Source organism: Notolepis coatsorum (assembly GCF_963971535.1).
Source record: "Notolepis coatsorum genome assembly, chromosome: 16".
NCBI classification, from domain to species: Eukaryota; Metazoa; Chordata; class Actinopteri; order Aulopiformes; family Paralepididae; genus Notolepis; species Notolepis coatsorum.
The window spans coordinates 71,789,787-71,852,413 of record NC_140180.1 but is presented as its reverse complement, the minus strand read 5'-3'; the positions used below and the strand labels follow the sequence as shown (position 1 = coordinate 71,852,413).

Genomic DNA, 62,627 nt, shown 5'->3' with positions numbered 1-62,627 from the left:
TGCCAACTGCCTCCACCACAGCCCTGTTAGAGGAAGCTCAGTGTCTCACCCCTGTTCTTCTGCACAGCCCTGTTAGAGGAAGCTCAGAGTCTTCATGTGTTTCCACCGTCACCCCCTATTCTTCTCCATTTGGAAAGCCCCATCTCGCTTGAAATATGTAGATACAGTACTTATCGACCACAGGAAAAAGGTACATAGGCTACTGTGTGTTATGTTATAGCCATAAGTAATATATTGACATATTTATGAAAATGTACACTGTGTGTATTACAAAATAAGTACATAATATGACATATTCCAAAAATCAGAATTTTAATATTTTTTTAACCTTAGACTAACCATAACCTTCCTAGCCCTAACCTTAACCACAGTGTTACCTTAAACTAACCATAACCCTAACTTTATATCTTAACCATAACTTAACCATTATAGTATTGCTGTGTTTGTATCAGGGTGGGTGGGTGCATGTCTTAGTGGTGAGAGCACTCACCCATGCCGTGACCACTATCATTGTTGGTTCAACTCCCGGTTTCTGTGATTTGTTTTGGACTTTTGCTGATATAAAACGTAAATATATGACTTATACAATACCATAAATATATGACTTATGGCTATAACATAACGTACATTATGTACCTTTCTTCCTGTGGTCGATTAGTACTTTATTTCTGATGAGACTGTGTTGGCCTCACAGTCAAATGAGGCAACGGTCACTTCCACAGACAACAAAGAACATACACTTGCTTTTATTTATTTTTTTATTATTATTTATTTAAGCATTACATCACGCGCAGGAGTGGTTTGTGAACAATAAACCATGCCTAGGGGGGTCTAACGACCACCCCTAGGCATGGTTTATTGTTCACAAATCACGACTGCAAGTGGTGTAAAGCTTTTATACAACTGCCACATTCATCCAACCTTATTTCTATACAATAAACACACATTAATCGAAGATTTATTGAAAAAACCATCCGTCAGAAAAAGTAGTTCCCACAACTACAAAAAAGACAATTTGCCTCCATGTGGAAGCAGCTCAGAAGTGCATCCAACCAACTAACACATCCAACTGTGTATTATTGGAATGATTGATTGAACATTTTATTACCAGATGCAGAATGGGTACAATACAGTACGGCTCAATACACACAATTGTTAAGGGGATGCAGACCTACTTTCTATAGAACTTCATTCTTAGATGCTTCTATAGAAAGTAGGTAAAACAAATTAAAAGGTTTTCTTTGCCCTATAGGAAAAAAAAGTTTTCTTCGCCCTATTTTTTATTTATTTTTTTAAACCTACTGTAGAGGGCCTAAACTTAACCAGTTGGAAACCAAGCGTACAGTAATAAAATTAACAATCAATCAACTCAATAGGCCATGCTCACTTAGAACAGCGCAGCACCCAGCTCTCTCTCAGTCTGACTATCCCCCGCGTTGCAGACAGGAGTGTGTGTGTGTGTGTGTGTGTGTGTGTGTGTGTGTGTGTGTGTGTGTGTGTGTGTGTGTGTGTGTGTGTGTGTGTGTGTGTGTGTGTGTGTGTGTGTGTGTGTGTGTGTGTGTGTGTGTGTGTGTGTGTGTGTGTGTGTGTGTGTGTGTGTGTGTGTGGGTGGAGACTGAGCCAGCGTCGGACAGTGTGAGAGTGAGGGCTGCAGTCAGAGAGAAGGAAAAAGAAATTTAAAAAAAATCGCAAATTAATCAATCAATCAATCCGCGATTTTTCTTTTGTTCTGTATTGACTCATGACCCATCAATTACATCATCCAACATTGTTTAAAGGACTAAGACATTCGCTGTGACAGAATCGCTTCATATTTAGTCGTTAGGACGCTATCATTGTTAAAGATTATTGCCCGCCATCTTGTGATCCGGCGGATTGATGTGATGTGATTCGGTTGTGGGCGGGTCCTGGGCCAGCAAGCGTGGACTGTTCGCAATACATACGTGTAAATGGACTGTTTCAGCCAATCAGAATCGAGAAATTTGCATGCCGTTGTATAATTTTATTTACAGCATATCAGAAAGTACAGTATACAACGTCACATCTTTGCCTTCGTCTGCCGTAGCTTTTTTTTTGGACAGTGTTTTAGGACACAAATCAGTGCATAAAAGCAGGAGACATAGAAAGAGAACGTTGAGCTGGATTGGGTTCTTTTTGCATGTTGACATGTCATCTCCCTATGAATGTTGCAAGAGGTCAGAGGTCAGAGAGAATCTGCTGCTCGTCTTCAGCTCTCTGTGGTATTGACCCTTTCACTGTTTGTAAACAATGACGTTGTTTAGGATGTTTGGATGACCGTGCAGAGAGCTTTCATCCAAAATGTCCCTGGAGTCTCTCCCCACATAGTCTTGCACAGTGTTGTAGTACTCAAGTCCATTTTCAGGACTCGTGACTCGACTTGGACTTGAGCACTGATGACTCAGACTTGGACTTGGACTCGAGCGTTTGACTGCATTCAGACTCGGAAGGTGTAGACGAGGACTCTGACTTGTTAATTGATAAATACAGTTAGATTTTATATTGATGGCTAGTGCATTTGTTTGGCTATTGTGTCACAAAGTAAATAAACTCCCTTTGAAATGGTGACCGCTGTGTCATTTATGTTTAATGTAGACCTTTTTTTATTTGTATGTCAGCTCTTTGACTGCCAGAGTGGAGTGGACTCAACCTTGATGACTTGGACTCGGACTCAGACTAGGGTAATGGGGGACTCGACTCTGACTCGACTCGGGCTCTACTTTGGTGACTCGGACTTGGACTCGAACACTGGGGACTCGAGACTTGACTTGGACTCGAGATTTAGTGACTCGACTACAACACTGGTCTTGCGTAGCCAGACCTCTCTCCACACTACGTTAGCCATGGGCCCGCGCCGGAGAGAGGTCTATGTGTAAGTAATTCTGCACAATATGCAGAAACATGAACTCTGACTAGCTTGAATGTGAAACGGACGGCACCTTGGTCATTTTCCCGTACAAAATTCAGGTGTACAGTATACATATATACAACGACCGGAACAGGAAATGATCCTGGTTGACAAGCACAGGATGGTATTTCTTTGCAATGTTTTCTGATAAACCTATCTTGGAATTCTAGGGCTGTATACTGTAGCTTTCAGTCAAGATCATCATTAGAATAAAAAAAATCATCAAAATTCTAATCTCATAGACCCCATGATCTATATAGGCAATGATACACACCCTTTCATTTAGATCTACGCTGTCGCAGTACTGATCAAAGACCTGTTGCAGTAACTTACTGATCAAAGACCTGTTTGTTCTCGAGCACCGTCTCCAGAGAGCAGCATCACATTAAGGTCAAGCGGCTCTAGGGCTCAGTTTATATTCACATAGCTGTCACGTCGACGGAGGTCATCCACCCCTGGGAAATCCCGCTACTGTCCAACTCTCTCTGTTGTCAATTCAGCCAGTCGTCAAGTTCAACAGACTACATCAGCAGAGACATGTCAGTTTGTCTCTTGAACAGGGGTCAAAGCGTTTATCGAGGTCACCCCCCCCCCCCCCCCCCCCCCTTGCGGCAAAACAAGAAGCGGTCCCCTTTTTACTCCCTGTATGAGGAGTTGCTCTCCATGCTCAGGAGTCGTCCCCGCCGCGGCACGGGCTGCCGGGACGAGGAGCCGCGCGGGGAGGAGATGAGGGAGGCAGTGAAGGAGGAAGTGCGTCTGGAGAGGTGGTGCCTGAACTCAGCCGTCAGGAAGTAATACAGGAGGGGGTTGAGGCAACAGCTGAGGCTGGCCACACACAGAGACACCGGGTGGAAGTGCAGGACCCCCAGCCGCGTGGCACAGTGGGACACAATATCCTGCGACACCATCAGGTAGAGCAGGAAGTTGAGGTGGTAGGGGGCGAAGCAGAACAGGAAGAGGGCGGTGCAGCTCAGCACCATCCGCAGGGCGCGCCGCTTCTCGCCCTCCGTCTGCTTGTCCGTCGACCTGTCGGACTTACAGACCGAGGTGGAGGAGAGGGCGCGGCGGCGGCGAGGAGGGCCCTGAGGGGCCATAATGTTGGCCGTCCTCTCCGGCTTCTCCCTCTGGAGGAGGGAGTGGGCGATGCGGATGGAGCTGTAGCTGATGGCGGCTAAGGGAAGCAGGAAGCCGAGCACCTCGGCGAACACCATCATAACGACCGCCACGGCGAGGGGCAGCCGTCGTGTGGGTAGGTCCTTAAAACAACCGGCTCGGTGGGGAACTGTGCTGGAGACGGGGCTAGAGCCTGTGTACAAGGTCGATGCGTAGGTCTGGGTGTGGGCGATAGGGTCTTGGGTGTAGGCCAGGTCATGGCTGGCACTGCCACCATTGCTACTTCTCATCAGAATGAAAGGAGAGCAGGCCAGGCCGACCACCACCCACACCGCGGCGCTGATCAGCAGATCATAGCGACGCCTCCACCGGCGGGCACAGAACGGTTTGAGCAGGAAGACGCACCTCTGGACGCTGATACACACCTGCAAACAAGATCAGATGGGATTAAATAGGGATTTTAACTAGGGCCGCCAAAGTTAGCGTGTTAACACGTTAGCGCAAATGCGTATTAACACCATTCATTTCTTTTGACGCATTTATTTTGACATATTTATTTTATTCATTTGTATTTTGTCCATATTTGTCATTTTGGTTATTTATTTGAACTAATAAACAGGCATTTGCCTAAAGCAACATATCTGTCCACTCATGTTGATTAACCAATTGAAAAATAACCCTTTAAGCTACATTTTGAACAGATATAAAACTATTAATATGTGATTAATCACAGTTAACTATGGACAATGATGCGATTAATCACGATTAAATATTTGAATCGACTGACACCCCTAATTTTAACGTGTAACTGTGGACACATTATTACAATCCTGTGTATTCTTGAATGTGTAGTAGTTACATAAGGCCTTCTGTTGCATATGTGTATAATTTTGTTTGTTGCACTCAATCTTCCCTCAAGGACAATAAAGGTACTGAACTGAACCATAGTGGACTGGACTGAACTGAGAGGGAGATTAACCCTTTCACTGTCACACTACCAAATGGTTAACCCTTTCACTACCACACTACGGAAGGTTAACCTTTTCACTACCACACTACAGACAGTTAACCATCTGTAGTGTGGTAGTGAAAGGTTAACCTTCTGTAGTGTGGTAGTGAAAGGTTAACCTTCTGTAGTGTGGTAGTGAAAGATTAACCTTCTGTAGTCTCGCAGAGACCCTGACGTCGATATCCTCTCCACTCCTCCAGACCATAGCACCAGACATCCTCCCATTCCTAATGGCAACCATCAACTCCTCCTTCAACTCGGGGGTGGTGCCCTCCTCCCCTCATAAAAAAATAAAAACCCATGAACCCACCGTCATAGACAACTGTCGTCCTGTCTCTCTTCTCTCCTTCCTCTCTAAATCACTCGAACGTGCTGTATCCAACCAACTTACTGAATATCTCTTACAGAATGACCTCCTAAGCCTAATCAGTCAGGCTTCAGGACTGGTCACTCCACAGACCCTCATAGCGGTCACAGAGTCGCTTTGGATAAAAGCGACTACAAAATGTAAAATGTAAGCGTGCAGTGGAAGCTAAAGGCTCTCCAGTCTCTATAGTATCAGAGAGGACGTGTGCAGTGGAAGCTAAAGGCTCTATAGTATCAGAGAGGACGTGTGCAGTGGAAGCTAAAGGCTCTCCAGTCTCTATAGTCTCAAAGAGGACGTGTGCAGTGGAAGCTAAAGGCTCTATAGTCTCAGAGAGGACATGTGCAGTGGAAGCTAAAGGCTCTATAGTCTCAGAGAGGACGTGTGCAGTGGAAGCTAAAGGCTCTATAGTCTCAGAGAGGACGTGTGCAGTGGAAGCTAAAGGCTCTATAGTCTCAAAGAGGATGTGTGCAGTGGAAGCTAAAGGCTCTATAGTCTCAGAGAGGACGTGTGCAGTGGAAGCTAAAGGCTCTATAGTCTCAGAGAGGACGTGTGCAGTGGAAGCTAAAGGCTCTATAGTCTCAAAGAGGACGTGTACAGTGGAAGCTAAAGGCTCTATAGTCTCAGAGAGGACGTGTGCAGTGGAAGCTAAAGGCTCTATAGTCTCAGAGAGGACGTGTGCAGTGGAAGCTAAAGGCTCTATAGTCTCAGAGAGGATGTGTGCAGTGGAAGCTAAAGGCTCTATAGTCTCAGAGAGGACGTGTGCAGTGGAAGCTAAAGGCTCTATAGTCTCAGAGAGGACGTGTGCAGTGGAAGCTAAAGGCTCTATAGTCTCAGAGAGGACGTGTGCAGTGGAAGCTAAAGGCTCTATAGTCTCAGAGAGGACGTGTGCAGTGGAAGCTAAAGGCTCTATAGTATCAGAGTGGACGTGTGCAGTGGAAGCTAAAGGCTCTATAGTCTCTATAATCTCAGAGAGGACGTGTGCAGCGGAAGCTAAAGGCTCTATAGTCTCTATAATCTCAGAGAGGACGTGTGCAGTGGAAGCTAAAGGCTCTATAGTCTCTATAATATCAGAGAGGACGTGTGCAGTGGAAGCTAAAGGCTCTCAGTCTCACTCAACGACTTCCTCTTCCCACAACGGCTCCTGCCAAAAACAATGCATTGATTTCGAGGGGGAAAGGGAGGCAGTGACATTTGACTCCTGTAAACGGAGCTGAATTGGCTGACTGTCACATGAACTTCTTGGTTTTGTAGCGAGACAATTCAACGAGCAAGGTATTGTGAATGGATACTATAACTTTGGTGTATAAACCCATGAGGGTTGGGCACTTTGTGTGCATGACATGAAAATAAAAGAATCAATCAATCAATCATAAGTATGATTTTAACTATTTACTATATAATTAAGAGAATTGTTTAGAACACCACTTGCTACATCGATATGTGTGTATTAATTATCAGTGTTAAAATCCCACAGTCCAACATCCAGTGAATCTGTTTACATCCTGTATTATGACGCAGCTTGACCTCTCCTCGCTCTCTGCTCTAACATATCTTTCCGTATCTTTTTTCTTAATGGTCCCTTTGGTTTCTTATCTAAAGTTATTTGAGAAGATTCACAGCACTCATGACTGTGCTTATGGTGTCAGAAGGCTGAAGAACAGTATTAACGGTTCTGCATACTTTGGTGACAGTCCATGCAAGTTTCTTTACCTGTTCCACCAATTTTTCTGAACTACACTTGCTGTCAGATACTGTGGGGGTTCAAAGTTCAGCGTTCTAAATTAATCATATCAATAACTGTTATGATTTGCAATAATAAGCCACAAAAGGTAACGTTTTTGACAAATATAGAAACGCAGTTAGTTTCTCCTCCCTATTGTTAGCATGTAGGAACAATTAGATCTGAAATTAGTTTCAAAACGGTTGCACTGTGGGGAAAATTCAAAAGTACAGTAGATTACAGTAGATTTCATTATCTGTTCTTATGCACGCCTGGTGATACTAAATCCAAATTGAACTCTGGCATTTGAAAGATAATATATGTATATATATATATATATATATATATATATATATATATATATATATATATATATATATATATATATATTATATATATATAAATGTGCGAATTGGCTATAATAAGGTAATGTATAAGCATCATATTCTATATTCTATAATAATATTTCAAATTGCATTGGTCCGGATGGGAGAATTCAGTACTGTATCTACAGAACCTTCGGTTTAATCATCTTCCCTTTATTAATTTCCTTAGATTTTTTGTACACATGATCTCAAGAGGGTACTGAACGAGATCAGTGGCAGTTTTTAAAGTTTGGTCATTATTATCATGGTGTTATTCACTGTCAAAGATGCAAAGAAAAATCATAATTCATATTCTCCTTTGTTTCATCACAATTTAAGCAAGCCTAGTAATAGACACAATATTTCGGACACTGTGAATACATTCCCTGAGGTCCATAGATGTACCTAGATACCAAGAATATGCAAATAGCCCTTGTAGAAGTGGAGCAATATTCCATTTACCTAGGTATATATTTTAGGCGGATTTTCACATCGTGTGGAACAGGTTAAAGGAACACACCGACATTATCCTGGTATAAAGGTCTATGTTAACATTATTCATGGAGCTCTCTGGGGATACGAGGCCTGTTTGGGTTAATAAATCTTTTTTTTTTATACACTTTTTCTCCCCATTTTCTATTTTTCTCCCATCCCAATTTCATATTATCCAATTCATCCCTCCCCTGTCTTGAACGTTGCTAGACTATGCCTCCCACAGGTCGGTTGTAGTGAGGACAGAAGCCTTGCATCACGTGTCCCCTCCGGTACATGAGGAGGCAGCCTGTCGCATCTTTTCACCGCAGCAGCTCGAGCTCTCAGTGTCGAGGAGTAGCGCGTAGGAGGCTAACGCTGCCCCCGCTACTTCCTGCTTCCGTCGCACCGGCGTCACCAAACCGACCTGTAGGAGTCGCTGTCCACAACGTCAAAACTGAGTACATTCTTAGCTCTGGCTCAATATTCCTCCACACATCCAAGCCTTGTTATTTCTTCCTAGTTAAAAAAAAATACAATATTTTCATTTGCTCCCTCTGATTGGGCACTTACCAAGAAGGCGATGGAGGCGTACAGGTTGAGGTACTTGAGGTAGAAGCACAGCAGGCACACGGTGTGGCCGAAGGGCCAGGTGTGAGTGAAGTAGTAGTAGATTCTGAGGGGCAGAGAGAGGACGTGGGCCAGGTCTGCCAACGCCAGGTTAATCATGAAGATCACCGCCTTGGTCTTTTTACTGCCGGGGATAGAGGTAGGGAGAGGTTAAGTGTTTGTGAGTGTGTCTGTGTACCCAGAGCACCCTGTGTGTGTGTGTCTGTGTGTGTGTGTGTGTGTGTGTGTGTGTGTGTGTGTGTGTGTGTGTGTGTGTGTGTGTGTGTGTTGTGTGTGTGTGTGTGTGTGTGTGTGTGTGTGTGTGTGTGTGTGTGTGTGTGTGTGTGTGTGTGTGTGTGTGTGTGTGTGTGTGTGTCCGCCCGCGTATGTACACAAGTGTCATGTGTCAAGTCATGCCCTTGGGGAAATCCAGGTGTCATAACAGCATGGGGGGGGGGGGGGGGGGGCGGTGTTACAGGCAGAAAGGATAATAATATAAATATTAATAGTAATGGAGTAGAACATAGTAATAATAGTGGAATGGCAGATTTCAATCAGTAATAATAATGATAATAGTGTACATGGTACATTATTCTAGTAGCACCCTGTGCCAGAGACAGTGCAGTGTTTAGCATTGAGAGTCAGACGGTCCTAACAGTTCTCAAGTTCTACTGCTGTTAGTTCTCCAACTATTGGCAGCAGTCTGTGCCCGCGGTCGTGGAGCCTGATGGCTACAGGCACGAACGGTGTGTCTGTACCTGTGTGTCGGGGGGTAGGTGTGTGTGTACCTGATGTGTGTGTCGGGGGTAGGTGTGTGTGTGTGTACCTGATGTGTGTGTCGGGGGTAGGTGTGTGTGTACCTGATGTGTGTGTCGGGGGGTAGGTGTGTGTGTACCTGATGTGTGTGTCGGGGGGTGGTGTGTGTGTGTGTGTGTGTACCTGATGTGTGTGTCGGGGGGTAGGTGTATGTGTGTGTGTACCTGATGTGTGTGTCGGGGGTAGGTGTGTGTGTGTGTACCTGATGTGTGTGTCGGGGGGTAGGTGTGTGTGTACCTGATGTGTGTGTCGGGGGGTAGGTGTGTGTGTGTGTGTGTACCTGATGTGTGTGTCGGGGGGTAGGTGTGTATGTGTGTGTGTACCTGATGTGTGTGTCGGGGGGTAGGTGTGTGTGTGTGTACCTGATGTGTGTGTCGGGGGTAGGTGTGTGTGTACCTGATGTGTGTGTCGGGGGGTAGGTGTGTGTGTACCTGATGTGTGTGTCGGGGGTAGGTGTGTGTGTGTGTGTGTGTACCTGATGTGTGTGTCGGGGGGTAGGTGTGTGTGTGTGTGTCCGCCCGCGTATGTACACAAGTGTCATGTGTCAAGTCATGCCCTTGGGGAAATCCAGGTGTCATAACAGCATGGGGGGGGGGGGGGGGGGGGGGGGGGGGCGGTGTTACAGGCAGAAAGGATAATAATATAAATATTAATAGTAATGGAGTAGAACATAGTAATAATAGTGGAATGGCAGATTTCAATCAGTAATAATAATGATAATAGTGTACATGGTACATTATTCTAGTAGCACCCTGTGCCAGAGACAGTGCAGTGTTTAGCATTGAGAGTCAGACGGTCCTAACAGTTCTCAAGTTCTACTGCTGTTAGTTCTCCAACTATTGGCAGCAGTCTGTGCCCGCGGTCGTGGAGCCTGATGGCTACAGGCACGAACGGTGTGTCTGTACCTGTGTGTCGGGGGGTAGGTGTGTGTGTACCTGATGTGTGTGTCGGGGGTAGGTGTGTGTGTGTGTACCTGATGTGTGTGTCGGGGGTAGGTGTGTGTGTACCTGATGTGTGTGTCGGGGGGTAGGTGTGTGTGTACCTGATGTGTGTGTCGGGGGGTAGGTGTGTGTGTGTGTGTGTGTACCTGATGTGTGTGTCGGGGGGTAGGTGTGTATGTGTGTGTGTACCTGATGTGTGTGTCGGGGGTAGGTGTGTGTGTGTGTACCTGATGTGTGTGTCGGGGGGTAGGTGTGTGTGTACCTGATGTGTGTGTCGGGGGGTAGGTGTGTGTGTGTGTGTGTACCTGATGTGTGTGTCGGGGGGTAGGTGTGTATGTGTGTGTGTACCTGATGTGTGTGTCGGGGGGTAGGTGTGTGTGTGTGTACCTGATGTGTGTGTCGGGGGTAGGTGTGTGTGTACCTGATGTGTGTGTCGGGGGGTAGGTGTGTGTACCTGATGTGTGTGTCGGGGGGTAGGTGTGTGTGTGTGTGTGTGTGTACCTGATGTGTGTGTCGGGGGGTAGGTGTGTGTGTGTGTACCTGATGTGTGTGTCGGGGGGAGGTGTGTGTGTGTACCTGATGTGTGTGTCGGGGGTAGGTGTGTGTGTACCTGATGTGTGTGTCGGGGGGAGGTGTGTGTGTGTACCTGATGTGTGTGTCGGGGGAGGTGTGTGTGTACCTGATGTGTGTGTCGGGGGGTAGGTGTGTGTGTACCTGATGTGTGTGTCGGGGGGAGGTGTGTGTGTGTGTACCTGATGTGTGTGTCGGGGGTAGGTGTGTGTGTACCTGATGTGTGTGTCGGGGGGTAGGTGTGTGTGTACCTGATGTGTGTGTCGGGGGGAGGTGTGTGTGTGTGTACCTGATGTGTGTGTCGGGGGTAGGTGTGTGTGTACCTGATGTGTGCGGGGGTAGGTGTGTGTGTACCTGATGTGTGTGTCGGGGGGTAGGTGTGTGTGTACCTGATGTGTGTGTCGGGGGGAGGTGTGTGTGTGTACCTGATGTGTGTGTCGGGGGGAGGTGTGTGTGTACCTGATGTGTGTGTCGGGGGTAGGTGTGTGTGTACCTGATGTGTGTGTCGGGGGGGTGTGTGTGTACCTGATGTGTGTGTCGGGGGGTAGGTGTGTGTGTACCTGATGTGTGTGTCGGGGGGTAGGTGTGTGTGTACCTGATGTGTGTGTCGGGGGGTGTGTGTGTGTACCTGATGTGTGTGTCGGGGGGTAGGTGTGTGTGTACCTGATGTGTGTGTTGGGGGGTAGGTGTGTGTGTACCTGATGTGTGTGTCGGGGGGTAGGTGTGTGTGTACCTGATGTGTGTGTCGGGGGGTGTGTGTGTGTGTGTGTGTACCTGATGTGTGTGTCGGGGGGTAGGTGTGTGTGTGTACCTGATGTGTGTGTCGGGGGGTGTGTGTGTGTACCTGATGTGTGTGTCGGGGGGGGGTGTGTGTGTACCTGATGTGTGTGCAGAGGACCCAGAGTGCGGTGGTGTGTGATGTGTTGGGATGTGTTGGGGGGTAGGTGTGTGTGTGTACCTGATGTGTGTGTCGGGGGGTAGATGTGTGTGTACCTGATGTGTGTGTCGGGGGGGTGTGTGTGTACCTGATGTGTGTGTCGGGGGGTGTGTGTGTACCTGATGTGTGTGTTGGGGGGGAGGTGTGTGTGTACCTGATGTGTGTGCAGAGCACCCAGAGTGCCGTGGTGTTGAGCAGCAGCCCCGGCACAAAGAGCAGCAGGTAGAAGTAGGTGTACAGCTGGTCCATATGTTGCTCCCAGCCAGTCAGGTTATGGCCACAGCGTAAGGAGGAGGAGTTAGCCAGAGGCTCCTCCCCCAGTGCGGACATATTCACACTCATTTGCCCACTCATTCAAACACAGCGGGCGCAACACGGTTCATGTGCCCCTTTCATGTGATCAAAGATACAATTATAGATTTGTTTTAGGAACGGCAAAATGACGACATACTGTGATGGTGTGTTTCTAAATCAATGCCAAATTCAATCTTTTCCCGCTTCATAACAATCATTCACCCTTCCTTTTACACATAATGGCCCAACACCTGCAACAGAACAAGAGATAGAGAGGTGATAGATCAGTGGTACATTTGCAGAAAACATTGATTTATTCTAGAATTACTTATAAGCAATACATGGTTAAAGGTGCAGTATGTATTTTTGGGGGGTGGGGGACCGGGGGTTAAATTAGCAGAACCAGAAATGTGTTCACAAAACATATTTAATGTGTGTCTGTCATGTTATCGTAAAGATTATTGCTGAGAACTGACAGTGTTTGTGCATGAAATCTATCTTCAACAGAAGGGAACTGCCCTGGCCCCTGGGGTCAATATTGGCCCCCAAATGACGCTAACTTATTGGTTTATTTGAGAAAGAGCATATTTATACTTCCAATAATCTCTAAAAGAAAACATATTTTGTGTCTCTGATGTTTCTTTCCTTGAGGTTGTCTATTGATGGCCAGTCTTTATGACTCTATCTGATGCTGATTGTTTATAAACAATTGATTGACTTATTGTTGTATATAATCTATTCAATTGTCCATAAACACTATGGAGATTAGGGAGGCTAGCTCACAAAATATTTTAAAAAGTAAGCTAAAAACTCTTCACCATATAGCCTTTTAATACATTCTGCCACTTAGACTCATTACATCCACACTGTGATTATTGTACTGTAAATGAGAGCTAATTTATTGCACTGCTTTTATTCTGCACCTTTTATGTAATTTTAGGTATATTTTTACTGCATTTTGCGGCTATTTTTATGTCTGCATTTTCTATTTTTTTCATACTGCAGTGGAGCACTTTGGGCTGCCATTCTTGTATGAAAGGAGCTATAGCCTACAAATAAAGTTTATTATTATTATTATTATTATTATTATTATTATTATTATTATTATTATTATTATTATTATTATTATTATTATTATTATTATTATTATTATTATTATTATTATTATTATTATTATTATTATTATTATTATTATTATTATTATTATTATTATTATTATTATTATTATTATTATTATTATTATTATTATTATTATTATTATTATTATTATTATTATTATTATTATTATTATTATTATTATTATTATTATTATTATTATTATTATTATTATTATTATTATTATTATTATTATTATTATTATTATTATTATTATTTTATACATATTCCTATTCTGATGTCTATGTTATATATGGGACCATTTAAGACCTTTACTACTGAGTACTTAAGTAAGTAAGTAAGTAAGTAAGTAAGTAAGTAAGTAAGTAAGTAAGTAAGTAAGTAAGTAAGTAAGTAAGTAAGTAAGTAAGTAAGTAAGTAAGTAAGTAAGTAAGTAAGTAAGTAAGTAAGCACTGCTTCACAAGTTAATAATTTTTTATAATAGAGTGCACCTGTCTCGTTCACACCTGTGTCGTTCCGCTCTCCAACGTGTGGCATTTTCATTAGTGTTTTATGGAGTGTCTACTTTAATATTATGAATACAAATTAAATACTTTAGTGCCCCAAACATGAATTTAGAAGACGGTCTACGTGCAAACAAAATGTCATTGTAAACAACAACAACAACAACAACAACAACAACAACAACAACAACAACAACAACAACAACAACAACAACATGTCATATACATCAAATCAATACTTGGGTAAAACCTAAAGACTACAAAATTACATTTAGAAGAAATAAATACTTGAGTAAAACCTAAAGATACAACATTACATTTAGAAGAAAGAAATACTTGAGTAAAACCTAAGACTATAACATTACATTTAGAAGCCATTTGTCTTTGAGTCCAATAACTCCATTGAGACTGTGAGTCAACTTCCTTCACAAAGTGATATTACACAATACATATTCTGAACTTCTTACATGAAACAAATACTGAAACTATAGTACAAACTAAACTGAAACTATAGCAAACCCACTCTGGAAACTAACTGGAAATAAACTGAATTGAAATAAATATATTTTTAACAAAATACAAATAAAAACAAATGACATTTTTTTAAACTATTATAACCCTGCAATCATTCGTTTTTCCAAAAGTACCTGTAGTCTGACTGCTGTTTTTTTCCCCTCAGTATTTAACTGATTACAGTTAGTTACCATATCTGTGTAATGTAATTACTGTAATCCAATTTCATGTAATCCTTTACTACCCAACCCTGCCGACATGTTTCCCCACCACATCAGAGACCAGTTGAACATGTGTGTGTGTGTGTGTGTGTGTGTGCGTGTGTGTGTGTGTGTGTGTGTGTGTGTGTGTGTGTGTGTGTGTGTGTGTGTGTGTGTGCGTGCGTGCGTGCGTGCGTGCGTGCGTGCGTGCGTGCGTGCGTGCGTGCGTGTGTGTGTGTGTGTGTGTGTGTGTGTTTGTCTGTAGAAATACAAACATTTGATATGACTATACAGCCAATACTGCAAGCACAGCAAATACAAACACTGGATAGTAGTAACATTATAGTAGGATCAGCTCCACTGTATCAAATTCCTCATGTACTGTGGAATTTAATCATTAATGCTTTTTTCTTTTGGGAACGCGTCAACATTATGCGCTTACCATCTTCTCCAGAGTCAGACAAGAGGATAGATACCGATTTCCTCTCTGTGCGTTCAGTAGAAAGCTATCTAGCTGCAAGTTAGCTTAATACAAATGAATGGAAGTGGATATCCACTAGTCTAGTTTAAAACGCCAGGAAATGTGTTTTTGGCCAACAGCAATAGGCTAGCTGGTTCGTATCCGCTTCCATTAATTTGTGCTAAGCTAGGCTAGCTTGCAGCTGGATAGCCTTCTACTGAATGCACAGAGAGGAAATTGGTATCAGACTAATCGTGTCTGACTCTTAACCACCAAAACCAGCATGAACTATAATGTATGACGTATATCATGCCAGATAGGGTACAGACCCTCACTTGCACCTTGTGTATAATGTTTATTTTTCTCATATTCAGATGTAATTGTATTGCTTATATTTACGTCTTTCTTCTATTACCCTGCCCATACTTGTACCCCTTCTCCCCTTCCCCCATGCTGCTATGACGCATAAGCGCATTTCCCACAACGTTGACACGTTCCTTTAAGAACACAAAAGTCATTATTCACCACTTGAAATAACATTAATCATGATTGTAGACAATGATGATAATGTTATTCAACTGACCGTCTGTATGTTGGAAGAAATGGTCAGTTTCACCCTCCAATTCTGTACATTTTAGAGGCAAAGTAATGGGTAAACAGTAATCTGTAATGGAATACCTTTTAAAAGTAAACTTTCCAACCCTACTAACAGGTCTGGTATGTGATAAATCAGAAGCCCTCTGTATCTCAGTATCTCAGTATCTCAGTGTTGACGCAGGAAGTATGGGGGGAAAGAGAGAAGTTCATCAGCTTATCAACTGAGCTGTTTTAAGCTTTTCTTCTGCCACAAAGATGTGACCAACACCCTTCCTGTACTGGCCCTAGAGGCCCGAGAGAGAGAGAGAGAGAGAGAGAGAGAGAGAGAGAGAGAGAGAGAGAGAGAGAGAGAGAGAGAGAGAGAGAGAGAGAGAGAGAGAGAGAGAGAGAAGAGAGGAAGTTTACACTTCACATGGCCATAGACTTACTTAAGATAACTGACTATACAGTACATGCCTCTAAAATGAAGTTTACAACATACTGTACTATGTGCATGTTGAATGATTATGATATTGCATTAAATGCAAATGCTACAATCAAAAGATTGAGATTTTGAAAACAAGCCAGTTGAAGTCAGTAATACATGAGCGTTTGGGTGGTGGTTGTACAGGTGTGAGCTCCCCCTGCAGACTGGCACCCTTTCACCTTCAACCACAGCGGGACACAAACACGGTCAGCTCTCAGCAATAATCTTTACACATAACACGACAGACTCACATCATTTCTTCGCCGAGGGTGGTCATCAGAGTGGTTGGGGCCGGGCAACCGACCGACTGACCGACCGACGGTTGTAAGTGTGTCCCCTGTACACTCCTCTGTAAACAATAAAAAGACAAACAGCAATACAGTCTTGTGTCTGCAACTGTTGCGAAGCACCATACCAGCCAGTGTTGGGCAGGTAGAACAGGTTAGCAGCGATCCGCTGGGTGAAGGCCGGGCAGAGTACTGTGTGTGCACGTGTGGGTGTGTGCACATGTCTGTGTGTGGTGCTGTCTTCTGCTGCAGGCTGCTCTAAGTGGTGAGCCAGTGTCTCAAGGCATCTCGATGAGGGGAAGTGACTCTGATAGCAGCAGCTCTATACCAGCCACATCCACGGTGGTGTTATTCTACCGCTGGTGACGTCATGCTATGTACCTACAGCAGCACAGAGGACACAGGACAGAGGACACACAGGACAGAGGACACACAGGACAGAGGACACACAGGACAGAGGACACACAGGACAGAGGACACACAGGACAGAGGACACACAGCACAGAGGACACACAGGACAGAGGACACGCAGGACAGAGGACACGCAGGACAGAGGACACACAGGACAGAGGACACGCAGGACAGAGGACACACAGCACAGAGGACACACAGGACAGAGGACACGCAGGACAGAGGACACACAGGACAGAGGACACACAGGACAGAGGACACACAGGACAGAGGACACACAGGACAGAGGACACACAGCACAGAGGACACATGAGGTAAACAAGGACATGGAGTGATATACATGACATGTATACAAACAGATGGACAGGTGAACGGACAGACACATAGAGAAGCAGGCAGATTGAGGGACACTTGAGTCTTACCTCTCGTGGGACAGCGGGTGCAGCTTCCAGGTCTGTCAGGTCAGAGGCCACGGCAACAAGCAGACAGACAGGCAGATTGAGGGACACTCGAGTCTTACCTCTCGTGGGACAGCGGGTGCAGCTGTGAGGTCTGTCAGGTCAGAGGCCACGGCAACAGTGACGGAAGACACTCCGTCCTCCGTAGAGATCCCAATCGTATTCTAACGTCTCATGGATTGTGACTGTACTTGACCCCCTAGGCACAAATCTCCCTGAACGACCTCAACCTAGGTTGCATCCTAGGTGCTCAGCTTGCATATTTTCACAGAGTTGTGACAGAAATACAGGCGTGTCGTCGCTTCCCCTGATCAGAAATGGCACTTCCCTATTTTTCTTCTTTTTTTCTTCTTTTTTTACAGTCGTTCATCATCTCAGCATTGAACACATGCATCTGTCAGTCCCTTTCATCAGGGCTGCAGCCTTGTGTTCTGAACAGTTAAGATAGACAAACATACATACTGTGACAGATCACCTCCCCCCTCCTTTGGATATGTGAAGGATGGGAGATACGTCCGTCACGGAAGGATTAGAGGCAATTAGGTAGCTGATTAGTACTGATAGAACACACCTGCACATCATTAGTCCAGCCACATCTCACGTGCACACACCCAGTCCCACACACTACATTAACACTCGGTTAGAGAGGAGTAAGTTGAGCGGAGTAGGAGTTGGAGTTGTGGTATTGAGAGAGAGAGATTCGATATTCAGAGTTGTGACGGTGAGAGGAAGTATTAGGAGAGGTACAGGCGAGTAGGTGTTCTTTGTGTACTGACCCTGGACTGGCTGAGATACCCCCGAATTGTGAACAATCCCTTTTTCTGTCGGTGAGCGAGCCTGTTTTGTGTTTATGACCCCCGGACTGAATCATGACCATTCTTTTGCTTTTCCCCTCTGGATTCTGCCTTGAATTCAATAAATACTTGTATTGATTGATATTGCTCCTGTGTGGACATTTTAATTTGTTTGTATTTGAACCGTGGCGAGCCTGAACAGGTTCGTCATTTATTTATGATGAATTGAAAATGGGGGACCCTGATGTAAACAAGACGAAAGTCTTTCTCTGGTCTGCATCCCCTTAACAATTGTATGTATTGAGCTGTACTGTACTGTACCCATTCTGCAATCTGTTAATAAACTTTTCAATCAATCAATCAATCAATCACAATACATACTACTGCATAAGACAGTATTTGTGCATGCATGCACACGGACACACACACCTATAAACAGTATTCACATATATTGCTATGAATCAGGGAACACACACAAATGACGTATTGTGATGTAATTATTATTATGATCATGTAAAGAATGTCACAATTTATTATGTGCTCATTTGAATGTATACTTTTCATAATGATCCACTTTTAAGTAGAAAAGCCTAACCAACAGAGGTTGTAAATTAGCCTAGGCTAGATATCACACATGCAATGCATCTGTATCTTGTTATTGTAATTTGGTAGTGTTTTCTTTTGCATTGTCCCTGACAAATAAACAAATAAATAAATAAAATTACATCTCCAATATTGAGAGATAGAAGGAGCTCCAAATGTAACTGCAATTCAACCACACAAACTGCGATGGGCGCAGAGGAGGGGAAGCTGGTCACGTAATTATTCATATAATTTCTTAATATAAAAATAAAAATAATAATAATAATAATAATATAGCAGAGTGACCCCTCCTTCATGTTCCACTGTGTCACAAGTCACACCTACAGTATGAATAACTGTTGATTTGATGACATGTACCTGGTTGCCATGGCGAGGGCCTTCTCCTCTTCCTGTGTTGCTGTGTAGTTGTGTATTACACCTCATTGGTTCTGTAGACCGGCAAATCCGGGTACTTTGCCTTTTTTTTCGTGCCTACTTTTGGGGGAAACACTGACACTGTTCCTATTGCCTGCCATTGTATTTGGCCTGTATAAAAAGTGTCGGCAGAATGCTTACATTGTTTGAAACTTTTGTTTTGTTAGTGCATCATGTTAAGTTAAGCAATTACTTTCCAACATTGGCCACCATTGAGCGTTCACACCATTGTGAAAAGTGAGGTTTGATCTGTTTTCAGGCTCCTTCGGTCTTCACTGTGGTCGGTGACATGGGGGCGACATGGGGGCAACAGTGAGGTAGGTAGAGCGGTCGCCTGGTAGTCGGTCGCCTGGTAGCCTGGACGGCAACCGTCGGTTGTGTGATAGTAAAGGGTTAACCTTCTGTCGTGTGGCAGTGAAAGGGTTAATGTGATTTATATCCCTGTGATTTGTCCTAAAGTTGTAGTTTATGAACAAATGCTGTCTAATCCCTGTTTATTCCCTGAGTTGTTTTCCTCCCAAAAAAGAGGCGTGGCGATCACAATTCAGTGCGGATGATGTATTGCTGGTCTGATGTATAGCAACATTAACACTTTGATTACCAGCAACTTTTTTTTAACTTTTTTTTACTGTATGAAGCACACTCTCAGGGGCTCATACAGAAACAAGCATTTCATCAGTTGATTGAGTTGATCAGTTTAGAAAGTCTTTGAACCTGATGTCCACTAGAGGGCAGGCCAGGCCCACGCAGACAGCCGATTTACTGTGCAGACAGACCGGCTTCATGAGAAGGACATAGCAGCATTTGTTTTGCTCATATGTGACTCAGATCTGTGTGCATTTTTCAATTCTGATTTGGGACACTTTCATATGTGGTCCTAAATCATATACAGGTCTGATTAGTTTTAATTAGCTGGCCTCCACAGCCTTCAATTTAAACTATAAATTAAACCATAAACTGTGTCCACCATGTTTATGTCCATCATCATTATTGTTCATCATAATTTATGCATGCAGGTCAGTTCAGGAGCGTGAGTCGTGACCAGTTCACACTGAGCACTAAGGCTTGCAGTGTGAACGTAGCCTAAGAGACATGGTTACTCTGGCCACATCTTTAACATGAACCAGTTAAGAGGTTAAAGATATTTGATGCCTTCCAACCCCACTATCTCTTGCTTCCCGTCCACGTCTGAGATGACCAGGGCCCTGTTCCTCGTACCTGGCTAACTGAGTTAGCTGGATAATTTTTCAGGATAGCTTGACTTAAGCCAGACCTTTCCGTTCCCCGACGTCGGATTGTCTAAAATAAATCACTATGGCAACAGATCAGAAAGTTTGAACCTGCTCCAGCGCAGGGTTAAGTTCAGTTAGCTGGATAACCTGCATGGCCACGCCCTCGCAAAGAAATGCCAGCTCGCTTCCTGAAATAATCCTCAGTCTAGATCCCATTATACCATTCTGAATTATGTTTTTGTGCTTCGTTTTTCTAGAGGAGGCTTTTGAAATGTAAAATAATATACCTAAAATGCTGATAATAAATCATATTCAGCCTATAGATTTACTTTGTCCTAAATAATACAGTCATATACAGACACGGCGCTCGCGACACACACACTATGTGGTTATTTTAATAACGCGGAGCATTGCAAATGTGAATCCCGCTGGGATATTTTTAATGAATGAAACCTATCGGGCGTTTGGCTCTGATTAATTTCATATTCTTCGCTGTTGATGTATTTGCTTAACGAAGCGCCCGGATTGTGTTTCATTCAGCATAAATTGAAGCATCTTTATGCATGGACTGTGGACATGAATTACAACTAATCTGAATCTCTGGATTGTTGAATTGTATCACTGTCACTCACACGTTAGTGTGATATTGTAACTGGGATTAAAATGTCTGATGAGATGCGCTGTTTGACGGATTTGAGAAATTGAATGAGCCGTTGGTGTTTTGATGAATGAATTTGAGAAAATGCATTTATCTGTTCAAGCGCTGTTATCTGATGATGAACATGAGGTGTCACTGGTATAAACCAAAGGTTAATCAATGCAATGCATGTATGGATGATGTCCGAAACAGATTAAAACCTGATTAATAGTGAAACTATATAGCCTCCCTCCAAGCCTCTCTGACACGTTATTTCAGGGGTTGCGCCTTGAAAACTTTGGGAACCATGTATTTATATATAAAGTACATGATACCTAAGCCGAGCGCATACAGTACAGATATCCTCATAAGTGTCTATTAATTCGTATCAATTAGATACTCTTTGGGCTTGTTTGTATCTACTTATTCTGAAATAGTTGAACTAATTATTTTTTCTAGCAAGATCTCATTCGATTATTCATTCCATTAAAGAAATATAATCTGATTGATTGGGGTAATGAGGGACTTAACATTAGCCTATAGATTATGCATTTAACTTGTCGGCGAGGCTATTGAGCCGTACTGTATTGTACCCATTCTGCAATCTGTTAATAAAGTTTTCAATCAATCAATCAATCAATCAATGCCGTTAGAAAATCAGGATTTCTGCGATCGACACCTGCTGTCTTTTCAGGTGAGGCGGCCGCGCGCAATTATCCTGAGTATCAAGTCTGGTTCGAGCCTGGATTCAAACACCCGGTTAATTGAATCTGGATAATGGGACTTTTGATCGACTTAGTTGAACCAGGTACGGGGAATAGGGCCCAGGTCTCTGTATGTCTCTCTCGTCCACCATCTTTCTGTCTTCTCTAACAGGCATTACAACACACTCAGTCCGAACAATACTTCGAACCTGCCAACATCAATGAAATAACCAACGCCAATGGACTGAACATTTTTCACATTAACATTAACAGCTTAAAAAACAAATTGGATGAAATCAAACAATTATTCATAAATGGTAAGGCAAACATACTGTGCTTCTCAGAAACTAAGCTTGACGATTCTGTAAAAGATCCAGAGATAGAGATTGAGAACTACTCAATAATCAGGAATGATAGAAACAAACATGGAGGTGGTGTCTGTGTGTACATACACAAGGACACCAAATTCATCAACAGAAATGACCTGAATCATAAATCAATTGAAACTGTATGGGTGGAAATCCTATTCGAAAGGGCGAAATCCCTACTGGTTGGCACAGTCTACAGGCCGCCAGATCATAGTGGCTTTTATGATACACTGGATGGGTGTTTAGCTGGAGTTGAGGATGTAGACAAAATTCTTATTGGAGACTGGAACACGGATATGCAACGAAAAGATGCACCCGTCTTCAAGTCATTCAGTAGGTTTTGTGATCTGCACGGCCTCAGCCAGCTAATCACCCAACCCACACGTGTATGTGAATCAACTCAGACTACCATTGACCTCATTCTGACCTCCGACAAGTCCAAGATCTCCAATAAAGGGGTTATAGCATGCGGGTTAAGTGATCATTATATGATATTCTGTACCCGCAAAAAACTAAAACAAAAGGCTGGCTGCCACAAAACAGTCACATCTAGAGACCTAAAAACCTACTCTAGCGAGGCCTTCAACCTTGAACTGGAGAGTCTGGACTGGTCAGATGAACTCAATGGTACACTGGTTGAAGAAACATGGCTTGGTTTCAAAACCAAATTCTCAACAATACTAAACGACATGGCCCCCCTAAGAACCACCAGGGTAAAAAATCGCGCTGAGCCGTGGATGCACTCCGAAATACTGGCCGCTATGAAAACCAGAGACAAAAAATGCTCTGAGTTTCGTAAAAGTCAGTCAAAGCTTACTAAAAGCACGAGCAGTGAACTCCAAGCCCACGTGACTGAACTCAAACTAGAAAGAAACAGACTAAGAAACGACATAAACTCCATGATCAAAACTGCAAAAAAGAATTTCATCAATGACAAAACTGAGGAAAACAAAAACAAACCACGTGAACTTTGGAAATTACTCAATAATCAACTAGGATGCAGTAAAAAACTTAAAACCAGATTCTCAAACATAAACATAAAAACGGACAACACGCTCATCACAGATAAGCTGGATGTAGCCAATTACTTAAACATTTTCTTCACAAACATAGCCACAACACTGGTAAACAAACTACCCTCCCACTCAGGGCTTTATGGGGTAGAACACATAGTAGCTTACTACAAAAACCTAGGGGTCCGCAAGGACGACTTCAAGCTGGAAATGGTAACAACAGATGAGGTACTCAATAAACTGAGCGCCCTCCAACCTAACAAGGCCACTGGCCACGACAACATCCCTTCCAAATTCCTCAGAGACTCAGCAGCCGCCATCACCCCAATCATCACACACATAATAAACCTCTCCATAAAACAGGGACACGTCCCCAAGGACTTCAAAATTGCGAGGGTGACCCCTCTGCACAAAAAGGGCAGCAAATTAGACCCAGGCAACTACCGCCCTGTTTCTATTCTCACCTCCATCTCGAAAGTCATGGAAAAAATAGTCTACGAACAGGTCGAAAAGTACCTAGCGGAAAAAAATCTAATCTACGAATTCCAATCTGGCTTCAGAACATCCCACTCCACTGACACATGCCTTCTCTATTTGAATGACCACATCAAACAAGAGGTGGACGCAGGCAAATACTGCGGCATGGTCATGCTGGACCTACAAAAGGCCTTTGACACGGTCAATCACTCCATTCTGATTGACAAGCTAAAAGCAATTGGTTTTGATAGTCTATCAGTGAGCTGGATGCAATCCTACCTTGAGGGGAGGGAACAGATGGTGGAGGTAAACGGTACCCTATCCCCCCCCCTCACAGTGAGCTGTGGTGTTCCACAAGGAAGCATACTAGGACCGCTACTGTTCCTAATTTATGCAAATGACATGTCGTCAGCTTGTGACTGCAACTTGTTCCTGTTTGCGGACGACTCAGCCCTGCTGGTCTCTGACAAGAACAAGTTACAGGTTGAAAAAACCCTCAGCTCGGAACTAGGCAGAATCTGCATATGGCTCGCTGATAACAAACTATCATTACACATGGGCAAAACAGAGTCCATTCTCTTCGGTTCAAATAACAAACTCAGCAAGACCGACGGCTTCTCAGTTACAGTGGGTGACAATATTGTCACAAGGAAAGATGAAATTACCTACCTGGGTTCCATCCTAGAGGCTAATCTCTCCTGTGACAAAATGGCATCCAATGTAATAAAAAAAGTCAACCAACGAACTCGATTCTTGTACCGGATCTCCTCTCTGGTAAACAAGAATACCCTGAAGACTCTGGCAGGAGCACTCATTCAGGGGTACTACGACTATGCTTGCACCTCATGGTACCAAAGCACCTCAAAGGCGCTAAAAACAAAATTACAAACATCTCAAAACAAACTGGTCAGACTACTGCTTGACCTTACTCCTAGAACCCACCTCACCCCTGCCCACTTTGACAACCTAGGATGGCTTAGAGTAGACGACAGAGTACAGCAACTTGCAATGGGCCTGGTCTACAAGATACACTACACGACCAAGGTACCCATGTACATGTCAAAATACTTCCCAAAGGTCAGTGAATACCACGATCACAACACCAGAGGGAGCTCCACAAATCATGTTAAACCCAGATTCGGCTCAAATAAGGGACTAAACACGTTTCGCAATTATGCCACATCAATGTGGAACGCCCTACCCAAAGCTGTAAAGGAATGTGGATCACTACCCACTTTCAAAACCTCTCTCAAGGGACACCTACGGGAGACTGCAATTCAACACTGGCCCCTGTAAATATCCTAACCCAACCCCCTCCAATGTACAGTCATTTACCTAGTATGGTTTTGTCAATAGTCCAATGTACAATTTTGTTTGTTTGTACAGTGTCCCCCCCCCCCCCCCCCCCCTCAATGTACAGTTTTGCTTGTATATACAGTGTGCCCCCCCCCCCCCCCCCCCAACCACCTCCAATGTAGATTACCCAGTATGGTTGTCAATATCCCAGTGTACCCAACCCCCCCCCCACCCAACCTCCTCCAATGTACAGTTTCTACGTCAAATGTATATACTCCCTTTTCCTGACTCCTTCTGTATCACAAACAGTACTGTATTTGCAAATCTGGTATGTCATAAATGTATAGATGTAGCAGTACTGACTATCTGTATGTCATGTATGTCATATATGTCCAGATTAATTGAAAATGGGGGACCCTGATGTAAACAAGACGAAAGTCTTTCTCTGGTCTGCATCCCCTTAACAATTGTGTGTATTGAGCTGTACTGTATTGTACCCATTCTGCAATCTGTTAATAAAGTTTTCAATCAATCAATCAATCAATCAGTCCCTCACAGCAGATTCCTGTAAACAGTGGCCTTATTACATTCCACAATCAGGCCATAGTATCCATGAGCAGCCCTTAAAATATGGAAATAAAGTACTAATCAACCACAGGAAAAAGGTGTGTCCATGTTATTGCCATAGGTAATATATTGATGTATTTACAAAATTGTGTACATATTACAAATAAGTATATATTACATATAAAAAAGGTTTGAACTTTTAACCTTTTTCAGAAAACTTTTGAGCTCCCCTACTGGGGAACAAAGTGCCTTTACCTGGAGACTACTGAGACACACTTTTCTGATAGCCTTGCCCAAACCTTAACCCTAACCTTAACCACACTGTTACCTTAAACTGACCATAACCATCAAACTGTAAGCCTAACCTTAACCCTAACTTTACTGTATAGCTTAACCATAACCACTAACGAACCATCATCATAGTATTGCTGTGTTTGTATCAGGGTGGGTGGCTTAGTCTAGTGGTGAGAGCACTCGCATTCCCTGTCGCATTTTAGACTTTTGCAGATGAAAATGTAAATATATTACTATACCTATACACACAAAAGTCTCTAACAACATGTTGTATAATGGCTCAGTCACTAAAACACAGCGACTTTCTTATACAAAACAACTTCACATTCGCCTGGATTTTGGCAAATGTAATCAATGTTTTGTGCCAAACAAGCAAATGCAACAGTTAGTGTTGTATGGCATGAATGTGCAGCCAACCGTGTGTGTTTGTGTGCACTTTGGAGTGTGTGTACATCCGTGTGTGTGTGTGTGTGTGTGTGTGTGTGTGTGTGTGTGTGTGTGTGTGTGTGTGTGTGTGTGTGTGTGTGTGTGTGTGTGTGTGTGTGTGTGTGTGTGTGTGTGTGTGTGTGTGTGTGTGTGTGTGTGTAAGAGACTTAGAGCAGATCTGTGGTCTAAGGCCAGATTAAGGCAGAGAGAGCTCATTCAGAGGCAAACAATGGACCATTGCTCCAGTCATAATAAGCGCTTGGCCCCTGATCCAAACAGCGGCTCACAGGCCAAGGTCTCCGGTCAGATCAGAGCTGCCCTCTGTCTCCACAAGTTCACATTAGCTAGTTTGGGGAAAATACAGACGTATAACAACCCCCCTATCGATTCAAATATGCATTCTACCAACACATGGCCGCACCTGCTTAGGTTATGGTGGACTGAACCAACAGTAGAAGCGAGGGGGGAGGACTGTACCAAAAGAATACAGCCGAGCCAGCATTTCAGAGCAGATATTTAATAGCCTCGAACTTCAATGTGAGACACACTGAACACAGCAGGTCAATGTGCTGCTGTGTTACAACGATAATGAATCATCACGCTATGTAGTGTCAAAACAAGTCACTCTAAAACCATGTAATGTAACACACCTCAAGCAATACTGTGAATGAAACAGGCTCAGCGTGTTGTACTCAACAGTACACTTCTACAATACTGACACAAATCTCTCATTTGCAATCCAGTGCATTTGTGCGTGTGTGCGTGTGTGCACGTGCGTGTGTGTGTCTGTGTGTGTGTGTGTGTGTCCCAGTGTGCGTGCGTGCATGTGTGTATGTGAGTGTGTGCATAATGTGTCTATACAGTTAAGCCTGAGATACTGTATTTATTGTGGCTTAAGTCTCATTTAGAGGCAGCAAGGCCCTGGTCCATCACAACCGTCCTGGAGTGCTTGGGTTTCTTCTGGTCCCAAGTGTTCCTGCATCATAAACACACACACATGCACACACACGCACACACACACACACACACACACACACACACACACACACACACACACACACACACACACACACACACACACACACACACACACACACACACACACACGCACACACATACAAACACATACACACACACACGCATTCCTCTGCTCTGCTGTGGTGGTTAATCCGCAAAGCCCAGGCCATACCTCCGCTCTTACCTAAAGATTTAACTAATCTGCTCAGATATGTGTTTGTCTTTGTCACTTCCAGGACCAGAACTGCTGATGGCTTTATTTTCTCCAGTCACGTTCAAATTCAAATTCAAATTCAAATTCAAATTAAAATTCAAATTCAAGACTCAAATTCAAATTCAAATTCAAGACTCAAACTCAAACTCTGCAACAAGTCGCCTCCTCTTCTCTCTCTCGCTCTTTCTCTTTCTTTCTCCCTTCTTCAGTGTTGTGTCAGAACTGAGTCTCAGAGAGCCCTGTCTCTTTGCCGTTGCTGGCCGGCATGTGAGTGTCTGTAGTAGTGAGCGTGTTTGCGTTTGCGTTTGCGTCTTGGGTCTCGGTGTCGCTGCTGGCATGCGTGTCGCTGCGTGGGTTGCTGTCTGGCCTGGACCCGGACCCCTTCCCTCCCGTGGTCAAGCTCTTCTGGAAGCTCTCCGAGGTGAAGTAGTAAACCACGGGGTCCAGGCAGCAGTTGAGGCTGGCCAGACACAGCGTGATGGGGTAGAGGGTCCGGGCGAAGCGCTCCATGGCACAGCTGGACACGGCCTGAGTGCGCACAAGGGCGTAGAGGAAGAGGATGGAGTTGTAGGGCACGAAGCAGATGATGAAGATGCCCAAGTGGACCACGATCATCCTCAGGACGCGTCTCTTGCTGTCGCAGCCGTGGCCGGCGGCCACCGGGCGGCGGAGGGTCCGCAGAACCAGGGAGGAGCAGACCAGGTTGACCAGCAGGGGGAGCAGGAAGCCCACAATCTGGGAATGGAACCACAAATAAGAACATCAAGTTTAAACCCCCATGCTTTGAATTTGGTTGGCACTTCATAGGGTATTATCATAAACAATTAGGAGGATTATACAAAAGCAAGCATTGTATATTTCTATAGATCTCAAACATGACACCACTCGATCTCTACCTCTCCACCATCCCTGCCTCTCTCCCTCCCTACCTCCCTATCCTCACCTCGATGAAGATGGTGATCTTGGACAGGTAGTTCTTCCAGGTGCTCTTGGAGAAGCCCTCGAAGCAGGCCGTGGCTCGGTTGGCCCTGTTGATGGTGGAGAAGAAGGTCACCGATATCCCTCCTCCCACGATGGTCAGCCACACGGCAGCGCACACCAGTGCCGCGTTCCTGCGCGAGCGCACCGAGCGGGACCGGAAGGGGTAGACGAGACGATGGCCAGGAAGCGGTCCACGCTGATGCAGGTGAGGAAGAGCATGCTGCCATAGATGTTGGTGATGAAGGCCGTTCCCGACACCTTGCACAGTCCGTCTCCGAACGGCCAGTGGCGGTTAACGTTGTAGAAGACCTTGAAGGGCAGCGTGAAGACAAACACGAGATCGGAGAGCGCTAAGTTTGTCATGAACATCGTGGTCTCGTTGCGGATCTTCATCCGGAAACAGAAGACGAAGAGTGCGGCACAGTTGGTGATCAGACCCAGCACGAACACCACGCTGTAGACCACCGAGTACAGGTCATACTTGAAAGAGTCGTCGATGCCGCAGTCCTCCATTCCCGTCTCGTTCAGCACCAGGCTGGCCATGCCGAGGCTTCAGGCGGGGAGGGGGTCACCCTCTGGTCCGAGATACAGCTAGAGCCGCAGGGGGCTGGGGCGAGGCAGGGAAGGTGTCAGTGGAATGGAGCCGTCAGCGGGGGGTCCACCAGGCAGACCCCCGACCTGGCCATTGTGGACACACACACACACACACACACACACACACACACACACACACACACACACACAACGCAAATGCAGACAAGACACACTCAGGATGCAGGGGAACAGGGCTGGCCGGTCCTCCTGCGGATAGTGGAAAAGACACGGTCACTTCCTCACAATAAAACCAAGGACTAAAGCAACAAACAAGTCCAGTTGTTAAAAACACAAATGAGAGAAGTGATATATAGGTATAGGATTTTGGTAGCAGCATATTTATTCGACCAATAATGCACAAGTAAAAAAAAAAAAGGGAATGTTAGTACAATCACAATATTGAGTATGTGTTAGACCTATTTTAGAATCTTACTTGAGTCTATGAGACAAACACACCTACAGTATGGATGATTTATGTTTAAGCAATAGCTCACAGCTAGGGGGCGGTGTTTGGCCAACAACCCCCTTAGCTATGTATTATAATCATAATATATCACAGCCTTAAGTGAGCTATTGCTTTTATAAAAGGGTCACTAAGTATGGCAATATGAACGACACAATCCAAGTTTTAATGCTAATTGAATAGATAATTTAAGGAAATAGGTCCTCCTGGCTGCCCGGTCACAGCAGCAATGCTATCCTTATAATAACAATATAGCAGAGCTGCTAACTCTGATATTTGGACATTACGTTGTATGACATACTTGCCAGTTGTGTAGTCGACCAAAACAATGGTGTGCTTACATATGATACGATAATTATCGTAATTTTCATATGCTGTACCATCAAACTAAGTTTGGATCAAATTGTCAAACTAGGCGTTCAAATATGAATCATGATCTTGCAAATGTATGCCCTATTTCTAAAGTAGTCAAATGTTGTCAGAAATATATTTTAGGTTCAACTTTAGGTTGAAAAAGAGTTGACGAGTGAGCAAGCTGCCATTTTCTTTTTGAAAACTGGAGCAAAGAAAAAAGGACCTCTCCTGTTTAACCAATCACGTACATTCCACGTCGTGGGAGAAATGGGAAGTAGGGAGGTGATACATGCACGCAACATGCACATAACAACATTCAGTTCAGACCTGCCAACGTTTTTGAAATGATTAGTCACAGATTCCGGTGTAACACCGGCAGCCACATCTTGTTTTGGTGTTGATTTGATTTGATTTTTATTTGGAAATTACAAACACATCATAAAAAATTATTATCATGACCGATTTGTTTTCCTGAAGATATCACCTAAAAGCATTATTTAAAACACTTAGTTCCAAGGTGGTCCTCGATGAAAGACATAAAAACATAAAAACATTAAAAAAGAAATTAAACATAAAAACAGCAGCATGGTCGGTTGCTAGCATGGCTTTTTGTTTGGGTTTAGCAGGTGATTATTTTTCCAGAGGTCTAGCAGTGTTAACTTTACTTTAATAATGTACTTTTTTTTTAAGCTGCAGAGTGACACAAATCGCGATTTTGGGATTCACCAACCGTCCCAATAAAACATATATAATTAATATTATATTATAATATATTGTTTATATTCATGTCTTGCCCGAAAAGGTCTCAAATGGCCCTAAGAGAAAGCCCTTTTTGTCGTAAGTCCGTTGGAGAATGACCGATCGGATATCAATAGGGACCCCAGAATTATTTTGGTTGGTCCCTGATATATATGGGTAAACATATGCGATGATTATCACGTTATTTCTCTGCCACATAAACTATAATAATTGCAATCAACTGACATAAATGAAAGTGAAGGTTCCTTTTTTGTTTTTTATCCATCTTATGTCTGATTGAGAGTGTTCTTCTGATTATGTTTTTCCCTTCCACATTCCCTTCCCAACCCAGAGCAACCAGCTGCTTCCAAATAAACACAGACACCTGGCGGCTTAACTGTCAACACACCGTCAACAGTTTATTTGGTATGTGTGTGTGTGTGTGTGTGTTTGTGTGTGTGTGTGTGTGTGTGTGTGTGTGTGTGTGTGTGTGTGTGTGTGTGTGTGTGTGTGTGTGTGTGTGTGTGTGTGTGTGTGTGTGTGTGTGTGTGTGTGTGTGTGTGTGTGTGTGTGTGTGTGTGTGTGTGTGTGTGTGTGTGTGTGTGTGTGTGTGTGTGTGTGTGTGTGTGTGTGTGTGTGTGTGTGTGTGTGTGTGTGTGTGTGTGTGTGTGTGTGTGTGCATGATAGTGCACATGGGGTGTCTGGAAATGAGTGTGTGCATGTTTAGTGTGTTATCTGTCAGCATAGCATGGCAGTCCCTTCCATTTTGCTCAGAGGAGGGCAGTTCTCATGCCACAGGGGCGGGCAGGAGGGCATCAGAGAGGAGTGGCTGAGTCATGCCAAGGCTCTGTCTGCCAGGCTAGGGGGAAATACACATTCCCCATGTAGATTAGGAAGCCATTCTCTTTCATCTTACCACCAAATATTAACCTCTTCCTGCAGTACACTTTTTTATATAAGGCTGGTCTAAGTTCAGTGGTTTTATATTTTCAACGATTGGACCCTTGCACTGAAGAACCATATAAAGTTTGTTAAGCCATTTTTGGACATATTTTCAAAATCAATCCAGATCACTTGGAGAGTGTGAATGTGATATATCACCAGAAAATACTCAACCTCTACTGTCTTTAACTATGAATGAACACAACACTGTAACTTACCATCTTTAGACAATAAAGTACTCAACCTCTACTGTCCTTAACTATGAATGAACACAACACTTTAACTTACCATCTTTAGATAATAAAGTACTCAACCTCTACTGTCCTTAACTATGAACGAACACAACACTGTAATTTAATGTTTGAAAACATTGTTCCTCTGAAAAATTCAAACAAACGTATATGATTCTTTGTCTGAGGTGCTCAATTAGCCTACTCAAAAACTGTTTACACCACAAACATGGTTGAGGTCTCTAAAAGTAGAGGAGCCTTGCACCGCACTGACACGTACAGTATACTGTTTAATGTCTTCCAGATTTACCTTTTCTCAATTGTATGTTCTCATCCATACCAAAAATCATGGAAAAAAATTGCATGAGGCCTATTTTGTATTAGAAGTCAGAATTGTGTTGATACTGTATCTGTATTGATCAGCTCTCTTTCTGTGAGCATGTTTCTCCTATTCAATAGAGAGAGACCCTCCCTCAGACACCTGCCTCTCTGTGACGGAGGTCCTTGATGTTCTACTGCCCTGGCAGGCAGGGATGCAGACAGATACTGTCAGACCTGTTTCAACAGTGCGAGGAGGTGCTTTCTACTTTGACAATGGGATGTGTCGTTTTTTGTTGTCAAATAACGTTGGCGTTATGAGCACTTTTGTAGCCCATCCGTTGTTTAGTCACCGGTAAGAACAGGGGTTACTGTGGCATGCTTTAATATTAAAGGTGTACTGACTAGTTGCTAAATGAAACTGTTCACAGCTAAGTCTGTGGATCATCTTGAGTAACCGGGTCATAACTTCTCAAAAGAGACGTTTTTCAAATGTATTTTTTGATTGCCAACCGAGTGCCATTCAGTGGAGTGACAGAAGATATCTCTAAAACTAGACATCAGATCAAAACTATCTGGATGGAGAGATAGCATTCCGGATAAGAGGGATAATATATCTTATATACAGTACCTACCTACCACTCACTCACTCACTCACTCACTCACTCACTCACTCACTCACTCACTCACTCACTCACTCACTCACTCACTCACTCACTCACTCACTCACTCACTCACTCACTCACTCACTCACTCACCCACTCACCCACCCACTCACTCACTCACTCACTCACTCACTCACTCACTCAAATGGTAAATGGTGCATTTATCCAAAGCGCTTTACAATTTTTGTTCCTAAAATGTTCACTCACACATTCACGGCGGAGGCAACCATGCACGGTGCAAACATGCTCATCGGGAGCAGTTAGGAGTTAAGTATCTTGCTCAAGAACACTTCAACACGCTGCACGGGAGGAGTGGGAATTGAACCGGGAACCTCCGTATTACCAGACGACTATACCTACCAAGGCACTGTCGCCCCCACTCACTCACTCACTCACTCACTCACTCACTCACTCACTCACTCACTCACTCACTCACTCACTCACTCACTCACTCACTCACTCACTCACTCACTCACTCACTCACTCACACTCACTCACTCACTCACTCACTCACCTACCCACTCACTCTGCATGGTTTCCTGCTTGTTCTATTACTGTATTATCTACCCGGCTGACAGGGACCAAAATGGCAGATGACAGCATTTTGGCTCGACACTTTCCTTCAACTCTCTCGACTCCCATTGTATTCCTCCAGCAACAACCGTGATGCCCGCCACTGGGATCACAGAGCAGGGCCTCTGGTTGATGTCCTCCATATGACTCTTTATTCAGCTCTCATAACATTCTAAGCCTGTCAGCGCCAAAGATTTGCTCTTTTGATTTGTGCCGTCCTTTGACGAGAGCACTTGCCCCGACTGAAGCAAGATGGCTCAACACTGGATCAATACTGGATCAATACTGGATCAACTTAAAAGATGTTGGACCCTATCAGTCGACTAGACTCCAGGTAAAAAAAATACTGTTGTTATCCTTTAACAGATTTAGCTCATCTTTATATCTATGTGTATATCTAAGAGCGGCACGGTGGTGTAGTGGTGGTGTAAATCACAGCAAGAAGGTCCAGGGTTCGATTCCCGCTTGGGGACCAGGTTTCCATGATGCCAGTTACCCAGGTGGGGTATCTCTCAGGCCTTTCTGTGTGGAGTTTGCATGTTCTCCCCGTGCTCGCAAGGGTTTCCCCTCCCGATAACATAAAACCCAATGGAAAAACATGCACAACAACAAGATCGCTAACGCTGTGGCGTCCTTGACGAAGACGGACAGGAGCACTTGGATTGGTCCCCTGACGTGGCTCACGTTGCGCCTGTCTGCTCCCGGCTGCCCTTGGGGGGGAAGGACGACGGGATGGGTTAATCGCAGAGACGAATCGCATACATGCATCGCATGCATGCCGATTAATGACCTCTCTCTCTCTCTCTGACATGTGGTCCTCACAACGATAGAAGTACAAGACACACACACACGCACACACACACACACACACACACACACACACACACACACACACACACACACACACACACACACACACACACACACACACACACACACACACACACACACACACACACACACACACACACACACACACACACAGGCGAGGCTGTATGACTAGGCAGTCCATCAGGCCGGTCCAGCTGCTCGGTGACATCTTTACTGGATTTTCACACGCCTCTCTAAAAGCTTACAATACACTCACTGTACCCTTCTGACACACACACACTGCACGCTCGCACATGCACATACACACACACACACACACACACACACACACACACACACACACACACGTGTGACCGATCGTATGTTACTCATTCTGTGTTGTGTTAAATGTCAATGCCAGTTTCGAACACGGGTCTCCCACGCCGTGGGCGACAACATAGACCGCTGCACTAAGAGGTGAATTCACTCCTGGGTACCGTCTGTGTGTCTTAACCCTGTTATGGGGAAGTGAGTTTAACTCGCAGCCCGCTTACTGCCACAGTCACTTCACAACACACACGTTTATTACTCACGGACCTCTGTTACACACACACACACACACACACACACACACACACACACACACACGCACATACACACACATACACACACACACACACACACACACACACACACACACACACACACACACACACACACACACACACACACACACACACACACACACGCACACACACATTCAGTCAACTTCAAGTGCACACACTCACTCACATACTGTATACAGTATATGAATGACTCCTCACACACACACACGCACACACACACACACACACACACACACACACACACACACACACTTATATGTACATGATTAATTCCCCTCTCTCTCTCTCTCTCTCTCTCTCTCTCTCTCTCTCTCTCTCTCTCTCTCTCTCTCTCTCTCGCTCTCTCTCTCTCTCTCACACAGAAGGCTCTGTAGGGTTCTGTGTACCATGGCTCTGACCCAGCCAGGCTAGGCGTCCTGCCTCTCAGTGAGCCCATGGTGTTCCTACAGCTGGCTTCTATACAGTCAGTCTGCCTCGGAGCTGAAGTCACAACTACTTCCAATTCAGTCCCACTGAGTAAAGAGACTGGTTTAGACTCATACTGAAGCAGGCCGATCTGTGTGTGTGTGTGTGTGTGTGTGTGTGTGTGTGTGTGTGTGTGTGTGTGTGTGTGTGTGTGTGTGTGTGTGTGTGTGTGTGTGTGTGTGTGTGTGTGTGTGTGTGTGTGTGTGTGTGTGTGTGTGTGTGTGTGTGTGTGTGTGTGTGTGTGTGTGTGTGTGTGTGTGTGTGTGTGTGTGTGTGTGTGTGTGTGTGTGTGTGTGTGTGTGTGTGTGTGTGTGTGTGTGTGTGTGTGTGTGTGTGTGTGTGTGTGTATGCTATGTCTCAGCTTCATGTAAAAAGGCTAGAGCGGCTCAGGACCTGGACAGCTGCAGTGGACGACCACAGGGCCAGACAGGCTCCGAGCCGCTCTGCTGTATCAGGTTCAGCTCTCCTGCCTCCAGCTGTTCCCTTCTCTCACACAGGGAGACTGGGGCAAAACCACAGGTCGTTTAGAGCACGTTAACATTAGGAAACAAACCCATTCATGTGCTAATCACAAAAAAGAATCCATGCGAACACAGGAAAAACAGCACTCCCAAACGCTTGCCCTTATTACATGCTCTATGATACATTATGGTTGTGCCTAATTATAATTGACTACATCTGGGTCATTCATGTGTTATTTGAAATAAGACATAGTGTGTTGTCCCTAAGTATGCCAATACTCTCTAGGCTCTGTTGCCCATACCGTACAAACTCTGAACTCTGTTGCCTATACTCACTTTATACTTTTCTACTGCCTTCGCTGCCTACAGCTGTCTTACGCTGTAATCACAACTACCTACCTCAACTTATAGTCTACACATATACACATATAGTGCTTCTTTACTACCTGTACATCCCCTCCCCCCTCCTCCATGCTGCTATGATGCCTGAATTTCCCCAAGGGGATCAATAAAGGAATATCTTATCTTAACTCTGTATGATAGCCATGTACAATAATACTATAATACTGTACATCAGATTAGCATATTTACTCAGTAGCTTTGTTATATACTGTATATCACATTTAATCACTTGCACATTGTATAGGCAATTGTTAATGCACTTTATTGTTACCCTGCACTCTGCTTAGATGTCAACTTATTTTCATAGTACTGTATACTTGTGCTGTACGATGATGACAATGCATTTGAAACTAGTCTAATCTAGTCCTACAGGTACTTTGGTTTCCTCCCACACCATAAAGACATGCATGGTAGGCAAGGACTACAGATGAATACTAGCTCAATAGCTAATTATTACATTGATGTGGAAACTGAAGATGTTGATTAATGTGCACTGTCCCATGGGTAGAAAATAAATAAATAAACTTAAACTTAAACTTGATGTAAAAATACCCAGGGAGGCTTCAGTTTCAAACTATGAACATATAGCTCTTTCTTCACCTTCAATTTTATAATCTAATCTAATCTAATCCAATCTAATCTAATCGTATCACATACATGTGTGTGTTAGTAACGACACAGTTTTAGGTCAGATGGTGTAACTTTTAACCCATTTTTAATACTGCATGTGTTTAGTTTTAGTGAGGGACAACACGCCCTGTGTTATTGCAGCGCATCTTGTTTGTTGGAGTATTGCTGAAATGTAACACGTTCATCTTGTTTGTTGGAGTATTGCTGAAATGTAACACGTTCATCTTGTTTGTTGGAGTATTGCTGAAATGTAACACGTTCATACGATCATGTATTATACCGTCAACAGGCTATGTCTTAAAGGCCCAATCTGCAGTCCAAATGTAAACAAAAAAGTGTAGCCCCACTGTTGAAAACCAAAAATAGTATAAAAGGATAATTTTTTCCCTCAACATTATTGACCAAGCTCTTGATACAAGGACTGTGTTTAGAAGGCCAAGTCTGCCTTTTTTTTTTACACGTAGTGTAAAACAGACGCGTGTATTTGGGGTAAATACAATTAAAAAAAATTTAAGTATATTTCCATCTCTACGTCAATTGGCTACCCACATTTTAGATGGTCAAACATATTCAAGATTAGGACTTCAATTTCTGGTTATAGACTAATTACAGCTAATGTAAAGCATTATGGACAATGTTATTACTATGATAAGAAATACCTGGGCTCAGTGGTTTAATGAATTATTCAGTAGTGCATCCATCACAATAAACACAGAGGTGTGGGCATATTGTTACAGTGATGTTCTATGATGCCTCTGTGCTGATGAGCAGATTTTGTGATACATTATTATTTAATTTTTTTAATGCTTCCCGGTTGGCTACTCTGCCCATTGCGCCATAGGGTAATTGTGAATTATTGCATTTACTGCAGGTCGCATTCGGTCTTATTAGTAGAGCTGTCTTTGACAAGTAGCCCAACCACAACAATCCAACCCATCAGTTTATCAACTAACGAAAGTGTTGCTGACAGCTCACCTCGTTCTCCCTGTCGGCAGCTTGGCAGCAGAGTGAAGGTGCAGCTGTCAAAATTAAAACTCCATACTTTTTTACTCTCTATATCGTTAACCAAACAGTATTGATTCCATGTGATATTCCAAATTCACCGGTGCGAAGTTGTGACAAGAAAATGGACTTGTTTCGCAAAAATCCTGCAGTCGCAATGTCTTGTATGTATCTTGACGACTTGCCTCCACACTGTGGAAATGGGAACGCATCAAATCCACCGCGCAGTCTCCCCTGTCTGTCTGTTTGGCGCGCGCGCGCGCGCGCGTGTGTGTGTGTGTGTGCGTGTGTGCGTGTGCGTGTGTGTGTGTGGCTGCAGGGCGACTTGCTCGGCCACAGGAAACGAGACAATAGCACCTCGAGGGAGAGGGAGAGGGAGGGAGGGAGAGGGGGACCGCGAATAGAGAATTGTCAGAGGGGAGGAGGAGGGAGGGAGGACCGGCATCGGTTGTTAAATTGGGCAGCAGATAGCTACCAAGGTCAGGCTCACTCCTGTTTGTTACAACTTCTGTTGTCCACGACAGTTAGTCAGCCTAGTCGTTGACAAGTATAGCCGACATTATTACCGGTATGCTGTAGATCAGAATCTGATTTCACCTCCTGGAACAACATAATGAATGTTTCTCATCACGTCAAACCCATATAGACTGTGAAACATAATAAAATAATTGTATCAAACAATAATAGCCTAAAGTTCAGTTGAACCCACACTGAATTTATGAAGCATAAAGTGAATAGCCCTACACAGTCCAGCAAAATAGATTTATGAAAGAAGGTTTGAGATGTTGCTATCTATGCAATAATGTAAAAAGAAACACTAATAAATCAATAGATAATAGATACCGTATCTATTATCTATTGATTTATTAATGTTTTTATTTTTTACATTATTGCATTAATGGTATCACATGTCTATCTACACGTGATGTGTTTTTGGCTGGTCGGTGTCCTACCACAGCCCTGATAACAACCATACAGTCTACATGTCCAACTGAAGTTCTATTTATAAGCAGGTGACAGGATGGCTCTGGACAGGTTCCCATTGTGTTAAGGCGTGCAGGGCTGTGTGTGTGTGTTAAGGCGTGCAGGGCTGTGTGTGTGTGTTAAGGCGTGCAGGGCTGTGTGTGTGTGTTAAGGCGTGCAGGGCTGTGTGTGTGTTAAGGCGTGCAGGGCTGTGTGTGTGTTAAGGCGTGCAGGGCTGTGTGTGTGTGTTAAGGCGTGCAGGGCTGTGTGTGTGTATTAAGGCGTGCAGGGCTGTGTGTGTGTTAAGGCGTGCAGGGCTGTGTGTGTGTGTTAAGGCGTGCAGGGCTGTGTGTGTGTTAAGGCGTGCAGGGCTGTGTGTGTGTTAAGGCGTGCAGGGCTGTGTGTGTGTGTTAAGGCGTGCAGGGCTGTGTGTGTGTTAAGGCGTGCAGGGCTGTGTGTGTGTTAAGGCGTGCAGGGCTGTGTGTGTGTTAAGGCGTGCAGGGCTGTGTGTGTGTTAAGGCGTGCAGGGCTGTGTGTGTGTTAAGGCGTGCACAGGGCTGTGTGTGTGTGTGTTAATGCATGCACAGGGCTGTGTGTGTGTGTGGGGGGGGGCACGTTGACAGAGGGGAAGTGGGCTTTGAGGTAACGTCTCACCATAGAACTATAGTGTCCCCCAGGCAGACCTCCAGTATAGCAGCAGGGAAGACAGGACATCCTGCTCAGTGCTCAACACACACACGCGCACATGCACACACACACACACACACACACACACACACACACACACACACACACACACACACACACACACACACACACACACACACACACACACACACACACACAACACACACACGCACACACACACAATTCTACACGCAATCTCTTTAGCCTCATTTGTCTCAGTGTGTGTGTTCCTCTCTCAACTTTAACATTATGCACATTTCAGACTACAAGCCCTAACTGCAATTGAACCACAACCATGTTCAACTACATGGAATACGCATGTGATTTAACCACCACATATAGAGTCAACCATGTTCAACTACATGGAATACGCATGTGATTTAACCACGTATAGAGTCAACCATGTTCAACTACATGGAATACGCATGTGATTTAACCACCACATATAGAGTCAACCATGTTCAACTACATGTAATACACATGTGTTAACCACCACATAGAGTCAACCATGTTCAACTACATGGAATACGCATGTGATTTAACCATAGAGTCAACCATGTTCAACTACATGGAATACGCATGTGATTTAACCATGTATAGAGTCAACCAAATTCAACTACATAGAATACGCATGTGTTAACCACCATGTATAGAGTCAACCAAGTTCAACTACATGAAATACACATGTGATTTAACCACCACGTATAGAGTCAACCATGTTCAACTACATGGAATACGCATGTGATTTAACCACGTATAGAGTCAACCATAATAATGGATTGGATTTATATAGCGCTCTTCATGACACCCCAGTGACCCCAGAGCGCTTACAGAGTCCATTATTCGTTCATACACAGTCATACCGGTGGTGGTAAGCTACAATTGCAGCCAGAGCTGTCCTGAGGCAGACTCACGGAAGCGTGGCGAATAATCAACGCCTACGGCCCCTCCGACCACCACCAACATTCATTCACATGCATACACATTCATACGAGGCAAGTAGGTTAAGTGTCTTGCCCAAGGACACAACGGCAATAGGATGGACATGGGCTTGAGCGGGATTCGAACCACCAACCCTTCGATCATTGGACGACCCGCTCTACCCCTGAGCCAAAGCCGCCCCACCATGTTCAACTACATGGAATATGCATGTGATTTAACCATAGAGTCAACCATGTTCAACTACATGGAATACGCATGTGATTTAACCATAGAGTCAACCATGTTCAACTACATGGAATACGCATGTGATTTAACCACGTATAGAGTCAACTACATGGAATACGCATGTGATTTAACCACATATAGAGTCAAACATGTTCAACTACATACAGTAGAATACACATGTGATATAACCACGTATAGAGTCAACCATGTTCAACTACATAGAATACACATGTGATTGGGCGGCTACGTGGCGTAGTGGGCAAGGCTCTCACCACAAATGACGGAGACGCTGGGCTTGCCTGTTCGAGCCCAGCGCTCCACATTGCTTTCAGTTTAGCTGGTCGTTCATACTAAAACACATTGGCCGTATTAGGGGGTGGGAAACTGATGGGTGGGGATCGGGCGTTGTGGACAGCGACTCCTACAGGTCGGTTGGTGCGCCTACGCAGTAGAATCAGGAAGTGTCGGGGGCAGCGTGAGCCTCCCACGCGTTACTCCTTGCCACTGAGAGATCGAGCTGCGCAGGTGAAAAGATGCGACTGCTGTTACCTCAAGTACCGGAGGGGACTTGTGCTATGTATGACTTAGTCCACATTGCAGCCGGCTTGTGGGAGGCAAGAAACAGCGTTCGTGACAGGGGAGGGTTGAATTGGATGATACGAAATTGGGATGGGAGAAAATATAGAAAATGGGAGAAAAAGTGGATCAAAAAGAAAATAATACACATGTGATTTAACCACGTATAGAGTCAAACATGTTCAACTACATGGAATACCCTCTGAGGTCTGGGCTATTCCCCCCCCCCCCCCCCGTAATTCTGGGCCCTTTAGGGGGATTTTACCTAATAATAATAATAATAATAATACATTTTATTTATAAAGCGCCTTTCAAAACCCAAAGACGCTGACAACGAGCAAAACAAATGAACAGAGAAACAAAGAACCACAGGGAAAAAGCAACAGGATGAATACGCAAGACATAACACCACGGGTAACAGGTAACAGATACAGAGTCCAGTAGGGGAACAGTCAGGGAAGTAAGAAGGGGGGGGGGGGGGGGGGGGTTGGGGGGCAGGAGAGGGAGAAAAGGTAGGGAAGGGGAAGCGGAGGTGGTAGGTTGGAGGAGGGTGGTTATGGGTAGGGATGGTTGTATACTTGGGAGAACAGGTAGGTTTTGAGTCGGGATTTAAAGGTGGAGAGTGAGGAAGAGTCTCGGTCAGTCTGAGGGAGGGTGTTCCAAAGTCTGGGTGCAGCTCGTGAAAAAGCCCGGTCACCAAAACTTTTAAGTTTGGATGACGGGACAGTGAGGGAAGCAGTGGAAGAGGACCGGAGGGAACGGGTGGGGCAGTAAGGGAGAAGGAGGTCAGTCAGGTAGGGGTGGGCCAGGCTATGGAGGGCTTTGAAGGTGAGGAGTAGTGTTTTGAAGTTGATGCGTTCCTTGATCGGGAGCCAGTGGAGGGAGTGGAGGACAGGAGTGATGTGTTCACGAGACCGGGTGTTAGTGAGGAGGCGGGCGGCTGAGTTCTGGACCATCTGCCGTTTATGAAGGGAGCGGGAGGTGATGCCAGTGAGGAGGGAGTTGCAGTAGTCAAGGCGGGAGGAGATGAAGGCGTGTATGAGGGATTCAGCAGCAGGGGGGGAGAGGCAGTGACGAATTTTGGCAATGTTGCGAAAGTACAGGTTTATGAAAGTACAGGTTCATACCTTCAAAATAAGTCATCACTTGTAAAAATAAGACAGATACTTTTCAATCTATGTCTTATGAATCATGCTGATAACACACTATTTATTCCTTAGACACAAGCCCACAAAGAAACCGGAACCATTTCTCTTTGTATGCCTTTACCCAGAAAGCAATGTACAATGTACTACCCAGAAAGCATCGAAATGGATTTGGTAGCTGTTGGGTCAATATCACCATAGAGTGCCTTTCAACCCTCACAATACTCAGAAATGTTTATCTTAATTTCCCATTCCCTTTATGTCTTATCATAAATAGTAGATACTCAAGTTGTAGAAATATATATAAGCTGAGCTCCCACACATATTTTCAGATAATTATGGGCATATATTCGCAGAATAAACCATGAGATATGTCCACCCTGTCATGGACATAATACATTACTGTTAAATATGTTTTCATTGCAATATTAAGATGAAAATTACTTTTTCAGAAAGGTATGATGTCCCTTTCCTGAACAGGGTTATTTGTTTGCTTTAAATTATAAATAAATAAAAGATTTTATGTAAACCATCTGTTTTTAAAAGACACACATACAATTCGCACATATATATTTTTATAATTAGGAGAAAACTGTGATATTTGGATGCAGTTTTTTATTTGCATATTATTGCCCCCCACTTAGCTATTGAACACACTAGATTATTTAAACATATCTCACAGTATGATTGAATTATTATTAAAAAATATCAAGATGACAGGGTGGACCAGTGCATGACAGGGTGGACCAGCACATGACGGGGTGGACACATAAAGCAGAACACACAAAGCATCACAAAATATGAAAATGAAACATTTATTCAACTTTGAAAATGGGTACATTCTCAATCTATTTGAAATAAATAATTTACCATAGAACATACCACACACCATAGAACATACCATAGAACATATCACATACCATAGAACATACCACACACCATAGAACATACCACATACCATAGAACATAGCACATACCATAGAACATACCACACACCATAGAACATACCATAGAACATATCACATACCATAGAACATACCACACACCATAGAACATACCACATACCATAGAACATAGCACATACCATAGAACATACCACACACCATAGAACATACCATAGAACATATCACATACCATAGAACATACCACATACCATAGAACATACCACATACCATAGAACATACCACACACCATAGAATATACCACACACCATAGAACATACCATAGAACATACCAAATCCCATAGAATATACCACACACCATAGAATATACCACATACCATAGAACAGGGGTGGCCAACCAGTCAGAGACTAAGAGCCACAAAAATTACTGTGGTACCACAAAGAGCCACACCATATACCAGCGTTTCTCAACCTTTTTTTTCAGTCACGGCACCCTTCATGTGTTTATAGGTGAGGGGCGTATCTCGACCCAGCACTTCAGTAGGGCACAGAAGGGCACCAAAAACGATGAAGAGGGAGCGCGTGGCCGGTTTTGGCCGGTTTGTGGGCGAAAATGGGTGGATTTTGTAACTATTTTTTTTAAACTTTATTTCGGTTTTAGGGTTAGGTTAGGGTTATGTTATTTAATTATTTGGGGGAGCCAGCCCCCCAAACTCCTGAAATGCATAGAAATCTATGAAATAAATAAAACAATCTGACATTTATATTAAAAAGAGCTAGCCCCCCAAACCCCTAAAATACATAGAAATCTATGCATTTTGGAACAGTTACTATATATATAGTCAAGAAAGCATTTAGTCATACTTTAAAGTGCTTTACTTGCATTGAACATTGCATTGAACATTGAACATTGAGGAGACATCATTAGAAAGCACAATGTATGTTTCCATAGTTACGCAGATTACACACAATTGTACATCTCCGCTGAACCAAATTATCACACAGCTATAAACTCCATTTCCGCCTGTCTCTTAGCAATAAACAAATGGATGACGAACAACTTCCTAAAATTAAATGAGGGCAAAACTGAAATCCTACTAGTCGGTCCTATAACAAAAAGAGAAATGTTACAGAGCAATATGGGGCAACTTACTCCTTGGATCAAACCCAAAGTTACAAGTAAATAACCTACACTGGCTTCCGGTAACATTTAGAATTGATTTCAAGGTCCTCCTCCTTACAGTATATACAAAGTATAAACATTGCGATCATCTACTATTGAAGGTTCCAAGCCACAGTCTAAAGAAAATCGGGGATGCAGCCTTTGCTAACTATGCACCAAAGTTATGGAACACACTACCTCAAGTTCAAGTTCAAGTTTCTTTAATAGTTGTCATACAGAAGTACAGAATACTTTTGTACAAAATGCTTCTTACTGTTGCGCTCCAGAGACTGTGCATGACAAGATAAGTATGAAATAAAAACATAGTAAAAATAGTAAAAATTAGAAGTAAAAAAAGAGGTCACAGTGTTCAGTTTAGACATATGTACAATGTTCGTAGACGTAGTTACCATACAATATACAATACTGTGCAGTGTACTAATATACAATACTATATAGTGCAAGGCATAAATGGACGAGGTGCAGTTTAGGTACAATTCACAGTAGGTGTACGAGTTGTAGTGCAAATCCTTTATCAATAAATATAAAGTGTAAGTGTGTTTGTGTGATCTAAAGTGTGGAGAGTGGGTGCTGCAGTGTGTTGTTTGTTTGAGTGAGTGTGTGCGTGTGGGTGTGTGTGCTGTGTGCATTTGATGGTTGTTGCATAGTGATTATTGTTCGTTTAGCGATTATTGTTCGTTTAGCAGCCTGATGGCCTGGGGATAGAAGCTCCTTCTGAGTCTTTCTGTGCTCGCCATAAGACTCCGGTATCGCTTGCCTGACGGCAGCAGTTCAAAGAGGCAGTTGTTCGGGTGGCTCGAGTCCTTAATAATTCTCTTAGCCTTCCCCTTGCACCGCTTGTTGTAAATGTTCTGGAGGGTGGGAAGCCCCCCTCTAATTGTGCGTTCGGCTGAACGTGTCACTCTTTGTAGTCTGCTACGGTCTTTTGCAGTGCTATTCCCAAACCAGGAGGTGATGTTGCCGGTCAGGATGCTCTCTATTGTACATGAGTAGAAGTTCCTAAGGATCTTCTGACTGACTTGGAACTTCCTTAGGCGCCTGAGGAAGTAGAGGCGTTGTCGTGCCTTCTTCACAACACTGTCAATGTGTGTGGTCCATGTCAAGTCCTCGGATATGTGGGCTCCGAGGTACTTGAAACTGTTCACTCTCTCAACCGGTGCCCCGTCGATGCTGAGGGGGCTGTAGTCCTTGACCCCCGACCTCCTGAAGTCCACAATCATCTCTTTTGTTTTGCTGATGTTCAGGGAGAGGCAGTTCTCCTGACACCACTGTGACAGGTTCTCTACCTCTTCCAGGTAGGCCCTTTCGTCGTTGGCAGAGATCAGGCCCACCACTACTGTGTCATCAGCAAATTTGATGATGGTGTTGTTGTTCCGCTGTGCTACGCAGTCATGTGTGTACAGGGAGTAGAGGAGGGGGCTCAGAACACAGCCCTGGGGGGCCCCTATGTTGAGCGTGATGGATGAGGAGGTGCAGTTGCCGGCTCTTACCACCTGGGGTCTGCCCGTCAGGAAGTCCAGGACCCACTGGCACAGGTCATAGTTCAAGCCCAGGTCCCTGAGCTTGGCTATGAGTTTGGAGGGGACTATGGTATTGAATGCTGAGCTGTAGTCGATGAACAGCATTCTCACATAGTTCCCCTGCCTCTTGTCCAGATGTGATGCTGCTGTGTGCAGCACATGGGCTATGGCGTCCTCCGTGGACCTGTTGGGGCGATATGCAAATTGCAGAGGGTCCAGGTTGATGGGGAGGGAGGAACAGATGTAGCCCTTCACTAGCTTCTCAAAGCACTTCATGGCTATGGAGGTGAGGGCTACAGGGCGGTAGTCGTTGAGGCAAGCGGGCGTAGATTTTTTGGGTACAGGGATGATGGTGGACTTCTTCAGACAGGTGGGGATGACGGCCTGTTCCAAGGACAGGTTGAAGATGTCAGTGAATACCGGGGCCAGTTGGTCGGCACAGACTTTTAGGACGCGGCCGGGGATGCCGTCCGGTCCTGCTGCCTTCCTGATATCCACTTTTTTAAAGATCCGTCTCACCTCATGCTCTGTTACCCTGAACACTGAGTCTCCATCAGCAGACCCCCCCCCCCCATTGCCGTGGTTTGTAGGCTGGTGTTGTTGTTCACAGCCTCAAACCTCGCATAGAAGGAGTTGAGATCGTTTGCTAAGGAGATGTCACTGTTCAGTTTGAGGGGGGTTCCTTTGTAGTCTGTCATTGTTCTGAGGCCCTATGGACAGGGAAGCTAGATCTCTTAATATTTTCAGAAATAAGCTAAAAACGTACCTCTTCACCATAGCCTTCTAATACACCCCGCTGTTGATTGTACTGTAGCACTATTTTACTCTGGCCATTCTATTGCATAATTTTACTATCTATTCTACTATTCTATTATTGCACTGTATTATTGGTGTGCAAACCAGTCAACTTACAAAAAAGAGCCTGTTGGAGGATTTCAACAAGATAAATGCGACAACATTGCAAAATATTTCACTATAATATTTCAAAGTGAAGTAAAAAATATTATAATAATTATTTGATCATGTTAAATGATCATTTGATCATGTTAAAAAAGGGGAAATAAAAAACATTTGTAAAAAAAAAAAAATATATATATATATATATTTTTTTTTAATCAGTGGGGCACAGATGATCATCAGTAGGGCACGTGCCCTACTGATAGTGGTCTAAATACGCCGATGGCCACCTCTGGCCTCTGAAGTTGCTAATGTCTTTTTTATTTGGGCCTCACAGGGTTAAAAGTACCCTGTGAGACCCACGGTTGCAAAATTACAAAATCACTTTTAGCCATTTAAAAAAATAATGTTTATTTAAAAAATGTTAAAGGGGAACTATTTGACTATTTCTTTCACTATTTGGGCACTTTTACACAATTCCTGTGAGTCTATGGAACACCTAGGTTTTTTTTCAAATGGTGAGGTAAGTACCACGTCCTTCCTTCCTCTAGATTTAACGTACGGTTTGTATTTCTAATCAAGTACTCAAAAACCGCATTTTTCTATCTCAAGATCTTAAGCCGTTTTGACTCAGGCTGGGCTCCAACCACTGTGTGGCCTGGTGCCAACTGCCACATCAACTGCCACATTATTATGCAGCTGAGAAATCTCTGACATCACAGATATGCAAATTTTCAGATGACTCAGTTCAGTGAGGGTGAATATTGTGAGAGGAGAATTGGAAGAATGCGCCAATATGAGAATTAGAGACATAGATCATATTAATATAAGTCCACATAGCTAGGAAACAATGCTAAACGCTGAAAAGGCCATTTATAAGATAGTTCCCATTTAAGCACATGTATAGTCAATTGGTCCTGTTGTTCAGCCTCACAATGCTATTTGATAGTAAATGTGTTTATTATGTCCCACCCTCTGGCCTCTGAAGTTGCTAATGTCTTTTTAATTTGGGCCTCACAGGGTTAACCTCTTAAGCCCGAGATATACAGTAAAAGTGTATATTTTCAGCATTACGTTTGTTTACCAATTATTTTAACTGTTATTAGTGAAATATAAGATTATAGAAATCTCAGGGCATTGAGTCGGAAACCGGCGCATATTGACAGGAGGAAGTGGCACATCCAAAAGTGAGTGTAGTCTTTTGAAGGAAGAGACGCAGGCCTTTAAAATTTTGAAAAACGACCCTACCCAGCTCACACCAGCCCCTGTCAATCATCTGACTTCTGGATTAACTTTTTTATTTCTCTTATCTTTTGGGATTATCTCCCACAAACCTGAACGTTATTGCCATAAAACAGAACGCAGTTAGTTTCTCTACCTTTCTGTGAACGTCTTGCAAAAAACGGTGTTGCAATATGATGAAAAATGGTGGAGAAATTCCCTAGATTCAGATACCAAGAACATGCAAATGGGCCATTTAAAAAAGAAATTAAATGTTTATTCTACGTCCTTGTGGAATGAGTGACATAAAAAAAAAAAAAAAGTAAAAAAAAAAAGTTATAATATTTTTTATTTTTTATTTTTTTTATGGATGGAAGAGCCGCACATTGACGGGCAAAGAGCCGCATGCGGCTCGCGAGCCACGGGTTGGCCACCCCTGCCATAGAACATACCACATACCATAGAATATACCACATACCATAGAACATACCACATACCATAGAACATACCACATACCATAGAATATACCACATACCATAGAACATACCACATACCATAGAATATACCACATACCATAGAACATACCACATACCATAGAATATACCACATACCATAGAACATACCACATGCCATAGAATATACCACACACATACCATAGAACATACCACATACCATAGAACATACCACATACCATAGAATATACCACATACCATAGAACATACCACATACCATAGAATATACCACATACCATAGAACATACCACATACCATAGAACATACCACATACCATAGAATATACCACATACCATAGAACATACCACATACCATAGAATATACCACATACCATAGAACATACCACATACCATAGAATATACCACATACCATAGAACATACCACATGCCATAGAATATACCACACACATACCATAGAACATAGGTGTCAAACTCACGGCCCGCGGGCCAAATCCGGCCCGCCACGTCATTTGATGTGGCCCCCCAAGAGCTCAGATTTTTTTTTTTTTTTTTTTTTTTTTTTTTACATTAATATTGGGTTAAAAAATGGCAGTGTTAAAATAATTGTGGGTTAATGCGTTAATAAAGCTTTAACTTTGACAGCCTTAGTTATTACACATTCTTACACATACATGTATGTTGAACATCTGAGGTAACAAAGGAAAAAAGCCAAAAGCACTTACTCCTCAGACATTCTTTGACAATTTTACAGCCCAAAATACAAAAAAGATCCAGGCGGAATAGGTAACAAAGGGTTGAAGAAATATTGTCTGAACTGTCAGATGCAAACTGGCTGTGTGACATAACCGAGCATCTCGCTCAATTGAATAAGAAGCTGTAGGGACGCAAACAAGTCCCACCCAAAACTTGACCAATATAGTTGTGAACTGAGACAACCCTTATTTTGTTATTTTTGAGTACAGTTACAGTTGTGTGTTCATGCAGACACATAATAGCAATTTCATTACGAATTGAAAATGGGGGACCCTGATGTAAACAAGTCGAAAGTCTTTCTCTGGTCTGCATCCCCTTAACAATTGTGTGTATTGAGCTGTACTGTACTGTACCCATTCTGCAATCTGTTAATTAAAGTTAATTAAACTATCTTCCATTAGTTGGATGTATGGCCTCTGCAAGGTTGTGTGCAGCCATTTGTTTTTGTAACATCTGCTACATCTGTCCCACGTGTTCTTCGCAGCTCACAGTTGTTAGTTCTGCCCCTCTTGACTGTGACAAAAAGGTTTTGAACAAACTTAATATCATAGCTTGTATTTGATGATATTCTTCTTTGTTATTTACTTGAATGGTTTGATCATTGATTGGTGGAGTAATATGGGGTTCTGATAAACTAAAATTATTTGTTAAAATAACATAAGCTAACATATATTTTTACATTTATGCAAATGAATATGCAATATGTATAACTTGAATAAGTAATAAATACAGAAACACCATGTTTAACAATATGTAAATGTATAGCTACATTTATTTTACATTACGGTCTTTGGCCCTTTGAGGGCAACCATAATGCTGATGTGGCCCTCTGTGAAAATGAGTTTGACACCCCTGCCATAGAACATACCACATACCATAGAACATACCATAGAATATACCATAGAATATACCACTCTCTGAAGGATCTCTCCTCTCATCGGTCTCAGCATGACAACCTGTTCCCTCTTAGGACAAGTCCATTTCGCTCTGACAGCTCTGATTTCACTGGGACATAGGATCTCGCCTCGATAGGCACCTCGGCTAGGTGTTCAGGCCATCCCTTTTTGATGAGTCTGGCGACTGACAGCAGTTCGGCCTCAGCTGCTGTGGCCGCTCTGATCTCGTCCATCTTGCTTGCGGACGCTGGGATCCCCTCCATTACACTAACCACATAGCATGCCACCTCACGCTGTGTGTCCAAGTCTGCACCTATGTTGGCCATTGGGCTGCATGACAGAGTATCTGCGACGACCAGAGTCTTTCCAGGAGCATACTCTGCCACCGCATTGAACCTCATGAGCCTCATGAGGAGTCGCTGGCATCGGAGAGGCACATTGTCCAGGCTGCAAGTGTTAATGAGAGGTACAAGGGGCCTGTGGTCAGTTATTAGCTTGAACTGGTCCAGGCTACTGAGGTACCGGTCGAACCTCTTGCACGCCCACACGCCCGCCAGACCTTCTTTTTCAATCTGGGCGTAGCGCGTTTCTGCTTCGGTGAGGCATCTTGAGCAGTACGCCACAGGTTTCCACTGCTCACCATGAAGTTGAAGTAGCACGCCCCCTAACCTGTAACTGCTTGCGTCTGCAGACACGACGGTGGGCTTGCTCACGTCGTAGAAGGCGAGTACTGGTGCTGTGGTCAACATCTCTTTGATCCTCTGAAAAGCTGTTTGCTGGGCATAATTCCATGCCCATGCATTCTTGTGCTTCAGGAACTCATACAGCGGCTGTCCTACTGTTGAGAGGTCTGGGACGTACCTGCCGAGATAATTCACCATTCCCAGCACCCTCCTCAGCTCCTGCATATCTGTTGGCGGCGCCAGCTGCCGGATAGCCTCCACTTTCCCTGGGTCAGGCCGGATCCCGGACTGGTCGATGATGTGCCAGAGAAAACGTAGCTGACTTTGCTTGATGGAGCATTTTTCTCGATTCAGCTTCAGCCGTCTCTATGCGCTGCATCACCTCCAGGCGACTGTCATGCTCCTTTTCTGTGGCCCCATAGACGAGAATGTCTTCCATAAAGATCTCGACGCCCTCTAACCCGTCCAGGGTCTCCATCATCTTCCTCTGGAAGATTTCAGGCGCGCTTGTGATCCCGAATGGCAGTCGCTTGAAGTTGAACCTGCCAAACGGCGTGATGAAGGTGGTGAGTTTACAGCTGTCTGGGTGCAACGGGATTTGGAAGAATCCACTGGCGGCATCGCGTGACGTGAAGACTGTGGCCCGCTTAGCTTTGCTGTGATCTCGTCGGTAGTGGGCAGGGTGTACTGTTCTCTTTTAACAGCCTCGTTCAGCCTCTTGAGATCCACACAGATGCGGGCTTTGCCTGTGCTCTTCAGGACCGGCACCATGGGTGCACACCAATCGGTAGGCTGTGTCACCCTCTCGATGATGTCGTTCCCCTCCATCCTCTGGAGCTCCTCCATGACCTTCTGCAGCATAGGGAGAGGTACACGTTGCACTGTGTATACAGCGTACGGCTGGGCGCCACCTTTCATCAGTATTCTTACTGGTTCAGTTTGTAATGTCCCATGCCTGCCTGCAAATGTAAATTTTTCCCGCTGCTACTCACCATTTCCTCCACTCTTCTCACTAGATTCATTTTCACTGATATTGGCCTGCTGAGTAGGTTGTTTACTGTAGGCCCCCGGATGACATAAGCTGTAAGTGGGTGTGTCTTACCCTTGTAGGTCACAGTGCTCTGGATCTGTCCTATGCACTGCAGCTCGCCACCTGGGCTGTCCAGTGGTATTTCCGCAGGCTCCAGCGGTCTGTTTGGCATGAGTGAGTGGTAGGTCTCCTCACGAATGATGCTCACATCCGCCCCAGTGTCGATTTTGAACTTGACCGGTGTGGAACCCATCAACACCTTGACGGCCCACTTCTTTGGTGACCCACCTGCTTTACTCACTTCCCACATGTAGTACCCATCTTCTGACCCGGAGTCCTGCTGTTGTTGCTGCACTTCTTTTTGTTCTCTGACCTCACGTACTGCTTTCCTATTCCTACACACTTTGCTCCAGTGCCCTACTTTGTCGCAGGTATTACATGTGGACTTTTTAGCTGGACAGTTCTCATCTCTACTGTGCCACGCTTTCCCACATTGTCTACATTGTCCTCTGTCGCCCCCTTGTGGCTTACCCTGGCTGCCATTGCCTTTGTAGCGCTTGTTGTGAGTGACCTTGTGTATCGACCGGCCTCCAGCTGTCTCTCCTTGCATGCTGATCTGCGAAGCAACCTCTTCAGACTGCCTGACCGTCTCTATGGTCAGCGCGAGTGTCAAGTCCCTTGTCAGCTGCAACTTACGGGAGACTTATTCTCCGACTCGCTTCCCATAGCATATATCAGACTGCTAACCTGCACGGCACCATCTTTCTTATCCAACTTGGTAGCCGTTCTGAATCTCACAAAACGTTGCTTCCAATCGGGCCATTCTCCTGGTTTGTCGAAAGGAAAACTCGTCGGTGGGTGAAATTTTGCCATTTCTGTCTACTTTACTTCTGACACCATTTATTGTCGATTAATCGTCTGGAGGTTTGACTTGGTGCGAGCTCTGCTAATTTATTGACAACTTCCGTATGCAGTAACCCACTGACTCATTCACGTTCAGTGTAACAATATAACTCCAGATCAATGCGCAGGCCTTAGAACTACCCACGTATATCTTATATACTTCCATATATGACAGTATGCTTAATAACATTAGAGTTAGAGCGTTAGAGAGAAAATAGTTATTTCATGTTTATTAAGGCTTTATTAATGCATAATGATGCTACACTTAATATACAACTTGACCCAACAAGGAATAAGCAATAATATAGACTAATATGACCTAGTGTGTGTGTGTGTGTGGTTGAGTCCATTATCAAAGGGATGATAAATTAACATCCATCTACAAATTACAAATTAACTATATGTCCACCCTGTCATGTGTATGTCCACCCTGTCGGGTCTAAGTGGTCGACAGGGTGGACATTTTGGGACAACGATAGGGTGGACATTTTGAGCTTCAGTTAGCATATTAGCTTACAACAAACTGTGACTAGCTAACTAGCTAGTCTGGTTGTTGAAGAGAATTTGGTATAGTTAAACTTACATATTTTGAAAATATTGTATTCTAATCACTTCCAGCATATTTTATGCTGACAGGGTGGACATGTTAAGCTTGGTCAGAGCAAGTAAGCAAACTTATAGAAAGAAAATGTGTCAATAGGAAAGTCAGCTACTCATTCACCTCAGCCATTGAATTTCCCGCCACTGAAGAGAGGAAAAAACTGTCGTTGTGATGTCACTAGAGTGGATAGCCTTTTCTTAAAGGGGCGGATTCCCCAATATGACAGGGTGGACAATCATTTAAAGGACACACACAAACTCTTATTTTTTTAGTATAAATACAAATATTAATTTTGTTAAATAAGATAATACACTTAAGTTGAGTAATATCTTATTTAACTAAATAATATTATGAAAACAAAATAATTCTTTTTTTGGATTTGACTATTTTTTACGCACATTGAAATTGAATGAGCAGTGCATGGGACATAGCAAAACAGCATGCATCCTCTCATACAAAACTGAAAAAAAATCTGGAAAATGTATTTAAAGAGCCAGGTAATGCTTTTTTTTATTAATATAAAGACTTATAGCCCAATATACCAAACCCTTTCATAATAATCTTTATGTTAAATTGACATGACAAATGTATTATTTATGTACAGGACACCAAAAGGCACCCTACAGCGATATTGACCCTGTTATGTCTGCACGTCTGTCCCCGACACTCGAGAGTGAAAGTACTCAGCCCCTCCCCTATGACTCAACTGTACTTCTTAGACGGCAAGGGAAATTATACAGCCGGACTAGTTAACAGTAATTAACCCATTTACAAGTCGTATCACATTTAGCAAATAAGGAAACCGATAGACAGAGAACATTTCAAAGCACCTTATTCTGAATCGCGCAACATTTTCAGCATTATCAAAAATCCTCTCCGCCGAGATGAGGCCGTTTTCACACCTTTTCGTCTCTTTTGTTCTCCCGCTCACGGGAGCTTCGACCTCAGAGGGTTCCACCACATAGTCAACCCTGTTCAACTACATGGAATACGCATGTGCGTGATGTGTGTGTGTTCACATGGTTGTGTGGCAGCAGGCACACACCCCAGATAAGATAATTTCATGTCATTGTAGATCAAAGCAGTTTTAAGTAGCGCTCTTGGCTCCTCATTTTACATGTATTTTAGGCCCTGACTGTGATCCAAACGTAAACAAATATGAGTCAGAATGGAGACATGTTTTAACTCTCTATACTGTCGTTGATTGACTGAGCTATTTGATACAAGGGTGCAAACACTAGACAACAGGTACATATGGGTTTCTAATTGTATTCGATGTATTTCGGAGCAAATACGACAACGATCACAGACTAGCGTCAAGTTTCACTCTATGGAGGGAATCAGATAACTGTGATATATACCTAATACCTATACCTAATACCATTACCTACTATGTACTATGTCTATACTACTACATACTATATACGGTGTACTATGTACTATGTATATACTACTATCTACTACCAGTACCTACTATATTACTATGTCTATACCACTACCTACTATGTACCCTGAAGACTCTGGCAGGAGCACTCATTCAAGGGTACTATGACTATGCGTGCACCTCATGGTACCAAAGCACCTCAAAGGCGCTTAAAACAAAATTACAAACATCACAAAACAAACTGGTCAGACTACTACTTGACCTGAACCCCAGAACCCACCTCACCCCTGCCCACTTTGACAACCTAGGATGGCTTAGAGTAGACGACAGAGTACAGCAACTTGCAATGGGCCTGGTCTACAAGATACACTATACGACCGGGGTGCCCATGTACATGTCAAAATACTTCCCAAAGGTCAGTGAATACCACAACCACTACACCAGAGGAAGCTCAACAAATCATGTTAAACCCAGATTCGGCTCAAACAAGGGACTAAACACGTTTCGCAATTATGCCACAACAATGTGGAACGCCCTACCCAAAGCTGTAAAGGAATGTGAATCCCTGCCCACATTCAAAACCGCTCTTAAAGAGCACCTACGGGAGGCTGCAATTCGAAACTGGCCACCGTAAATGCCCAAAACCCCCACCACCTCCTAATAGACAGTCTCCTCCCCACCGCATGTATATATTCCCTCCCCGCCGTATGTATATTTCCCTTCCACCAACCCACCCCCTCCTAATGTACAGTCCCCTCCCCATCATATGTATATACTCTGTCAGGATCTAGGGGTAACAGTACTGTATATTTGAATACCGCTTATGTCACAAATGTATCAGTACTAAATACCTATATGTCCCTATGCCATAAATGTCATGTATGTTGTGTATGTCATAAATGTCTATATGAATTGAAAATGGGGGACCCTGATGGAAACAAGACAAACGTCTTTCTCAGGTCTGCATCCCCTTAACAATTGTATGTATTGAGCCGTACTGTATTGTACCCATTCTGCAATCTGTTAAATAAAGTTTTCATTCATTCATTCATACTATGCTACTATACATATACCACTACCTCTGTATATTTGCATATCTTGTCTGTCACAAATGTAACAGTACAGTATACCTGTATATCATGTATTGTCATAAATGTCATGATGCATATCTGTATCTGTATGGCCCCCGTAAATGTCCAAACCCCCCCTCCCACCAAGGATGCGGGAAGTGGGGGTGCGGCGGGTGTGCCAGCACCCCCTGTTGGCGGGGAGTGTAACTGCAACTGCAAGGTTGTTTTGGCTTTTATTCCATTGTAATACCGAGGCTACTCAATGTCACAGAGCGGAGCGGCACTGCAGATTTACCCTACTCTTGGAATTCATTGCCAGATCCTCATAGGGGCGCTGTCTCGATAATGCAGTGTTATTAAAGCAGCGTGTAGCCGACGCATGAACCAGTTGGGATTCGAATAGACGCGGCCTGGAAGCGTCAACGCGGAACTGGAAATCCGTTGGTAAAAAAATAGCGGCCTGGAATCGTTTTTGGGACGCTCAGACAATTTGCAGTAAAGGAATATATCTGCGGTTTCCCTGGCAGATGGCAAACAAGCCAGCAGAACTATTCGAGCCCCCGGGAGGGTGGTCGAAGACCTTTTGCATGTCGGCGATGTTGTATGCGGGAACGAATTGCAGAGGGAGGACTGACTGAAGTGGAGAGCTGCCTGTCACCCATTCTAACGCAGGAGTCCTGCCCTCATTTATCAACGTGGCGTACGCACAGATATGTTCTTAACCCGTGCGTACGACCATTTCTAAGCAAAGTGTGGGATTTATCAATTTGAACTTGAACTTGACTTTGTGCTTATGTCTACGCACAGCTCTGAGCATGCTTAGCTGACGCCCAGTGGTAGAATATCGTTACTACGGCATATGCGCTCCTCAGTCCATGCATTAGTTTCAACGCGGAAATAAGCTTTCGTGCATTACTCTGAGTCCTGACACTGGCGCGTGTTCTGTATGAACCGTAATTCATTATAGTTCATTGTGAAATAGCGACAGTAGTGTAATTATAATGGGCTCATGCGCGAACAAGAGGTTGGCTTGCTTGTTTGGCAGGGGGGGCAGACGCAGAACACCTTGTGTAATTCAAGTTAAGCTTCAGTATGATGTCATATAGTAGAACCGGTTAGAACAGGCTAGAACCTTCCAGAACTGCGCTCCACAGTGTATAAATAGAGAGAACTTACAAGGGTTCTCTCTCTCACTTCTCAACCACCATCAACCACCTAGCCCCTTTCGTGACTGTGATGCACCGAGTGAATCCACAGTCACTTGCTCCTCAATAGGAAACCAACCTAGATTTACCCTGAAGGACTGGTTCTAACCGAACCGTTCGTTATACAAGAATCACAGAGAAATGTCAAAGGTACTCACATTTGCAGGAGGGTTTCGGACAGAGATACGGGATGATTTGAAAGCTCGGCGTTGCTAATAAACATTTTAATTAAGCATTACATCACGCGCAGGAGTGGTTTGTGACCAATAAACCATGCCTAGGGGTGGTCGTTAGACCCCCCTAGGCATGGTTTATTGGTCACAAATCATGACTACAAGTGGTGTAAAGCTTTTATACAACTGCCAGATTCATCCAACCTTATTTCTATACAATAAACACACATTAATCGAAGATTTATTGAAAAAACCATCCGCCAGAAAAAGTTGTTCCCACAACTACAAAAAAGACAAGTTGCCTCCATGTGGAAGCAGCTTGAAGTGCATCCAACCAAACTAACACATCCAACTGTGTATTATTGGAATGATTGAGAGAAGTTGCCTCATGTGGAAGCAGCTTGAAGTGCATCCAACCAACTAACACATCCAACTGTGTATTATTGGAATGATTGATTGAAAATTTTATTACCAGATGCAGAATGGGTACAATACAGTACGGCTCAATACACACAATTGTTAAGGGAATGCAGACCTACTTTCCATAGAACTTCATTCTTAGATGCCTCTATATAAAGTAGGTAAAACAAATTAAAACGTTTTCTTTGCCCTATAGGAAAAAAACGTTTTCTTCGCCCTATTTTTTTATTTATTTCTTTTAGCCTAAACTTAACCAGTTGGAAACCAGGGGTACAGTAATAAAATTAGCAATCAACCAATCAATGTCAATGTCAGTGTGTGTGTTTGTGGGTACGCCAGCGTCGGACAGTGTGAGAGTGAACGCTGCAGTCAGTGGGAAGGAAGTAGAAATTTAAATCAATCAATTAATCAATCAATCAATCCACGATTTTTCTTTTGTTCTAGATTGACTCAAGACCCATCAATTACATCATCCAACATTGTTTAAAGGACTAACACATTCCCCTTGACAGAATCGCTTCATATTTAGTCGTTATGGTGCTCTCAACATATCCATTTGTTGTCCGCGATCTTGTTTTCTCCCGGAGTGAGCCGGGGAGTGATATGTGATTCGGTTGTGGGTGGGTCCTGAGCCCAGGACCGTGGATTGTTGCCAATAAAGACGTGTAAATGGCCAATCAGAATCGAGAAATTTGCATGCCGTTGTATAAATATGTTTTATAAACTGGTCAACACTGCATTATTTGGAATAAAATTGAGGAGAACTTTAATCCCTGGGTATTAATCGAACAAAACGGGAAAAGGCAGTCATATTCCAGCACGGTCTTTATTAGTGTTTGCGCTGCCCAGGCAGCAATGGTTCTTCTTTTTCATATCCGACATCACCGGACGTGTGTCTGTCAACCTGTCTCGTATTTCTCCATAACACCCTTCCCTCTACACGGGTCAGTCCATTTTTCCACATTTCATGGGGGTGTTCCATTACCGTATATGGTTAATCGGGGCGGTTTTGGTATGCAAATACGTGAAAGTGTGCACGAGCCTCAGCGTAGGAGCAAGGTGATATTTATCATGACAGGTGTGCGTAGGACCTGTGTACGCACGTGTGATAAATCCAGTTTTTTTTGTGCGTGCACACATTCTAAATTCTGTGCTTATGTGTGGAAATAGAACATTTTCCAAGAAAACTTGATACATGAGGGCCCTGGACCCTTGAGCAGACCTGACAGGTAAGGTAAGCGATTTTAGATGTATCACTTTGGAAGTGTGCGGCTGTTGTCCGAATACTAGTGAACATTGAAAAATAAAGGCACGACATTTAGAGACGTCCCCGTCGTAGCGTTCTGGTGCGGGGACATGGGGTTCTCTGTGCGGGGGTGCACAACAGGTGGGGTAGGCTGGGCAGAGATGTATGCATCAAAACGGCTACATTGTTTGTCTCGCACGCTCCGCAGAGCTGAGCGTGAGAGCGCAGAGTTGGGCAGTGGTCTCCTCTAGTGAACGAGAGTGTTGGTTTACCAGAGTGGTAAACCTATGACGTTATTATTATATCACTTATCTCAGCACCCCCACTGCTGACTGACTTCCCGCGTCCCTGCCTCCCACCCACCCACCCCCTCCTAATGTACAGTTTCCTCCCCCTCGTATATTTTCTGTTAGGATCTCTGTTTAACAGTACTGTATATTTGCATATCTGGTATGTCACAAATGTAACAGTATGTCATTAACGTCATTATGAATTGAAAATGGGGGACCCTGATGTAAACAAGACGAAAGTCTTTCTCTGGTCTGCATCCCCTTAATAATTGTTTGTATTGAGCCATACTGTATTGTACCCATTCTGCAATCTGTTAATAAAGTTTTCAATCAATCAATCAATCAATCAATCAACCTGCTATGTACTATGTCTATACTACTATCTACTACCTACTATATTACTATGTCTATACCACTACCTACTACTATGTCTATACTACTATCTACTATGTACTATTTACTATGCCTACTACTATCTACTATGCTAATAAAATATTACAAATGTTTATACTCAGATGTACATCTAAATTACAAAATGTAAATGTAAATATGTAAATGTAATATCAGGTAAAATGACTTGGACTGACTGGGCAACCAATAGATGCCAGGCAAGAGACAAAACTGGTCTAAATCAAGGCAGACCAGCAAAAACAAGGGTGAGATTCAGTGATTGGACGACCCAGGAGACACACATAGGGGTAGATATAGGGCAATGAACCCCCCCACCCCCTCACACACATACGCACGCACACACACACACACGCACGCACGCACGCACACACGCACGCACGCACGCACGCACACACACACACACACACACACACACACACACACACACACACACACACACACACACACACACACACACACACACACACACACACACACACACTGTTTGGCAATGCCCTGGCCATGGCTGTCTGAGTCACACCACCCAGAACAAAGACCCTATTTCGGAGCCCCCCCCCCCCCCCCCCCCCCCCCACCCCGCCTCTCTTCCCTTCCCTCTCTCTCAACCCTCTGTCTTGCTCTCTATGATGAGTGTGTTTCCTCTCCTTCCTCCTGCCCTCGCTTCTGTCCATCCTCCCATTCATTTGATGTGGAGGGTTTAGAGGTTTAGGGGCAGCCTGTCGTGCCATACATACCTCTGGCCCTGACAACACGGCAAGACAAAGGAGCCTCTGCTTTACAAGCTCCACGCACTGACTTTAACATGACCGGAGCTGTGTGGTTTCTGCTCTTCACCAATGTCTCTCTCTCTCTCTCTCTCTCTCTCTCTCTCTCTCTCTCTCTCTCTCTCTCTCTCTCTCTCTCTCTCTCTCCTCTCTCTCTCTCTCTCTCTCTCTCTCTCTCTCTCTCTATCTCTCTGTCTCCAGTACAGCTCAACGCTGACCTTAGCTCTCCTAGTCGAGGTCCAGAGCTGACCTCATACTGGGGGTCTCATCCGCAAAAGTGGATCCATGCAGGTCAATGTTGTTGTCGCTGTGACTGGGGATGGAAGGAACCTCTGTTGCCTCCACCTCCACCTCCACCACCACCACCACCTCCACCTCCACCTCCACCTCCACCTCCACCTCCACCTCCACCTCCACCTCCACCTCCACCACCACCACCTCCACCTCCACCTCCACCACCACCACCACCACCACCTCCACCTCCACCTCCACCTCCACCTCCACCTCCACCTCCACCACCACCACCTCCACCTCCACCTCCACCACCACCACCTCCACCTCCACCTCCACCACCACCACCACCACCACCACCTCCACCTCCACCACCTCCACCTCCACCACCACCACCTCCACCTCCACCACCACCACCTCCACCTCCACCTCCACCACCACCACCACCTCCACTTCCACCACCTCCACCTCCATCATCACCTCCACCTCCACCACCACCACTACCTCCACCACCACCACCACCTCCACCTCCACCACCACCACCACCTCCACCTCCACCACCACCTCCACCACCACCTCCACCTCCACCTCCACCACCTCCATCATCACCTCCACCTCCACCACTACCTCCACCACCACCTCCACCCCCACCTCCACCTTCACCACCACCTCCACCACCACCTCCACCACCACCTCCACCTCTACTTCCACCTCCACCACGTCCATCATCACCACCACCACCTCCAACATCACCACCACCACCTCCACCATCATCACCACCACCACCACCAGCACCACCACCAGGCTCCAGTCAGTCTGAGACACTGGCCTGTTTACCCCATAGCACTGATGGGTCCAGCATGACTGAGCTGAGATGGACAGACTGACCGCACTGACCCCAGACAGATTCAGTTTGCCTGTTGGCCTCTTGGCTCGGCTGACTTAATGATATAATGGGTTCTCTTAACCAGAGCTCGGAGTTTAGATTTGTCCTAACATGATTATATCCTGGACTGCACTATAGTCTTTCTTAAATGTGTTATCCAAGTGATTTTATCATTGAATATTGGGGAAATTCTTTATGTTGGTCTCTGGTTGTCAATCAGCAGGCGGTACAGCATAAATCTTGGACAAAGTGGATTTATGACTGTTTTTGACAGCTATGAACCACTTCATTGTTTATCCTGGACTGCCCACCCTGATCCCAGACTACAGCACAGAGCTGCTTGCTGCCAAACAGAGAGCATCATGGGAAGGGAGCTGCCATGGCATCAGTGTTTGTCACTGCTCTCCCTGTTACTCGCCTCTTGCAGCCTTAATTGATTTGTTCCAGGAAGACTTACAAATCCCCTCCGCACGCACACACCCAGCCACGGAACATGCGTTTGCGCACGTACACACACCCACACGCGCACGCGGGCTATAGTCTGGCAGTGAGAAGTGAAAAGGAGCCACTCCACTGAGTCTTGAGGCTCTCCTTCCTCTTCACTTTGCTAAGGACTGCACAGGCAGCTGAACAACAGCAAGCTGCCTTTGAAGACTCTGTTGTAATGTGCACCCCCTGCTGGAGACACCCTGCACTGCAACAACAATCACCCCCTGGCTGCCTTGACTCATCATGATAATCGTAACTCTCTGTCAAATCGGAACAATTACTCATGTGAAAATGACAACCACATGTTTTAACAAAGACAGTTTAGTAAGAGTCTTCCTCCTTCAATCTAGTTTTCCTTGAGTTAATTTCAGACCCATTTCTCCTGTAGTTTAAGATCTTCTGATAAGAAATGTGGTTTTGAGGTTATTTTCAAATGTTCACAAGAACCAAATCTTCTTCCTGATCCTTATGACAGATCCTTGAGGTGAAGGGAGAATGTTTAACATGAAATAGGAGCATGGGGGCAGATGTATAGCTGATCTGTGTATTTAATGTAAGCATACAGCGGCATGGTGGTGTAGTGGTTAACACTGTCGCCTCACAGCAAGAAGGTCCAGGGTTCGATTGCCCCTTGGGGACCAGGCTTCCATGATGCCAGTTACCCAGGTGGGGTATCTCCCGGGCCTTTCTGTGTGGAGTTTGCATGTTCTCCCCGTGCTCACAAGGGTCCCCCCCCCCCCCACCGATAAGAGAAACCCAATGGAAAAACATGCAAAACAACAGATCGCTAACGCTGTCGCGTCCGTGACGAAGACGGGCAGGAGCACATGGATGCTGCACACGCCCACACTTATGGCCACTAAGGAAAGGTCACTTTAAAAATAGTATAGTAACAGTAACAGTGTATTGCACTACCAAAGGACCTAGCATGTCCTCCATGCTCTGTAAATAACTTATGTACAAATACCGATATGCCCTACTATGTTACTTGTTTATTGCA

The 62,627-nt window shown here is 44.2% G+C and overlaps 2 protein-coding genes across 4 annotated transcripts; both read right to left on the bottom strand.

The window, feature by feature from the left end:
* Positions 1–3,543: 3,543 nt before the first annotated feature.
* p2ry10 (P2Y receptor family member 10) lies at positions 3,544–17,939 on the bottom strand. 3 transcript variants are annotated; one of them, XM_084331597.1, is made up of 5 exons: positions 17,114–17,939; positions 16,245–16,342; positions 11,999–12,389; positions 8,545–8,725; positions 3,544–4,464 (listed from the first exon to the last, which is right to left on the bottom strand). In XM_084331597.1, exons 3-5 carry the CDS (start codon positions 12,196–12,198, stop codon positions 3,562–3,564), a joined length of 1,284 nt encoding a protein of 427 aa, XP_084187723.1. In that variant the 5' UTR covers positions 12,199–12,389; positions 16,245–16,342; positions 17,114–17,939; the 3' UTR covers positions 3,544–3,561. The 3 variants fall into 3 exon arrangements, with proteins under 3 accessions (XP_084187723.1, XP_084187722.1, XP_084187724.1); XM_084331596.1 differs by lacking the exon at positions 17,114–17,939 and having other exon boundaries at positions 16,245–16,596; XM_084331598.1 differs by lacking the exons at positions 16,245–16,342; positions 17,114–17,939 and adding an exon at positions 16,409–16,596.
* A 9,025-nt stretch (positions 17,940–26,964) lies between these two features.
* lpar4 (lysophosphatidic acid receptor 4) lies at positions 26,965–37,645 on the bottom strand. The gene is given in 4 exon segments (XM_084331874.1): positions 26,965–27,940; positions 28,149–28,358; positions 28,361–28,987; positions 37,433–37,645. Coding segments are annotated over 3 exon segments (1,098 nt in total). The 5' UTR covers positions 28,730–28,987; positions 37,433–37,645; the 3' UTR covers positions 26,965–27,421.
* Positions 37,646–62,627: the final 24,982 nt, after the last annotated feature.

What these genes read in the sequence shown, in the direction of transcription:
- p2ry10 (XM_084331597.1), bottom strand. Translation starts at nt 12,198, where the DNA reads ATGAGTGGGCAAATGAGTGTGAATATGTCCGCACTGGGGGAGGAGCCT. An exon ending in GTGCTCTGCACACACATCAG is followed by an intron (nt 8,726 to 11,998) that starts GTACACACACAC and finishes TATCCCCGGCAG; the next exon opens with TAAAAAGACCAAGGCGGTGA. An exon ending in ACGCCTCCATCGCCTTCTTG is followed by an intron (nt 4,465 to 8,544) that starts GTAAGTGCCCAA and finishes TCTTGTTTGCAG; the next exon opens with GTGTGTATCAGCGTCCAGAG.